This window comes from Rhinoraja longicauda, chromosome 1, assembly GCF_053455715.1.
Source record: "Rhinoraja longicauda isolate Sanriku21f chromosome 1, sRhiLon1.1, whole genome shotgun sequence".
NCBI lineage: Eukaryota > Metazoa > Chordata > Chondrichthyes > Rajiformes > Arhynchobatidae > Rhinoraja > Rhinoraja longicauda.
Window position 1 is genome coordinate 24,534,410 of NC_135953.1, and position 72,089 is coordinate 24,606,498.

General features: G+C 42.1%; 1 protein-coding gene and 1 long non-coding RNA gene across 3 annotated transcripts; one reads left to right on the forward strand and one right to left on the reverse strand.

Moving 5' to 3' along the window:
• Positions 1 to 426: 426 nt before the first annotated feature.
• mex3c (mex-3 RNA binding family member C) lies at positions 427 to 18,110 on the reverse strand. 2 transcript variants are annotated; one of them, XM_078421324.1, is made up of 3 exons: positions 17,542 to 18,110; positions 5,241 to 6,546; positions 427 to 3,814 (listed from the first exon to the last, which is right to left on the reverse strand). In XM_078421324.1, the coding sequence occupies exons 1-2, from the start codon at positions 17,954 to 17,956 to the stop codon at positions 5,270 to 5,272; spliced, it is 1,692 nt and encodes a 563-aa protein (XP_078277450.1). In that variant the 5' UTR covers positions 17,957 to 18,110; the 3' UTR covers positions 427 to 3,814; positions 5,241 to 5,269. The 2 variants fall into 2 exon arrangements, with proteins under 2 accessions (XP_078277450.1, XP_078277364.1); XM_078421238.1 differs by having other exon boundaries at positions 427 to 6,546.
• A 235-nt stretch (positions 18,111 to 18,345) lies between these two features.
• On the forward strand, positions 18,346 to 32,079 carry LOC144598898 (uncharacterized). Its single transcript, XR_013547924.1, has 4 exons — positions 18,346 to 18,466; positions 18,884 to 18,972; positions 29,928 to 30,081; positions 31,121 to 32,079. It is a non-coding gene; the product is annotated as an uncharacterized LOC144598898 (long non-coding RNA).
• Positions 32,080 to 72,089: the final 40,010 nt, after the last annotated feature.

The window sequence follows — 72,089 nt, forward strand, 5'->3', positions numbered from 1 at the left end:
GCCTTGCTCTTGGTGCGATTATCCATTTCCACATTAAGTAGATGAAATTAAACTCAAGTGGGAGGAAACATCCATTTGACCACAGAATCTGCAACTCAATTTTAATTTAAGATGAATAGTTTCCTGTCAAAAAAGAGCACCAACGAACAAGTAGTGAATGTGAATAAATGGAGTGAAAGGATACATGATCTGACTGAATGGCAAATCAGATAAAAAAGGCACTGCATGCCTTACTCCTCTTTGTGTGCTACGCTTTCACATGACACTTACTTTAATTTAGAAACCCGGCTTTTGTTAGCTCTCCAGCTAAGCACCGACAGTCCAATTCTCAAATCTTCATTATATTGCATTAAACTCAAAAGGTTTCAAAAGATAATCAGTCAAACATTACAAAGAAGACAAATCAATTTTAATGGAAACCGTCTTTATTAAGTAACTTTTAATATCAGAAAAATAAAACTCTTATAATTCTCTTTACAGCAAATATATATCAGTGCTTTGGCCACATTAAGTTAAAGGCCCTTTATCATAAAATATATGGTTTTAAACTTTACTCAATAAATTGAATTTGTATCCCTATCACTTCCCTACATATACATAACAAACAGTGTAGTAAAATTAGCAAATACTAAACTCTATTGGTATGTTTTTGCCACTCTTGAATTGTATTTTTTTCTGAACTAGAAATAATACAGAAATGTTATTTCCTTGGCTTGTTCCAATTGTAGTGTATAATGCAGTTTAAAGTTTACCAATACAAAATACATGCTTAGCGAACATTTGTTCAATACTTATTCCAAGATGGCAACTAGTGTTAATTTTAATACTGACATCAACTAGTCTACAAGCAAAAATTAGCAGTGAAGTTATGCATTACATCATAAATGCCATCAAGGCAATTTTCATACTGAAAAATCTTGAAATAAAAACCTTTATTTTTGTAAACTTTGAATACGAAATGTAACTTCAAGTGGAAAATAAAAATAAAATTGTATATCTACTAGATGGATATATATTTACAAGTACTGAAGTTAAACTTGCCCTTGAGTGGAGAACGAAACCGCAGTTGTAGTTTGACAAAATAATGTTCTTGTATGGCAGTAGGACAAATAAATCTACTGGACTCATTTTCCATTTTAAAAGATTCTGCGCATCACCACTTTCTAACCATTTCTCGTAAGAGGAGGTTGCCCGTTTGCCAGGATCCAGATGCATATGTCCACTCACCCAAATAGCTATCAACTGTGAGAGAGCTGTCACAAAGAGCATTAGACAAGCGTTCAATCGCAGAGAATTCTTGATTACATGTTGTAATCTGTCAAATTTCACTTAACATGGGATGTGAATCAAGATCAACACAAAAACAAACTGACCTGGACTGTCTGCTCCATGTGTCATTACCGCTCACACAAAATTGGTGAGTAAGCTATTAAACTTCAGGTTTTTCTTCTTCTTCTTCATTATTAAGCATGCAAGGATCAATTGATTTAAAGTCAGATTAATTTGAATGATTTGTTATCCCTGCCCTAATTTTCCTTTTGTTACTGTGCATCCGGCTCCAGTGATTGGTAGGAAAAGTTACCCTACTCACCACTCACAGTGGAGGTACACATCACTTCCATGTTGCATTTAACCTACTTGCCTAGTTCCCAAATGGAAGCTCCTCCAACATATAGTGAATGAACAATTCTAGGGCAACTTGCAAACCTCTGATTAGGACTCAAGCACCAGGCCACAAAATTCATAACAGCTTAATATTTCCCAGTAATCTTCAATTAGTTTAGCACTAGAAACTAAGCTTGTCACTTGTCAACTTATTTAAAAAATCTAAATGTCATTGGTTGAGAATACGATCTTGCTTTTGTTGAGAGACTGAGTTAACAGACTTATACCTCCAGCCAACTCTCCCATGGGACAAATTTGTTATTATTAATAATGTGCAGTAGATTCCTAAATCAAGAAATAATACTTCCAGATAATATGTTTCATAATAAACCTCAAATTTCTATTTTGTTGGGAGGGAAGAGGAATTTGCTAGAAACCGTGTCACAAAAATGTGCACCCATTGGCAAACTATATTTAACAAACATCACAAGGAGTTTTGAAAGATATTTGCATTGTCTATACAAGGCCAAAGTGGGAAAGCAAGCATGCAGTTTACTTTAGTTACACAACTACCGGTTTTAAAAGTCATTATATCACCCTCAAATAGTAAATATAAATTATGTTAGTCATAGAATCTTAGGGCCATATTGTAACAAAATTAAACAAACAAAAAAATAAAGAGGGAAAGCCTGGAATGCTATAAAATTACCACAATGCCGAATTACTGCTGCAAGCAGCTCAGAGTTCAGTGAAAACATTTTATTAGGACTTCTGGTATAAACCATTTGATGGAAGTTCTACAGTTTTAAAACTCGCAATCTTCTATCTCTTTATTCAGCTTCCATCTTAAACAGATTAAGATTTGAAAAAGGTATTGATTTTCATGGTGATACCACTTCAACATGAATATTTGATGATACCATGGAATTTTCTAGAGATATTTAGAAAAGCAAAGCACCTCATTTTGTTTATTACAAATTGGTCAACAAACTATTTCTTCCAGGTATTCCCAGTTAAAATGGACATTGACCATAACTCCACATGCAAAATTTATCAGTCAATCTTGGGATTTATCAGTTGGATGCGAAATAAATGTTTAGTAAATGTTTTGTTTCAATGAAATTCACAAGTGGGAAATTTCAGCAATCGTGACACCAGAGAGGTGCCCATACATAAAGAGGCTGGTTGGATGCAATCACTGTGCTATTGTCTCCAAAAATTATATGGGACAGTGATTTTCCAACTAACTGATAGTTTACATATATTTACAGAAAAAATAAAATTGGAAAAATCACTGGTTTGTCTCGGATTTCATCAGTCTACTAAAAAAGCTGCAATTGAAATCATGCAATTGCCCCCAAATCATTAAAATGTGTGAAGATGTGTGGCTCATTTCATGGGTTACACTTTGGTCCTGTTAATACCTTTCACTCACTCAAAAACCGGCATCTTTGTAATCATAATAAGCAGGTACATGTACATCCAAACGAAAACAATTTCAGCAGTTATCTAACTCCAGAATCAGCAATTAACTCATTAATATGAAAAAAGTGAAAATAAAGTTTCCCAGTCATTATAAAGGGCTCACACAAAAAACAGCCTGGCCAAATTGTAATTAGCACAAATTGGTCCAATTAACCAGCCCCCTTCCCCCCCCTTTGGTGGAACTACTTTGCAACAGGCAGTGTTTTAATCATTGCATCCTGAGCTATGCAAGACAAGAAAATCTAGGAGGCTCAGATCTCCAGATTCACTGGACAGTTGTCAACTTAAGCTCTTGGGTAACATGGCTCAATTTTGGTAGTGAATGGCATGGCCTCTAAAATTAGGGAGCATGAATAAAATCTGAAACAATAAATCACATATCCCACCAAAGTAGTTGGTTCCTTAAAACAAGAAAATTCTGAAGTGTTACAAGATGGGCATGTGGGTCAAATGTGGTATACTGGATAATTGCACTATCGTTTGGATCCTCTTCCTTTGTTTGTTACCAGTCCTGGTTCAACGATGACAGTCACCGAGAGTTTCCCCTCAAAGGAGGTTTCCAATACAATTTGGAAATAAATCGTCATTCCTTCTTAAGAGTTCAAATGCCAGAACACCCAAACAGGATTGTGGTAATATCTTTTTGTTGGAAGGATTGCAGTCCAAGGTTACTCCTTGCCAATTTCGAAGGGCATTAAGAGCCTTGCTAGTGATGCTTACATTCCTTAAATAATGAAAAAAAGTTTTGAACAGTTTATGAAACATTGGGGAAGGAAAGTGGTTATTGCTCAATGTTGGCTAGTTTAGATATACAAAGAAAATAAATCATAGGGCTCAGAGGCAGTATGATATTATTGGAGTCGTCTCCAGATATGAGGATATTACATGGTTGGATCTGAAGTGTGGTCACTGCTGGATTGATGTTTACAAGATTACTGCAGGTTTTAACATTTTCAATAGTGAGGATTTGCATCGCTTTAAGGAGTAGCTATTCATAATCCATCACTCAACTGTTCATTGGCCAAGTACTTCCCCACAAAGAATGAACTAAACAACTCCAGATATCTCACTCTGGGGGGGGGGGGGGGGGAATAGAGACCATTGAACAATACTTGCCAACTGGCAAAATGATCAAAACCCAAAACCAGAGCTCTTCACATACAGTCACCACACCCAAATTCCACCCCTTTAGGGAAATAAACTGCTACCGCCCCCAGTCAGTCCAAATATTTTAGTATTAAATTCAAACTAACAGCAAACGTATTTGTGCATCGCTGCGTGGTCTGTCCTTTATTAAAGACCACAGTACGTGCAGGACACATACACTAATGGCTCAAAGTAGCTCTCAAATATAAACTGACTAATTACATTTTCTGGCAAACAATATTCAACATTTAAAAAATGTTAATTAAACTATATTTGAGAGCTTGGCGCAAAATAGATAAACTACTGGCTACAATGAATCAATTGTCAGGTCTTCCACCTCCACTGAACAATAAATCTTCAATTTTCCTCTGGATCCAATTAATTTGACACTGCAGTTTCACATCCATCATACCATCTCTACCTTTGACCCCCCCCCCCCCCACCCCAAACTTCTTTAAAAAAACCTATTCTACTCCTCTCTACAAATCCCTTCCCGCGATAGATTTCCACAAGTGTTCATAGGCCTCTAATATCTTATCCAAGTTTAAACTAACAATTGGGAGAAGGAGAAAGTTGATAGATAACTGGCAGAGGGTTTCAAAACAATAAACAAAGTTTTCTCACCTAGACATTTTCAGTAGGAATAACTAAAGTCATAAAATAGCACTGAAATCAATTTTAGCAATGGTAGAGATCAGCTAACTTGGTAGAGAACTTTAACTAAACTTGCAGCTGTATAACCAGAATACACCCAAGTACAAGGGAAGTGGCAGAAATTAAGATACTAAACTAAACACCTCAAGGACCATTTTCACATTGTTTAGAACGTTTTCAAAGCGCGCTTATACTCAAGCTGGCTCATCTTGTGTTATGATTCACAAAACGAGTTTGCCCATGAAAATTTACCCAACTTAAATTTACAGAAAACCCATAGTCTAATCCTACAAATCCAACTACATAACAGTCATGTTTAAGCATTAGGAAGTTTTCAGACAAGTACCAACATTTGCTTTCTCTCTTCCTTGCCCATTCATCACCCTGCCAACTGGTCCATTGAGTAGATGCGAATAGCCTGAGTAACAAGTGTGTTACACACTGGACACACTGGCTCCTCCTTATTGCAGATTCTGTTGGCGCACTCCATGCAGAAATGGTTATGCCCACATGGCACCAGCGCTGCAATCACTTCACTTTCATAGCAGACCACACAATCGCGCTTCCCCCGGGCCATTCCAGAGCCAGATGAGTCGGTGGGCGAACCGGATGTGGTGCTGCTGTCAGAGGAAGAGTAGTTTGTACCATTGGAGAAGGCAGAGATGTATACTGGAAGCCCAACTTGACTGGCCATGTTCAAGGGATCACTGCAAGGCCTTCTGGCAAGGTGGATCTCTATGTTCTCCATGAAGGTCGGTGATAGGCGAGGGGTTGTTGGTTGGCTATCATGTGTTATTGCACCAGTAGCTGATTCATTACTGACGCCGATAGGATTTCCCTGTTCAAATGGACACCAGATCACAGACTGAGGTGTGTTTGGAAACGGGTCAAAAGCAGGAGATTCAAACCCTAAATCATCAGAACTCATGGTTGTAACAGACTCTCCAAACCAGAAACCACCTGCACTGAATGGACTTGTTGGGCTGAAGTCAGCGACCTGGTTATTTCCAAAGTAGGAATCGGTTGATCCACTACCAAGAGAGCTTGAGCTGTCATTTCTGTAGCTGGAGAGAAGTTTATTGCGGGTAGAGGGAACGGAGTTCATCTTCCCCCATGTGGACTCAAAGCCGTTGTTATCAAAACTCACATCTGTGCCATTTGAGTGAAAGTCATTTTCTTCATTGATTTCAATGTAATTGCCAGTACGAACGGCAATGTGTGCTTCTATCTCTTCCCTGGCTCGATCAACATTTTCAGGCATGCCCGTCACTTCAAACACTGGCTCCTTGTCACGACTGGGAGTGACAATGTATGTATGGGTTTGCTGCTGAATACGCTTAATTGTGGCTCCCTTGGGGCCTACCACCAAGCCTACCACACGGTAGGGCACACGTACCTGAATGGTGGTTTGCCCGGGCAGATTTGGGGTGCCAGGTACAGCAAGGCCAGGCATTCCAGACGGAGCCCCAGGTACTGCTCCATTTTTGTTTCGAGATGCTCGTATCATTGAGAAATGTTCTGCAGCTGAAATGATCTCCCTTTTTGCCATTGCCACATCTTCCTTTCTTCCGGTGACAACAAAAATGGGCTCTTCTCCTCTAACTGGAGTTTTGATGTACGTGTTGGTTTTTGCTCTCAATGCCTTGATTTTACAACCTTTAAACAGGAAGGGAGGGGAGTGGGGGAAACAGCAGGAGAGAAAAGAAAGACAGAACATTAGTAAAGCATTTTAAAATGTTTTCGTTTGCATCACAATATGAGCTTTCAGTTATTCCTGTTACTCTACAACTTAAATTACCAAGAGACTTCCAGATGTGCTTATAGTTTAATTGACATTGTAAACCATGAGAAACCATTGCAAGGAAGCACGAAAAACCGCTTCAAACCAACACATACTTAATCAATAGACACAATAGGTCCAAAGAAGAGTCCAGAGATGCTGCCTGTCCTGCTGAGTTACTCCAGCATTTTGTGTCTATCTTCGGTTTAAACCTGCATCTGCAGATCCTTCCTACACATAATTTATCAACATGATGAAGGATCAAAAATGTTTCCTGAATCAGACAAAAAGAGAAAATGAACTATGTATATCCAAAAACAAAAAAGGCTGTTACTGGAGTATGAATTAAAAGATCAGAAATATAAAGTTCCGGCAAATGTAAATGTTCACATTTATTATTAATATTTAAAAAGGCTTGAGCAATATATAAATAGTAATAATTTAACAGAATATTCAGTAAAAAGACAAAAATTACTTTAAAATGGCAACAAAATTATGTACAAGATAAAATAAGACTGCTTCCAGAAAGATTCAAATCAAGGACTCAAAGGTTTAAATTTAATAACAAGAAGCAAAACTAAAGAGGATACGTGGAGCCCAAGGTAAAGTCTCTGCATAAGAAACAAAATAGGGTCCCCATTTTTCAAATAATATTGCAAAGCAATAACCGGATTAAGAATTACAAACTTTTCTCCTACACAACATATGTGGTGAAGTGTACGACATTTCAAACAGATTGTTTTAAACCATGTTATCTCGATGTCCAATTTTTTTTTGCTATTGTTGATAAAGTTCCTACTACAAAAGTAATAGTTATGAACAATCGCGTTGGTTCAATATAATGATTGGAATTGTTAAGAAATGATATGAAGGCTGCAAAACTGTAATTTATAAGGGAGGAGCCATTTTGGGTGCATAGGCAATGGGCAATTGGTCCCTTTATTTTTAAACTAACCAGAATCAGAAACTTAATACAATTGTCAAAATGTAAAGATAGCAAGATAGATGATTATGTCGAAAGTTCTGCGCAATAGTATTTCCTTGATAGATATGGAGGATGGGTGGGGAGGATGGTTGAGGAAGGAGACAGAAAGAATTGTATATTCAAACAAAATAAAATCCCCCATTTTCACAAAATAGCCACACATATATTCCATGAATTGTTTAAGTTTATATTTGAAAGGTGAACCAAAATGGCCTTTGCAGGAAATGTCAGCAGCATGTTGACCTGCTTCAGAAGGATTAACAAAGCTAGCAAATGCTAAAATGACTAGATAAATCCAGAAACAATGACAACATATTGAAATGTGCACTGGTTACACCACACTTGGAGCCCTGGAAAGAATTCAAAGAGCAAAATTTGTGTTAGACAATTAGAAATGCTTTACTTTCTGCATTTTTTTCTTCATGTTCAAGGAGACCAAAGTGAATGACTTAGATGGAGGCATTGAAGATACATTTGGTGCATTTTCCATCCACTCAAAACCAGGTAAGAGGGCAAGTGTGAAGAGAGTAAAGAAAAACTACAAAGGAATATAGATAAGCAAATAAAACAAGAAAAACATGAAACTGTCCGTTTTGGTAGGAAAAATAAAAAGCATTAATAAACAAGAGATTGCAGAGGTCCAAGATACAAAGGGATCTGGCTGTCCCAGTATATGATCTGCAAAAGGCTGATGAATGGGCATGGCCAAAAATTAGGCAAGCCAAAAAAACACTCTACAAGGGAACTGAATAGAAAAGTAGGGAAATGATACTTCAGCAATACAGGACACTGATGAGAGCTCACTTGCAATGCTGCATACAGTATTGGTCTGCTTATGTAGTGAAGGCTTTTCATATGTTAGAAGCAGTTCTGAGAAAGTTTATTAGACTAATAACTTGAACGAACAGACCGTCAGAAAAAGATGATTAGCTAGTGCAAGAAGTAACTTGAATGTGAAAGAAGTAGCATGAATGAAACAAAGTTTATTTGGACAATTCAGAGACGAGTATGGTAAACTTCTATAGCACGTTGATATTAAAAAGACTGATGTGTTAAATCATCAGAAAATGATTAGCCAACAGAAAAGTAACAAATCCTCATGTCGTGATAAAATGTACCCCAGGCTACGGTAAGGAGGCATGATTGCTGAGTCCCACAACAGTTTTTGTCATATCGTCACCGGCCACAGAAGAGGTTCCAGACAACTGGAGAACAGCAAATATGGTATCTTTATTCAAGGGCAGCTGGGCACCATTACAGGTCTGTTAATCTACTAGAATTGATAAGGAAGTTATTGGACAGAATTCATCGACCAGCTAACCAGCATGGATTTGCATGGGGGACACCCTGCGTGAGCAATTTTTCAAAGGGGTAACAAAATGTATTAATAACAGCAGTATCTTTAATATACTCAACAAGAACTTCAATTAGACTTTCGACATGGTCCCACATGACATACGTTCCAAAACGGTTAGAAACCATGGTATCCAAGGCAAGCTAGCAAATTGGATCAAAAATAGACTTGGAAATGGGAGACGTGATGATGGGTGCTTTAGTAATTAGAAGCCTGAAACCTATGCTGTTTTTGTTACTAGTTTGAAGATCGGTCCTGACCCAAACGTCACCTATCCATTTTCTCCAGAGATGCTGCCTGACCCACTGAGGTAGTGCAGCATTTTGTGTCCATCTTTGGTATAAACCAGCAGGTGCAATTTCTTTTCATTTGTGTTTCTGCTTGCAACAGACATTAATGATTTGGATGTAAATGCTGAGCCACAGCAGGAGTATTGTGTACACTTGTGGTCACTACTCTGCAGAATGCTATTTATATTAAAAAGAACAGGACAGCACAAGAACAGACCATTGGGTCACAATGTCTATGCTGAATATGATGTCAAGATCATATCATATCTACCTGCACATAATCCATATCCCTGCATATTTATACGTTTATCCAAAAACGTTCTCATCAGCCTCAACCATCAACCCAGGTAGCAGGCTCCAGACACTCACCAACCTCTGTGTAAAAAGGTTGCCTCGCACATCTCCTTTGAACGTTGCCCACCTTGCCTTAACAGTATGCCCTCTGGTATAGATTGCGACCGCCTACCTTCTTGACTTACACACACAAGGAACAATTTACAATTATACCAAGCCAATTAGCCTACAAACCTGTATGTCTTTGGAGTGTGAGAGGAAAGGGGAGATTCCGGAGAAAACCCATGCACGACACAGAGAATGTACAAACGGACAACATGCATAGTCAGGATCGAACCCGAATCTTTGGCATTGTAAGGTAGCAACACTACTGCCATTGTGCAGCCTACAATGTGTTAAGATTTTGTCAATTATAAAGATTTTTATTCAACAATTTTTAGACACTGCCCAGAATCTCTCTAAATTAACCCAGTAACACCGAGTACATTAAAGCTTTCACACAAAACAGACTATTATACACATTTGTTTGTTAACAGCATTACTGTTGCCCAAAAAACCACACCATCAGCAAAATTTTAATCAGATCAGCTGTGCAAATACTGTAAATAGGTCAAAAAGATGGGTAGCCCATGGTATGAACCCATCACTTGACTCGTCAAAGATTTTGCACCTTTTACAATGCACAAATCAGGAGGGTGATGGAATACTCTCCAAATGTTTGGGTCCATGCAGTTGGACTCGATCTACAACAAACAAGATCACTTGACCAGCTTGCAAGTTACCATTTATTGCTCTAATATGCATAATTTATAAATGCACTACCCTGCAGCTGTTCAATTCCTTCGCCAGTACTTTAAAAAAATCATGATCTTTACCAATAAGGCAGACAACAATAACAGATGCACAGAAATGTAATCAGCCAGAAATTTCCCATTATCTTAATTTGGAAGTAAAATTGCCCATTTCTTCATTGCTGCTTTGTTCAATATCTGGAACTTGACATGCAGCAGCAAATTTAGAGCACCTTCATCGGTAGTGTAAAATGATGTTTTATCAGCACATTAAGGAAAATTAAAGCCATGTGACGGTGCCGGTGACGTGCTCTCAATCTCATCCTTTAAGTGTGTTTAATAAAATTAAAAATCACATTTAACCAGCTTATTTCCATAATCCCTTCATCCTCTTATGCAACCTCATCTTTAATATTGTCATTTTTACCTTCACTTCTAATCCTGAAAGCAAACCTCGCAATGCATCCTCAAAAGAGGATTTCAAGCACCAACCATCAAGGTATTTCACTCTCATTTCAAATCATTAGGTGCTCCGATTTGACACACAAAGGAACAAACATTTCTTCGAAATTAATTGAGAATTGAATAGTAACTGAAAATCCCTAATCACTGCATGAAGCCAAACCAAAACATGATGGAATCTTATTCTTCTTGCTCAGCCAGAGGTTCAAATCTTACATCTGACACTAGAAGACTCGCAACATCCAGCCCCTGGTCCCCGTCAAAACTAATTTTGCGAGCCATCTCCCACTGCATTTTGCACCCTTAAAAATTGGTGCTTAGCCAAAGCATGACCTGAAATATTATTATGGCCTACATACAGATTAGTGTTGTGCTATCAAACTTTGTGAGCTCTGAGATTTGCAATGCTTTGATTTTAAAGATTTAACTTTGCTTTACAAATCCTTTCACTGAATTGCACTACTATTCTACAAAATACCTTGACAAGCAAGCACTGCAAACTCCTACAGGAAACCAGGGACAAAATACAAGATGTTTTTGGAGAATGGAAGAAGGATTTTCTTGTCAGCTATAGCAGAGCTATTAAAACTTTAGTGCAATTAACTTCACATGTTAAAACATCAACATTATTTCACCACCCAATATTTATAGTTATATATTTTGAGTTATACAATGAGATTTCCTAGAGGAGATTAGTCCAAATATCCCACAAAAGGTAGGTTGCTGTTGAAAAACTACTACACTTTTACAGATACCATTTTTTGTCCTTAAATATTCTCTAGACACCAAGGCCACTTGCAATCACGGCAAAACAAAGAAATTAAACGGAAATTTATTAAAGGAGAGTTATCACTCAAATGTAATGACTTATCCATAGCGGATTTCTGAGTCATTTTCAAATGGGCACCTTGGGTTATCAGGCTAAATGCCATCCGCCCTATTGTTACCGATTATTGTCGCAAGACGGTACTGAAGGGAGTTGTACAACAGCTTTGTCAAGCATTTTCCATTTTAATCAATGCAAGTAGCACAGTTCTTCAACTATTCCAAAGATTATTTTAAAAACAGATCCATTCACAAAAACTAAAACTAAATTTCAGTTCTTAATGTAGTAACCAGAATACCTGCTTTCTTAATTTAAGGCTGACCATTAAATTAAAAATATCACAGGATCATTTATATTCATCTGGAAAAGAGAGGGCCTTAGTTGAATTCCTCACAAAAGACTGTAAACCAGTACTTCCGTAATTCTGCACTGCTGCCAGTCTAGATTTGAGGTTATATCTTGAATCTGTTAACTAAAGACGATAGCAAACTACGAACAAGCCATGGCTGACACCTACAATTCAACAGATGAAGTAGCCCGCAATGGTCGCGCTTCTATTGAAGAGGAGATGTATGTCTAGCAAAAGGACAGCAACGTACAAATGAACTACAAGAAAATGTTCAAATGCCCCAAGCTGACAATTACCCACCTTAATAAGCTGTCATAAAGAAATAATGCATTCCGTGATAAAGTGCGAATTTGAAGACAGCCCTTTTTAATGATCAGTAGTTTGATACATTTTGGGAGCATAAAACAGAACAACAATCGCATCTCTTACAGTAACTGCCTGACCTGCTGAGTTACTCCAGCATTTTGTGAATAAATACCTTCGATTTGTACCAGCATCTGCAGTTATTTTCTTACACTCTTCTTACAGTATGATGTCTGTTTAACATTTAAAGTCTCATTGTCTCACAATCACATGACCCAGGAATTTCCTAATGCCATCAGAACATTGCACTACATGGAATGTCAGCTCAAATTTGGGTCAACCCTCGAATGCAGGGAGGATGAGCATTAATACTGGAAGTGCCATTAAACCAAAAGCACCATCTGCTCCCACGGATGAATGCAAAACATCCCATACCATCTCTTTTGAGGACAAATAGGGTAGTACTTTTCCTCCAAAATAACACCATTAAGAAAATGTAGCTCTATTTGCAGGTGTGTGTTGTGTGTAGGTGGCTGCACAGTTTATATATTACAAAATTGACTGTAATTTTAAATTATTTTGAGATATTTGAAAATTTTCATTCCTCGTTTGTATTGAGAACACACTGTATAGCCACTGTACTCACACAACCGCTAAACAGATGACCAATCAACTTTCTTCTCCACAGCCACCCATTCAAAAATGTCCCTTAAGCCAGCACTGATAACAAACAGATTACAAAAGTGCAAAATACCATATGTTCTTGTATTTGCTTGTGTTATCAGCACTAAAGTTGAGAAAGCAACTAAATAATATAATCCATTAGGTTTCATTTGTTACTCATAGAACCATGACTCATTAAATAATATTCGGGCAGTTTAAAGTATCCACCTCACTTAATTTGCTAAGGAAAAATAGCTATACATCACAAGTTATATATTTTTTCTCCAGTCAGTACGATTTTTTCCAATTTTCCTTTCCCACCCAAACAAATTAATAAAAGATAAACTGATAGCATCATTTCCTTGCAGGATTCTTGCATACCATTTTAATGTTTAGTTTTAGAGATAGTTAATCTAATTTCAAATAAAGGCTCCAAGACTTATACAGTAGTGGCAACTAGTTTTTGTCCAATCCTTCTTTTAGTTTAACATCAGCTTGAGTTGTTACCCACACACAAATTATATTGCAAAGCTACAAAGATCTACAATGTAAATATTCCAGTCAATAGCAGTCAGTGTTGTTATTAACAGCTACATTTTCAGATGATTCAACTGGCTCCTATACATCTAGAACCAGTTAGCTAATTTGAGTTTACAGCAAACCCGGGAATATATAAATAATATCAACTTATTTCAGAACTACAAGGTTCATTTTGGCAAAATTGTCCTATTGTGTGAAACAAAAGGGCCAAAGATTTTTTTTACCCATAAGATAGCAACTCTTTGACCCAGTTTCCAAAATGGGAATTAATTTTAATTATTGGCAAAAAACCTTCACCAATTTACTCTTCCTGTTCTCTTAAGCACAATGGACAACTATCGGAAACTCACCAGCAATGAGATTTAAATCGGCTTATTTGGCATTCTAGAGAACAAATTCATGACCATCCTGATCTGTATAGCTCAAGTGCTGTTTCTTAACTAGCTGGACCTTCAATGATTTTGTAAAGGATTTTACTACCTTAACTACCTTATAATTACTAACAATGAGCTTGAGATAATCAGTTAACAATAATTTTAAGCGCAGCTGTGATTTATGATATGCCTTTATCACTGTCAAGCATGACATACAATATAGAAATAATTTTCACAACCTGACAATATACAATAAAACTTCTCAACTAATCAAGTATTTTTGAAGGGCTGTCAAAGAAACAGTTGCTAATATCAAATAGAGCAAAGTCTTGGAATGTCAATTGCATAAATAGAAAAATATGTAGGTGATATTGGATTAAAAAAGTCATCTGAATCAAGAGATTTCTACTTTTAAGTGGAGGCATGGAATCTTTTAAGTAGACAGGACCACAGCACATTGTCCCATCCAATACAGGCAACTTAAAGCAAAGCCCACTCTCAATGCAGCCCTTCTGGTAATCCTAACGTTGAGCTAGTGTCTCTGAAGCAGGACTTGAACTAAGACTTCATAACTTATACATCAAAAGCACGAGTCTTTTCATTGTCTTTACCACAAAACACCAATCATCAATAATGATGAAACTGGGATCCAAGTAATAGTTTTGACATATTCACAAAGGCAATGCTTGAAAGCAATTCCTAATCAGATAAATTATCATCTTCCACACGGATTTAATAAATGCACCATAAGTTACAAGTGCCACCAATTATTTTTAAATATTTCCTCAAATAGTACATCATTCATTGCCAGGGTAGATACTAAAACAAAAGTCAGACATAAGGCTCAAAATTTTAACATTGACCCATTACATTAGTTCAGTTGGCAAACGGAACCATGAGACAGTCCATGCTTGTGCTAGAAAATGCATATATTCTACTGGCCTACCGCAAACAAGAAATGTTGATAAGCATTTTGTTTACACATGCATAAAAAGGATACATACAGCAAGGAATCTCAATGAAGAGGTATTGCCCATTGTGCAGGTTGAAAATAATTAAACTATGCCGACTTGGTAATCTTAAGATTTAAATATCGCAAAATAGTGGACATTGAAAATTTTTACGGTGGTTTTTTGGGTCATGTAACCCAACATCTTGTTGGGTTCCCTTGACTCCAAGTCTGGAGAAGGCCGAAACATCAACTATTTCATTTCTCCAGAGATGCTGTCTGACCCGCTCAGTTACTCCAGTTTTTTGTGTCCAACATCTTAGACATAGACATAGAAAATAGGTGCAGGAGGAGGCCATTCGTCCCTTCGAGCCAGCACTGTCATTCATTGTGATCATGGCTGATCATTCACAATTGGTAACCTGTGCCTGCCTTCTCCCCATATCCCTTGATTCCACTAGCCCCTAGAGCTCTCTCTCTCTTTTAAATTAATCCAGTGAATTGGCATCCACTGCCTTCTGTGGCAGAGAATTCCACAAATTCACAACTCTCAGGGTGAAAAAGTTTTTTCTCATCTCAGTTTTAAATGGTCTCCCCTTTGTTCTTAGACTGTGGCCCTTGGTTCAGGACTCCAACATAGGGAACATTTTTCCTGCATCTAGCTTGTCCAGTCCTTTTATAATTTTATATGTTTATATAAGATCCCCTCTCATCCTTCTAAATTCCAGTGAATACAAGCCTAGTCTTTCCAATCTTTCCTCATATGACAATCTCGCCATCCCGGGGATTAACATTGTGAACCTACGCTGCGCTGCCTCAATAGCAAGGATGTCCTTCCTTAAATTAGGAGACCAAAACTGCACACAATACTCCAGATGTGGTCTCACCAGGGCCCTATACAGCTGCAGAAGAACCTCTTTACTCCTATACTGGGGATTTGAGTAGGGGATGAGAGGGGATCTTATGTAAACATATAAAATTATAAAAGGACTGGACAAGCTGGATGCAGGAAAAATGTTCCCAATGTTGGGGGAGTGTTATTTTTTTAATATCTTGTTATATATATTTGCATACGACAAAATAATGGTTGCATACAATGTAAATACAGTTGTCAAAATAAAGAAAATAATACAGCTAAGTTATATTATATCTTCCCAACTTTGAAGAACAAAAAATCTGTCTGTTATCACACAAAACAGCATGGACATGTGAAACTAGTTATGTAACTTACTCACTCTATCGATTTTAAAGGGCATTTTGAAGAATCTTAGGAAATTTAGAATTTCCTTGTCTTAGTTACAAATTAATTGAACCCCAAAATTAAATGGGTACAAAGCAGGCTCCGAAATAGGAAAGACTCGTCTGACATTTAAAAAATGCCGGGCACCAAGTTTGGAACAATAGATTTCAATTTCTTTTACAGCTAAAACAAGGTGATCTTCAACTTGTCTACCATTTTCTAGTTCTTTTGCCATCTATCTTCACTCCTCTAGTATCCAGAAATCTAATTGATCTTTGTTTTGAATGCAATTGATGATTGAGGCTTCCCTATGTCCCACTGGGCAAAGAATACTATGGCTGTTCTTCGTAGATTCCTCAGCCAGGGGAAATATCCTCCATACATGTGCTCTGATGACTCCTGTAAACATTTGTATGTTTCAATTAGATTGATTCTTCCAAATCATGAATAGGTAGGTATTCTATTTAGAAGTTGCTGAACTGGAAATTACCAAATTATTCCTAATATTTGTTTATATCCATGAACCAACTGTCAATCCATGCTTGTACATTATCTCCAATTCTACACTAACCTTGTTCACCAATCTCCTTCATGGGACCACTCTGAAATCCCAACACAACAACATCCATTGGTGCCCTCTTATCTACACTATTAGCTCCATCCTCATATAACTTCTAGACTGCTCAAATAATTTAACTTTCATAAATCCTTGTTCATTTAATTAAATTATTGTTTAAATGTCATGTCATATGTTGAATCATAAATATAGGATGATCTCAACTACAAACGTCAAACTTAAATTGTGAAACACGTTATACACATATTTAACACTTTTATAATGTACTTTAAAATGTAAAATCGTCAAATTCTCAACTTCTATTTCCAGAAGTGACTTCTGAAAAATAGCTAATCTGTAAATAGATAATTAACCTAATATTTAGGTTAATATTTCTAACAGTAATATGTAACAGTAAAACTATAGAACTGTTAAGCACCTGACAAACAGAAAAACAAGAATCTCGGTAATGTTCCAAAAATTAAACTTTTAAGCGCTCTGCATTAAAATCGATCCTCTATTTAACAACTGATCTTCATTCGCTCTGAGAAACGAATGAGAAAAGAGGAAACGATGGAAAGATGATGGAAAGAATGAAACAAAGGAAGTAACCTGCCCCTTCCACCTCGCCAAGATCGACGGAAAACAACATGGGGATAGACGAGAGACAAGTGTACGTAGAGAGGAAAGAGCGGATAATAGAATGGGGGGTGGGGGGAGAAGAGAAATGGAGAGTCAGATGGAGCGAGACAAAGAGTTGAGGCTGCGGGAGGGACAAAGATGGGGAAAGGGATGCACAAGGCAAGGGATGGGGCAGATATTCATCGTGTATGAGCGCAAAAGGGGCTCAAGCTCCTTCTACCCTCGACGGCCACTCACTGCCGCCTCTACTCACCCTGCCTGCCCACGATCTCGGCGACGTGCTCGGAACTGGGCACCGGCACACACTCGGTCATGTTGACACTCTTCTTCCTGGGCTGCTGCTGGATCTGCTCGGCCTCGAACAGAGCCAGGACGGAGGAGACGAGGGGAAGGCCTGCTGGGCCGGCAGGGCACGGACAAGGAACCGCTCCTTGCGGGCTTCCCTGTAGGAGGAGCGGCCCGGCCACCGGACCTCCTCCACCTTCGGCGGCTGCTGAAGGCGGCGGCGGTGAAGGTGGAGTCTCGGCCCCCAGGCCCCGGCGAAGCTGAGCGAGGGGAGGCGGCGAGTCTTCGAGGCCGAACACGGTGAGCTGCTCCATGGCGATGTGAAGCGGCCTGGAATCGCCATCGTCCCGCTCCATGTCTGTAAACACTGTACTACTCGGCATTTTGTAACATTAACAGGACAAGATTATCATTAAATATTTTCCTCTTTAAATAATAAACCTCTTCTTTTTAAAAAAATATGTTTTTCTCTTTCTATAAAAGCGCCAGCGCCCCTGAATTAATTCTTTTGTTCTTTTCACTCCATCGTCGGAAGGTCCATGGCCACGCCCCTTGTTGACAGGACGTCGGATCCGATTGGCTCTGACCGGCCGGGGTCCCGCCCCTTCCGCCCCAGCGCGGACTGACGCGAGCGTCTCGGCGGCGATTGGACGGCTGGGCCGTCAATCACCCTGACCCCGCCCACCGCCGCTCGCCGGGGCGACGCGATGACGTCAGGCTTTTTTAATTCAACGAACCAGGCGCGTGTTCTCGCCGCCGTTGGTTGTTGTCGTCGTCCGTCTCTTCCCCTACGCTGCGGGGACGATGAAGAGACACTGTCAGAGTCAGGCCCAACTCAAATTGGAGGATCAGTACCTTGTATTTCGCTTGGGCAGCTGACACCCACCCGAGCGGTATGAACTTTGACTGCTCTAACTTCAAGTAACCCTTGCTTCCCCCCTCTTAGACCCTTCCTCGCCCCCTAGTTCTCCCACTAGTTTCACTGTCCTCCTGATTAATGTTACTGTTTGTATGCCTCGTTGTCAACTTTCCCTCAGCTCGGTCCTCTATCAGGTGGTTAGCTACCTTTTTTTTAATACTACAATGGAAAAATACTAAACTGAAAAAGGTGATCAGAAGGGCAAAAAGGGGCAAGGAGATAACTCTGGTGGGTAGCATTAAGGACAATCCCAAAAGATTTTATAAACACATAAGGGGGAAAAGAGTAACTAGAGAGAGAGAGTGGGACCCCTCAGGAACCAAAGCGGTCACCTTTGTGTGGAGCCACAGGAGATGGGCAAGGTCCTCAATTAATATTTTTGTATTTACAGAGGAGAAAGACAGTAGAACGGAGGAACTTTGGGCAGTCAATGGAAGTGTCTTGAAAGCAGTCAGTGTTACCGTCGAAGAAGCACTGAAGGTACTGTCGTGTATGAAGGTAGACAAATCTCCAGGGAATGATCCGAGGGCATTGCGGGAAACTAGAGAGGAAATTGCGGGAGCCCTGGTTGAAATTTACGAGTTGTCCTTAAATAGAGGAGAGGTGCCGGAAGACTGGAGGGTGGCAAATGTTGTGCCTCTTTTCAAGAAGGGCTAGAGGGAAAATGCTGGAAACTATGGGCCAGTGAACTTAACATCATTGGAAAGTTCCCAGAGAGTATTCTGAGGCATAGGTTATACAGGCATTTGGATGGGCAAGGGCTGATTAGGGATAGTCAGCATGGTTTTGTATGTGGGAAGTCGTGTCTCACAAATCTGATTGATTTTTTTCAAGACATGACCAAAAAAAGTCAATGAGGGCAGAGCTGTAGATGTTGTGTACGTGGATTTCAGTAAGCCATTCGACAAGGTTCTGCATGGTAGGCTGCTCTGGAAGGTTAAATCGCATGGGATGCAAGGAGAGATAGCAAATTGACTCCATGGAAGGAAGCAGAGAGTGATGGTGGAAGTTTGCTTCTCGGACTGGAGGCCTGTGACAAGTGGTGTACCTCAGGGTTTGGTGCTGGGCCCATTACTGTTTGTTACTACATCAATGGTTTAGATGAGAACATACAGGGCAAGATTAGCAAGTTTGCTGATGATACATAAGTGAGTGGTTTTGCAGATAGTGAAGATGGTTGTGAAAGATTGCAGCAAGTTCTGGATCGATTGGCCAGGTGGGTGGTGGAATGGTTGATGGAATTTAATACAAGCAGTGTGAGGTGTTGCATTTTGGGATGTCGAACAAGGGGAGGACCTACACAGTAGGTCTCTGGGTAGTGTTTGTAGAGCAGAGGGATCTATGAGTACAAGTGCATGGTTCCTTGAAGATTGAGTCGCAGGTAGTTAAGGTGGTCAAAAAGGCTTTTGGCACTTTGGCCTTCAGCTGTCAGAGTATTGAGGATGGAGGTTGGGAGGTCATGTTGGAGTTGTATAAGACGTTGGTGAGACTGCATTTAGAATATTGTATTCAGTTCTGGGCACCATGTTATAGGAAAGATGTTGTCAAGCATAAAGGGTTCAGAAAATTTACAAGGATGTTGCCAGGACGAGAGGGTGTGACCGACAGGGAGAGGTTGAGTAGGCTGGGTCTCTATTCCACGGAACGCAGGAGGATGAGGGGTGATCTTATAGAGGTATATAAAATCATGAGAGGAATAGATCGGGTAGATGCACAGAGTCTCTTGCCCAGAGTAGAGGAATCGAGGACCAGTGGACATAGGTTCAAGGTGAAGGGGAAAAGATTTAATAGGATTCCGAGGGGTAACTTTTTCCACACAGTGTGGTGGGTGTATGGAACAAGCTGCCAGAGGAGGTAGTTGGGGCTGGGACCCATTGTTTAAGAAACAGTTAGACAGGTACATGAATAAGACAGGTTTGGAGGGATATGGACCAAGTGCAGGCAAGTGGGACTAGTGTAGCTGGGACATTGTTGGCCGGTGTGGGCAAGTTGGGCCGAAGGGCCTGTTTCCATACTGCATCACTCTATGACTCTTAAGTGCCTCCACAACTATAGCAGTTCAGTCCATAACTTAAATGGTAATTTTATATATAAACAAACCTTGACACATTAGGTTCTCTTGGTGATCACTATTCTAGTGATTAAAACCCTTGATTTTTGAATGCTTCTTCAGTTTCTCCCAATCTATTTGGTCTATCACTCTCTACATTTATGTTTTTGGGCAAAGTTGTTTACAAACCAAGCTGTGATAATAACCCAACAGTATGGTGTATCTGTAGATTTTTGGAAGAGTCAATGGAAACATGTTTCCAATGGAAGAATGAAATTCTTGCTTGTAGCAGCACGACGGATATATTAACATAGTACTCAGTAGACACCATAATAAACAATAAACAGAAGTTCAATAAAAACACAAATAAACAATATAGTACAAAAACAACAAAGTCCCTAGTGCAAGCAAGGCAGTTTGGAGTTTAGTTAGAGTTCATAGTGTTCATTAGCCTGATGGTTGTTGGGAATATGCTGTTTTTGAACCTGGAAGTTACAGCTTTCAGGCTCTTATATCTTCTTCCTGATGGCAGGAGTGAAATTATAGTGTTGCCTGCTTGGTGTGGTTCCCTGATGGTGTTGGCTACCTTTTTGAGGTAACATCTCCTATAGATCCATTCAATGGTGGGGAGGTTGGTACCCCAGTTAGATTGGGTGGTATTCACCATTTTTTGTAATCTTCGTTCCTGGACATTCGAGTTGCCGATTCAGGCTGTGATGCAACCAGTCAATATGCTACCTACCGTATATATGTCGGAGGTTCAAGAGAGTATTGTTGACATACTGAATCTCCTCAATTTTCTAAGGATGTGGAGGTATGGATGGGCTTCTTTATAATTGCATCAATGTTCTGGGTCCAGGACAGATCTTGAGAGAGATGCAGACCAGGGAACTTGAATTTGTTGACTCTCCACCACCGACCCATCGATGAAGGCAGATTTGTTCATCCTCCTACTTCCTCTTCTAAAATCAACAATCAGTTTCTTGTTTTACTGATGTTGAGAGTAAGGTTGTTATTCTGGTATTATTCATTCAGACGATCGATCTCCCTCCTGTACTCTGACTCATTGATGAATTTAAAGGAGTTGGAACTGTCTGGCTACACAGTCATGCCCAAGTGCCTGAAGTCGGCTACCCTAGTGCCGGTGCTGAAAAAAGCAAAGATCACCAACCTGAACGACAACCGTCCGGTTGCCCTAACTCCTATAGTCATGAAGTGCTTTGAAAGGCTGGTCCTCTCACACATCAAATCCAGCATCCCTGACTCACTGAACCCACATCAATTTGCATACAGGGCAAATAGATCCACAGTGGACGCCATCTCTCTGGCTCTTCACACTGTCCTGACTCACCTGGAGAGATAGGGCACGTATGTGAGGATGCTATTCATTGACTATAGCTCTACCTTCGACACGGTCATCCCCACCAAGCTCATCACCAAACTCCACCAGCTAGGCCTCAGCTCGTCGTTATGCGACTGGATCATGGACTTCCTGCTGGAGCGACCACAGGCAGTGAGAATGGGCCTGCACCTGTCCTCCACTATCACCCTGAGTACCGGCACACCACAGGGCTGTGTTCTGAGCCCCATGCTCTACTCGCTCTTCACACACGACTGTGTTCTTGCATTCGACACCAACACCATTGTCAAGTTTGAAGACGACACAACGGTGGTCGGGCTGATCACCAACGATGATGAAACAAAATACAGAGCGGAGGTGCAGAACCTGGCGGACTGGTGCTCTGATAAGCCTCCGATCAGCCATGATCATATTGAATGGTGGAGCAGGCTCGAAGGGCCGAATGGCCTACTCCTGCACCTATTTTCTATGTTTCTATAACAACCTGTCCCTAAATACCACCAAGACCAAGGAGCTGATCATCAACTTCCGTAGGTCACATAACGGGGAATACGCCCTGATCTTTATCAACGGGGACAGTGTGGAGAGAGTGTCCAGCTTCAAGTTTCTGGGCACTCACATTTCGGAGGACCTAACATGGTCCAATAACATTGCTGCGCTGGTCAAGAAGGCGCAGCAACGACTGTTCTACCTAAGAACACTGAAGAAGTCTGGTCTACCCCAACAGCTGCTGACGACATTCTACCGCTGCACCATAGAGAGCATCCTAACACATGGCATCCCTGTGTCGTACCTCAACTGCACGGAGGCAGAGAGGAAAGCTCTTTAGCGGGTAGTCCATAGAGCTCAGAGGACCATCGGAACACAGCTACCAGCCTTGGAGGGCATCTACAACACACGATGCCTCAGAAAAGCCACCAGCATCCACAAAGACTCTTCACACCCCTGCAACAGTCTGTTCGAACTCCTACCATCGGGCAGACGATACAAGGCCTTCTACGCCCGCACCTCCAGACTCAGGAACAGTTTCATCCCCAGAGCCATAGCTGCTATGAACTGGTCCTGCTGAGCCGGATGGTCACATCGCATAGTGATCCGGCCCAGATCTACTTGCACTTTATTCTGTTTTAAAACTGTTACAATTTGTTTCATTGGGTTGTTTAAATTAATACTGACTAGCTAATTAAATTATTGCATCGTATGGGAGGCGCATTCCCAATCTCGTTGTATCCCTGTACAATGACAATAAAGATATATTGTATTGTATTTTAAAGTGAGTGGTGCAGGGGGCTGAGCATATAGCCTTGAAGTGCCGCTGTGCTGATGGTTATTGAGGAGTAAGTGTTGCTGCCAATTCGTTCCGATTGTGTTCTATTGATGAGGAAGATGAGTATCCAGTTGGCCAGTATCCCCAGATCTCTCTATACTTGTACTCCTATAATTGTTCCCTCTTCTTTGTAGTGCTTCTTTCCCTACCAAAAAGTAATACATCTCTCAATGTTACATTTTATCTGTTCCCTGTCTGCCTATTCTATTCTCTTGAATTGTAGAATAATGCTCTCCCTTTATTATGCATTCAATTTGTAAATTGGAAATTATACCATTTGCACCCAAGTCCTGGTATTCAATATCTGTTCAAAGCAAGATGCTTAGTACTGATCCCTAGGGTACTCCATTGTGTGTTTTACTTTTACTGTTGCAATTTATTTTCTCCATTTTGCTCTAACCTCATTTATTCCATGGCATTCAATCTTAATGACAAGGCTATTATGTGGCGCCTCATCAAAAAACATTTGGAATACTAGATAAACCATGTCAATTGCATTTCCCTCTTTGTAGCTTCATTAAAATATAACTGTACTGTTAGAGATGTTTTGCCTTTAGCAATCCATACTAGCCTTTTCTAATCAAATCTCCTGTGTCCATTTGCAAATTCTGTCTCTGAATATTGTTTCTCCAACTTCCTCCTGAGGTTAAATTGATTGTTTTTTTATTTACCCGGGTTATACCTGCAACCATTTATGAATAACGTTATTGTAGGAGCCATTTATGTTTAGACTAGCTACTGTTGGCATATTATATTATTTTGTCTAGATATATCTTGCCATATTCGTTTGGACACTTGGGGGCGGTCGTTAGATGAACAGGTTGGTGTCTATATGGGCATTAGGGACTGAGTGTGGTCAAATACAGGGAGGGAGAGTATACAATTCATGCCAGACCTATGATCAGACCCGTGTGCAGATGGGGGAACAGACCTAGAAAAGACCTGGAAACCTGGGACCAGACCAGGGTCAGAGCAGCCAGCTATGACTTGTATGCAAAATAAGTACAGCCTGGTATGTTCATCTCCTTGTTTGTACAACTATTTCAATAAACAACTAATTAAACTGGAAAAACGACTGGAAGATCGGTTCTGTTGGGGTTCGCGTACAATCACCCCGACTCCCTGTGTTGTAATGGCAATTAGAAAAGAGTTTACTGGAAATGTCTGGAAGTTGCCATTACACTTTAAGTAAGAACTTGCTCTATGAGTGAGACTGGAACAAGGATTGTTTTATTTCACAAGCCTGACGCCGAATCCCACAGACTGGACAAGGTCGCCACCTGCGCTAACTTGACTAATGAAGATTGGAAACTTCAAAAGTCAATGCGCAGGGAAAGTGAGTATGTACAGCATTAAGCTTTATTGGAAAAAGCTATATGCCAGAGGCTGTATTGGAAAACGGCTACTGTAATGGAGATTTGAGAACAAAGAAGTGACCTTGAGAATTGCATGATATCAGTTGTTTTGAAAACTTGTGCTGCTAACAGCAAATGGAATGAAAACAAATGGAATGAAAAGAGATGTATCTACCACCAAGCCACTAGGTTCTTGATTGTTCTGTAATAAAAGTGGTCACACATTGGGATCGTGTGCACAGATCAAGAAGAAGGGGCACAAAGAAAATATAGACTTCTTGAAGGAGAAGGGAGTCTGTTTTATATGTTTGAAAATGGGTCACATGACCAAAGACTGCAAGAGTCGTTTGGCTTGTGATGTGTGCAACCAAAATCCTCCTGAAATACTTCACATTGCACAAAAAGACAAAGAAAACAAAGCAGAACATGCAGAACTGAATGAGAAACCAATTACAAGTGCTGCTGTTCTCTCATCTCAAATGTGTGGGTATATTGGGGCTGGCGATGAAACCTGCATCTTCTCCATTGTACCAGTACAAGTAAAGAGCCACAAGGGGAGCATAGTGTTGCAAACATACACATTTTTGAATCATGGAAGGTCATCTAACTTTTGCACAGAAAGCTTGATGAGAAGACTGAACATTACTGGACCAAAGATTCAAATTCCCTTGTGTACCATGAACCAAGTGAATATAATAATAATAAATTTTATGTGATCAATTGTCATATCTCAGGTTTGGAAATATCTAGCCTGGACAAAGACAATTTTATTCAATTGATGTGTTCACACATAAGACCATGCCTGTTTCTCAGCTAAACATTCCCAGACAAAAAGACCTGGCACAATGGCCTTACTTGAAGGATATCAAGATTCCTGAAATAGACTCTAGCATTGATCTACTCATCGGGACAAATGCTTCAAAGGTATTGGAACCTTGGGAGTTGGTCAATAGCCAGGGGGATGGACCATACGCTGTAAGAACGCTACTGGGGTGGGTCATCTATGGTCCTCTGAGAAGAGACAACAACAGCAGGGATGTAAGTGGCTGCCCTGCTGCTGTTATCAATCGAATATCCATTGCAAACCTAGAGGTCAAACAATAGAATCACGACTTCAGTGAAAGAACCAGTAAGGAAACGAAGGAAACGTCCAGAGAAGATGTAAAGTTCTTGGATATTATGAATCGTTCAGCAAGGATGACAGATGGACACTATTGTCTAGATTTGCCTTTCAAGCAAGAAAACGCCAGCATGCCAAATAACCGTTGCATTGCAGAGCAGCGCATCCAGAGCTTGACAAGAATGAGAAGTTTCACAATGAATATACATCTTTCCTCACAGAAATGATTGACAATGCTTATGCTGAAAGGGTACCTACCAGTGGACCAGCTAAATCGAAGTGATGGAGAACTCTGGTGCATCCCTCATCACGGGGCGTATCACTCAAAGAAAGGAACTTTAAGGATGGTCTTTGACTGTGGTGCAGTCTTCAAAGGAACATCATTTAACTGCCAACTGCTGCAGGGTCCAGACCTAACCAACTCAGTCATTGGACTTCTCATCAGATTCAGACAAGAACCGGTTGCTTTGATAGACAATAGGTGCAGGAGGATGCCATTCGGCCCTTCGAGCCAGCACCGCCTTTCAATGTGATCATGGCTGATCATTCTCAATCAGTACCCCGTTCCTGCCTTCTCCCCATACTCCCTGACTCTGCTATCCTTAAGAGCTCTATCTAGCTCTCTCTTGAATGCATTCAGAGAATTGGCCTCCACTGCCTTCTGAGGCAGAGAATTCCACAGATTCACAACTCTGACTGAAAAAGTTTTTCCTCATCTCAGTTCTAAATGGCCTACCCCTTATTCTTAAACTGTGGCCCCTTGTTCTGGACTCCCCCAACATTGGGAACATGTTTCCTGCCTCTAACGTGTCCAATCCCTTAATAATCTGACTGACATCAAAGCAATGTTTCATCAGGTCAAGGTATCAGAAAAACATATTGCCCACCTGATTTCTGTGGTGGCCTGATCGTGATGTGCAACAAGATTTTGTTGAATATTGGATGAAAGTACATCTTTTTGGTGCCGTGTCGTCACCAAGTTATGCAAACTTTGCATTAAGGAAGACTGCTGAAGATAACAAAGCTCACTTTCCAGCAGAGCTAACAAACGCAGTAAAGAACAACTACTACATAGATGAATGTTTAAAATCCATGCCTTCGGTACAGGAAGCAGTTCAGATGGTAAAAGACCTGACTGCCATCTGCCAAATGGGAGGATTCATGCTGTCAAAATGGATCAGCAACAGCCGTGCTGAATTGGCATCCATTTCACAAGAAAATAGAACCAAAGAGACCAAGGAGTTGGATAAAGATAATCTGCCAATGGAAAGAGCACTGGGATTGCACTGGTTCATTGAAACAGAAGTGTTCAAGTTCAGAATTGCTGTACAGGAGCGACTATACGCTAGACCTGGCATCTGGTCTGTGGTCAGCTCTATATACGACCCTTTAGGATTTCTAGCACCATTTACTGCCAGACAAGCTGATTATGCAGGAGCTCTACAAGGAGAAACTGGGATGGGATGAAAATATACCTCAAACCTCTCAGTAAAGGACAGGATGACTAACAGATCTCAACAAGATTGCGGAGTTTAAAGTGGACCGGTGCATGAAGCCCACGAGCTTTGGTCAAATTAGATATGCACAGCTGCACCACTTTTCAGACACCAGTGAAAGTGACTACGGTCCTGTTTCATATCTATGCCTGGAAAACGATAGCAAAGAAATGCATGTTGCATTCATAATGGGAAAATCCTGAGTTGCACCATTAAAACAAATGACGATTCCCAGAATGGAGCTTACAGCTGCAGTCCTAGCTGTCAGAGTTGACACAATGCTGCGAAAAGAATGACAGCTTCAACTGGATAAATCCATCTTCTGGATCGATAGCATAACAGTGCTTAAGTACATCAACAACGGAACCAAACACTTCCAAACCGTTATAGCAAACAACAAAATTGTCGTGCTATCGTGTACCGTTTTGGCTGTAGTTCAGGAACAAAGAAACAAACAAGAGTTTTAGTATATAGATAGATTCCTTGGTGTGCAGGAAGCTGAGGAGTGATCTTGCAGAAACTCTATCAGGAGAATAGATAGAATGAACGCAGTCTTTTTAACCAGGATAGGGAATGAAGAGCCAGAGGATATGTGGGAAGTGAGAGGGGCAAGAATTAATAGGGACCTGAGGGAAAAAAAATTCACCCAGGGGGTGGTGGGTGTATGAAGCCAGCTGCCAGAGGAGATAGTTGAAGCAGGTTGTAGCATCAAGGTGGTTGGCCCAGGACAATTTATTGGTGATATTTACGCACAGGAACTTGAAGCTCTTGACCATCTCCACTTCAACAGCATTGATGCTGACTGGAGAATATACACCATCTAGTTTCCTGACGTCAATAGCTAGTCTCGTCGTCTTGTTGACATTGAAGGTGAGGTTGGCTTCTTTCCACCATGTTATTCGGCTCTCTATCTCCTTCCTGTACTCTGTCTCGTCATTGTTTGAGATCCAGCCCAGTTCTGTCGAGTCATCTGCAAACTTGTAAAAGGTGATAGTGCAGCTTTTGGGGATGTTTCGTTGACTGAGGAGTTTTTGAATTGATGTCATAAACTCAAGATAAGGGGCAGGCTGAAACATGAAGAATTTTCTTTTCATGGAGGTAATCTTTAGAATTCTCTACTTTGGAAGGCTGAGTCATTGAGTTTGTTTAAAATGGACATTGATAGATTTCTGGATATTAAGAGAATTGTGTGTATAAAATCATGAGAGGAATAGATAGGGTAAATGCACAGAATATTTTACCCAGAGTAGAGGAATCAAGAACCGGAGGGCGTAGGTTTAAGGTGAGAGAGGAGAGATTTATCTTATAAGATAATGCAGCGGTGGCACAGCGGTAGAGTTGCTGTCTTACAGCGCTTGCAGTTCGATCCCGACTACAGGTGCTGTCTGTACCGAGTTTGTACGTTCTCCCCATGACCGCATGGGTTTTTCTCCGAGATCTTCAGTTTCCGCCCACACTTCAAAGATGTACAGGTCTGTAGGTTAATTGGCTTGGTAAATGTAAAAATTGTCCCTCGTGTGTGTAGGGTAGTGTTAATATGCGGGGATCGACGGCCGATGGTGGGCCGAAGAGCCTGTTTCCACGCTGCATCTAAACGAAACTAAACTAAAAAGGGATATGGGGACAGGGCGAAAAAATAGCATTGATTTATAAAATAAGCAAAGATCTTAAGGAATGGTGGCATGGGCTCAAAGGGCTAAGCGACCTACATCCTACTTCCTACTGCTATTATATTCTTAAATGTTGTCCTGCAGGTATAATGTCACCTACAAATTCAAATACTCATTCTCTCGGTAAAACCCATTGACAACATACAATGAATCAAAACCCAGTTTGGGGACACCATTTTACTTTTTGCAAATTTAAAAAACTGTTTTACTGACTTAATTATGGGTCTATCTCTTCCAAAAAAGAGAGCCACTTGTAGTTTGGTGATAATTGACTTAATTTACCAAATTATGAGAACTATAATGTGCGTTTTTGCTTCATTTTAAATAGTAACTTGCCGTCTCAGAAGCAACTTGCACTACATCCAAGGTATAGTAGCTGCTAGGAATCTGAAATAAAAAAAGGAAATGGTGGAAATATCCACATATCAGGCAGCTTTGAATGGGAAGAAAAATACAGATAATATTTCAAGTCAAGAACATTTCAGTAATACAGATACCGATTATTAATTCAAGCATTTCCATTGATCATTATAGCATCGTTAATAGAAAAATATTTCAAAGGATTTCACTGTGGGCAAAATGGCTTCACAGCATTAAGATATAAAAGGAGACGTGGCCATCAAAAGTCTGGTCTATGGTACTGTAATATGAGAATTTTGCCCGAACAGTCTGTGACCCACAGCGCTATGTTTAAAGGCCATTGCACTGTGGCCGGCAGCGTTATATTCAAAGCCCACAGCGCTGTGGCAGGTAGTGCTATATTTACAACCCATAGCGCTGCAAACGACAGCTCTTTGTTTAAATTCCCACGCACTAAACCGGCAGTGCTGTGTAAATGTACCTTTATGCGCCGTCTGTACCGCTGTGTATTGATTTGGGCGCAAAATCTGTAGCGCTCTATTGTTGTACGTGTCAGTCTGTGGCTGATAGTGCTTTGTCCCCAAGTGGTGGGTGGGGGGGGGGGGGGCTCACTTGAGTGCAGTCCCCTCCCATTGGTTGTAATTTGAATTTGGGAGCAGTACTATTGAGCAGGACTTAACGGCGGTTATTTCAACAGCTGATTTCCTACCTGTATAAAGGCAGGTGCCAGGAAGCCATAAGTTAGCTTATGTACAAGAGGGGTTCACCGACGGGCTGAGTCGCCATCAGCGCCATGGACGGAGGCAGAGAGAGAAAAGTGTGCTGCTGTAAACCGGACCCCGCGAATAAAGGCAAGTATTGTTTTTGTTCTCTCTTGCCAATAAACTGATTTGTAACAAACAGACAAGTGAACCTTTTTCTGTTGTACTAGTCAGATCCTTGAACCTGTTCCCTTGTAACAGGTTCAGATTTTGAAGAGATTACTGAGCATGGGATGCACCAGACTGAAGGCATGCGCTATTAGCAGGGTGAAGAGAAACAGGGAAGCATGGAGCAGTGGAACTACAGAAATGGAGTGTTCTGTGCAAGATTTGTAACGTTGGTGAAGGTTACATAGAAAGGAAGTGTTGAGGCCATCTGGTTAAAATGAAGTGTTACACTCACTGGAAATATTTTGTATAAATAATAATGGAACCAAACATAGCAGTCGCACCGGAGACAGGGGTAAAGATGTCAGTGGGAATAAGGTGAGAGGAAGGGATTGGATATAACAAACTCATTTGAATCAATGATCTCTAATGCTACTGGCAAAATAGACGATGGATTTATTCCAATATTTGGAGTAATAACTGGATGGAATTTAGTTGCAATAAAGTGTTCGTCACATATTAAATATATGTACTTACTGTGGTCTGTATTGAAGAAACAATGAATAAGTAATGTGAAGTAAATGTCGCACATAATTTTTGTATAGAACATTTTGTTTGGGGGAGGGGTGGGGTTTGGGGGGAGGGTTGGGGGGAGGGGGGGTTGGGGGGGAGGAGGGTTTGGGGGGAAGAGGGTTTGGGGGGAGGGGGGGATTGGTGAAGGGGGATTGGGGAAGGGGAGGAGGGGGTGCTGCACCAATGCAGGAGTGGTTTGGACCTAATGGGTCCACTGGGTTAGAATATTACTAAAACTCTGATCTTCTATTTATGCATCTGAGATTTGGTGACTGCACTACAGCCAAAATGGTAAACGATAGCACCACAATTTTAGCACCACCTTAATCACCATTGCCCCGGTGACGCTTTACAACAACTTTCATTCAAATTGGTGTTATATTTTTAAAGTTTGAGAGATTTTAAAGTTTAAAAATGACCTTTTGAACCGATTTCTTACCATCTTCAGCGTGTGATGTCACAATGGGACCGCACAAGTGCCAGCCAATGAGCACCCCACCCCCCCAGCGGATCAGCTCTGAGGAGGGCGGCACCCACCCAAGTGATTGGAGTGGCGGCCAATGAGGGTGGAGGGGTGATGAGAGCTCTCCCCTGCTGGCCACCGCAATGGCTGCCTGGGGCCGGGGTGAGTGATTTCCTCTCCCCTTTCCTCTCATCCCCACCCGGCCCCGGGGGAGATTCCGAGCAGGAGGAAGATGGTTGTCGTCTCATGGTTCCCCTCCGTCTCCTCCAGCGCCCGATTCAAAAGACGACATCGTCGAGTCCCCGCTCCGGCCCGGGCTCAGTGCTGGACTACAACCCCAGCGGGCAGCTTCTCCTTCTCCTCCTCCAGCGCCCGCTTCAACCGACGGCGTCGTTGACGACTCCAACAAAAACTGTGGCCGCTTTCCTTCTCCTTCTCCTCCCACTCTGCCATCTTATGCGTGCCTTCCACTGCCACGCTGCCCGCTGGGAGGTGTAGTCCCAGCTCCCGCCTGGCCCCAGCGCACCGAACACACGCACGCACACACAAAAAATATATACAATAATGTAAGAATATAAAATGTGATATTGTATATCTTTCAATATATATTAAACCAAATGACGATTCCCAGAATGGAGCTTACAGCTGCAGACCTGGCTGTCAGAGTTGACACAATGCTGCGAAAAGAATTACAGCAAAGACTGGTGGCCCTAAAGATTGAAGAAGCACTAAATAGATTAAATGCCATCACACGATACATGCCTTTTTTTGATTATGTGTAAAGTTGTAAAAGCTCCTTTTAATGTTTATTGGTAATTGTTTCATTATATACGTAGAACAATTAGTGGCCGGTGTGTAGGAGCCATTTATGTTTAGGCTAGCTACTGTTGGCATATTATATTATATCGTCTAGATATATCTTGCCGTATTATTTTGGACACTTGGGTGTGGTCATTAGATGCACAGGGTGGTGTATGTAAATGTATATGTGTGTATATATATGTATATGTGTGTATATATATATATATATATATATATATATATATATATACATACATACACACACCACCCTGTGCATCTAATGACCACCCCCAAGTGTCCAAAATAATACGGCAAGATATATCTGGACAATATAATGGAGAGAGCATACAGTTCTCACCACACCTGGACAGACCATCCACTGCAAAGACCTGAGAGCAGACCAGGGACAGGGAAACCAGCTACGACATTTATGCAAAATAAGTCTAGCTTGGTATGTTCATCTTGTTTGTACAACTATTTCTATAAAAAACGAATTAAACTGGAAAAAACTGGAAAATCTGTTCTGTTGGGTCTGCATAAGATCAATCCGACTCCCTGTGTAGTAATGGCAATTGGAAAAGAAGTCACTGGAAAAGTCGGAAAGTTGCCATTACACCTGGGTTTATTATTGATACACGCACCAAGGTACAGCAAAAAGCTTTGTTTTGCACGTAATCCAAACAGATCAGATAATACTGTACATAAATAATCAGTTCAAACTCAAGTACAATAATAGATAGAGCAAAGGGGAAGTTACAGAGTATAGAATATAGTTCTTAGCATTGTAGCACACCAGTTCTTTAGACAAAGTCAAATGTCCTCAAAGGGATAGAGGTGAATCGAACCATACACTGCTTACTGAAGGACTGTTCAGAAGCTTGATAACAGAGTTGAAGAGGCAATTCCTCAGTCTTGCAGAGTGTGCTTTCAGCTTCTATACTTTCTGTGAGGCTCACCAGGTGCTGAGTTCAATGCTCTCTTTCACCCAATTCTCACGCACCATTTAAACTGACTTCCCACTCTGGTTCTTTCACTCTCTTGAACCTAGTAAGCTCACTGCAAAATGTATTCTTGTACTAATGAATTTAAAATAATAACAGGAATAGCATACAACATTGAAAATATGTTAATCTGGCAATACCAAAGGCCAGAGCATGCTAAATTAATGGATTTTTACTGTATTCTGCACACTGTCTGCAATTTCACTCTGAACTAGTAACCCACAGGCACATACAAGATTCATGTCAACAAGAGGGGTCCAATTGCTGACTAGCAGATGTGCCAGAGATCAGAAAAGATGACTTTCACGGCCATAATGGAAGGAATTTCTTCTGATGCCATATCGAACGTCAGAAAGACACAAAAACAGGGTACTGAAGATGACAAGAGGTTTTGGTGAAATAAAATAGGAAGTTTATATAATACTAGATCAAGTGGACCTGTTGGGCAAATCGCGTTTGTGACTTGGGAAAATTGTGTTTCTTTAAAATAAATTGCTTTAAAAAATATATATATATATCAATGAAATAAATATGCTATGTAAAATAAAGAGGCTGAGGTGCATCCGCGGTCTTTTCCAAAAATGGGCGACCGAGCGGGGAGTGTCTCCCGGGGCCGTGGGCGGGTGAGGGGGGACAGGGAAGGGGAGAGGGTGCCACTCACCGTGGCCCCTTGGTGCCAGCGCTGCAGCCAGAGCGAGGCGTGGACCCCAAAGCCCCTCCTGTATTGGTCTAGCACCCTCACCCCCCCACTCAATCCCCCTTATCGCCCCTCCTCCTCCTCCTCCTCCTCCTCACCTCTACTCCCGCCCTCCCCTCCCCACCCCCTTCCTCCCCCATCCCCGTCCTCCCCACTCACCCCCCTCCCCAACCCTTCCCCACTCATCCCCTCTCAACATAAACATGCCCCAACTGTGGAGGCTCGGAGCAATAATCGCGCGCACAGCAACCCTAACAATCCGTGGACCCGTTGACGGCAAAAACCACTTACCTGTGCCCGGTGTGTGCAGCGCTGATCGGTGGCGAGCGGCAGTGATGGGTCAATGCCAGAGTCTATTTCAGGAATCTTGATATCCTTCAAGTAAGGCCATTGTGTCAGGTCTTCTTGTCTGAGAGTGTTTAGCTGAGAAACAGGCATGGTCCTATGTGTGAACATATCAGATAGTTGAATAAAATCGTCTTTGTCCAGACTAGATATTTCCAAACCTGAGACTGATATGATGACGACTGATCACAGGCTTCACTTTGTTCTTGGTACGCAAGGGAATTTTGGTCTTTGGTCCTGTAATGTTCAACCTTCTCATCAAGCTTTCTGTGCAAAAGGTAGATGAACTTCCATGATCCAAAAATGCGTAAATTTGCAACACTGTTCTCTCCTTGTGGCTCTTTACTTGTACTGGTACAATGGAGAAGATGCAGGTTTCATCACCGGCCCCAATATGCCCACACATATAAGGTGATAGAACAGCATTACTCACAATTGGTTTCTCATTCTGTTCTGCATGTGCTGGCTTCTTTTCTTTGACCTTTTGTTCAATGTGAAGTATTTCAGATTTTGGTTGCACACATCACAAGTCAAATGACTCTTGCATTCTTTGCTCATGTGACCTATTTTCAAATATCCAAAACAGACTCCCTTCTCCTTTTCTCTGTGCCCCTTCTTCTTGATCTCATTCTGTTCTTTCTTTTCAATTGTTCTTTTATTTTGAATTGTTCTTCTTCCAATTGTTCTTCTTGTGCCTCAATCTCATGCTTGTCTTTCAGGACGGCAGCCCGTTTCATGAGAGCAGCCTTATCTGCCTGAGCTTTAATGCGAGCAGACAGCGTTGAAGATGCACATGATGAACTAGATTTGCGGCTTAATTTAGGTTTTAAGATATTTGAAGCACTGTCATCAGGTCCAATGTCATCTGAGTTTACAACACTCTGTTTGTTGTATGGCACTTCCAGCAATGGAGTGTGTAGTTTGCTGACCAACATCTTTACATCTTGTATAATAAAGCCGATAAAAGCTTCCATTGTTTGTTGAACCTACTGATTTTGGCTTTTCGAGTTCACCTTCAGGCAGTGGTAACTTCACCAATGACTCGTAATTTTCTTTGACTTCATCACTGAGCTTGATTAATTGAATCAGGTGAGATTGTACTTCTTTTACATTTTCCTTTGATTCCATGAGCTCTTTTAACATTTCCATTAACTTGATAGCATGTTTACATCTTGAGTTTTTCTCTTCTGGTGCTTTTCAATGAGCGATTCCAAGCCTTTGGCAGTGTGTTTAATGACCCTTTTTTTCCTTTTCAGAATCCTTTCCAACATCGCCATCTTGTGACTGAGCATCAGATCTGACCACAGACATACTTGTAAACTATCCCTTTAAGATGCGTTGACGTAAAAAGTCATAGCAGCACAAATATTAAAAACAACTGATATCGTGCGATTCTCAAGGTCACTTCTTTGTTCTCAATTCTCCATTACAGTAGCCTTTTTCCAATACAGCTTATCACATAAAGCTTAATGCTGTACGTACTCACATTTCCTGCGCGTTGGGTTTCAAGGTTTTCAATCTCCGTTAGCAAGATTAGTGCAGGTGGCGACCTTGTCCAGTCTGGGATTTGGCGTCAAGCTTGTGAAATAAACCAATCCTTGTTCCGTCCAGTTGATTCACAAGCTCCAGTCTCACTCATAGAGCTAGTCCTTACTTAAGGTGTAATGGCAACTTTCCGACATTTCAAGTGACTTCTTTTCTAATTGCCATTTCTACACAGGGAATCGGAGTCTTACGCAGACCCAACAGAACAGATCTTACAGTTGTTTTTTTCCAGTTTAATTAGTTGTTTATTGAAGTAGTTGTACAAAAAAGGAGATGAACATACCAGGCTATACTCATTTTGCATATAAGTCGTAGCTAGCTGCTCTGAACCTGGTCTGGTCACAGGTCTTTCCAGTCGATGGTCTGTCCAGGTATGGTAAGAACTGTATGCTCTCCCTCCCTGTATCTGGCCACTCCCAGTCCCTTAAGCCCATATATATACACCACCCTGTGCATCTAATGACCGCCCCCAAGTGTCCAAAATGATACGGCAAGATATATCTGGACAAAATGATATAATATGCCAACAGGCAAAGTTCTCTTTGGGCATTGAGGCTTTGGAATGAATTTAATTAGAAAGAAGATATAACCTCATTCCTGTTTGCAATTGATAATGTTGTTCCAGATGACTTGGTTGCAGTTTTGAAGAATTTAAATATAACAGGCTGCAACGATGACTGGTCCTAAAATTGTACTAATTTTATATGGCTATTCTTCAGTAGTTAAACATAGTATGTTATATAGGATTTACAAATATATCTGTCACAAGCAATCTACCTGTGATTACAAGGCAATAACCTATTCAAGATGTCAATTAATGTCATCACCTCAGTAAGTCAAGCTCTGTCATGGCATCGAACATCAATGGAAATGAGGATCTCATTTTATGGGCGAGTCCATGGATCATTAAGTCAGTAACATGTTTGAAAAACTCGCTGGAGAGGAAACAATGGATAATATATCATTTTGAAGAGACATAGGTTAGGTAATAATTTAATGATGAATTACCAGTGCATTAGTTTTTAAAAGCAGAATTTCCAGGACTTCATGGACCAGTTTCTTGCGTGTTGGTTTTAGTAATGCATGATTATAAACCTTAGAAAGAGGCTTTCTGATGGGCAACATTTGCATCTTATTTACATGGCTTCATTTACATATAAATTCCCCTCATGTTTAGGGTCACTGAATAATACAACATTGGTTGTCACTGATATTAAACGACTTTATGATGTATTATGATGTATTCTAGAGACTCCTTCATCAAGTGCTGTTGGGAGACCATCAATTCTGTGAAAGATGCTCTTTGGTCTGCCTGAAACTTGTTGGTCTCCCGCCATTGGCAAATTCCAGACTGCAGGAGTACGTGCAGAGGGCAGCACTGAAGCTAGCGAAGGCTCTGTGGAAGAAGGACCATAGTCTAGAATTCTTCCACTCTTGGACATCCAGTGGGGACATCCCTCAAACAAGGAGGGGATAGCACTGCAGGAGGCCACATGAGTGGCAATGACATTTTGTATAAAGTCAGACCCTAACTGCTGCGTATGACATTATTGAATGTATGGACATTTAAAAATATACAAAGAGCTTTCGTACGGGTTTGTTTTGTAAATTTTTATTTTGAATAAAGTCTTTTTTTAATTCTTAGAAGAAAATGATTGGTGAATGCATGTTTTATTTGAATTTTCAATTAAATTTTATCATATCATATCATATATATACAGCCGGAAACAGGCCTTTTCGGCCCTCCAAGTCCGTGCCGCCCAGCGATCCCCGCACATTAACACTATCCTACACCCACTAGGGACAATTTTTACATTTACTATGTCACAGATAATTTATTTAACTGGGAAGCCTTTTCTTGGTCAAAAAGCTTTTTTGCTAGTACCTCTGTTTTTTTTCTCTCTATTTTAGTATCATCCAGCAAAATTGACTCTAGGAATTCTTCAGGAGATTCTAATATGCTTTATGATTCAGGAAAATAAAACAAGTTCATGAGTGGAATCCAGATGAAGATGCCTTGTCCTCAATTATAAGTTCATAAGTTATAGGAGCAGAATTAAGCCATTTGGCCCATCAAGTCTACTCCACCATTCAATCATGGCTGATCTATCTTTCCCACTCAAACCCATTCTCCTGCCTTCTCCCCATAACCCTTGACATCCGTGCTTATCAAGAATCTATCAATCTCCACCCTAAAAATATCCACTGACTTGGCCTCCACAGCCTTCTGTGGCAATTCTCCCATTGTAATCTGAGCATGTGAGATGATGTTAGTGTTTTCTGTCTCCTCTTCACAAGAGAGGATGTTGGAGAAATGTAAATTCTGCTGTGGAATCATTTGTAGATAATGTCCGAGAGCCAGTTAACAAAGTAATCAATTCAGAATAGTCAAGCAATTGGAATTGGGGCCAAGATGTCACAGGATCTGAGACTCGTATCCAGAACATCTGTGGATATTTTTGCAAGAAGGAAGATAAAACTCCAATAAATCAATGGCACTTCATTGCCAACATTACTGAAATAAAAAAATCAATTGCATCTTGGTGGATGCCCTTCTAATTGTCTCATAATATATATTGAAATACTGTTTTCTATATACATGAAGAATTTTAAGCAACTTGATTATTATAGAATCAAAGGTTTTTACATGCCATTAAACCTATCAAATATGTACTGAGGTTTCGCTCTGGACTATCTAATCCTTTTATTTTTAAAATCACTATCATATTTTCTCTTGAAATGTATGGAGTCAGCTCAATGGTTTCCAGCAGGCAATGCAACATTCTAATTCACTTACCCGTAAAATATTTTAAAATCTAAACTACACATTACTTTTGTTATCTCTCACTATTTACTTTAAAATTCTTTACAATCTTGAGTCACTGTCCCCATGTCAGGCATGAAGTCTTATGTTTCCTATTTAATTGTTACCTGTCAACTATAATAACATGCGGGGGAACCGGTCTTGCATTTTTTTCACTATTTTTATTTATTTTTTGTTTCTTGTGGACATGGGTGATACAAGTAGTTTATTGCCTTTGACAATACATTGATGGAATCTCCTTCTGGCAATGCAACAGTAGTTGTAGTGAAGATACAGTTTTCAGTGTTTTTGACATAGGATAGAGAAACAGCAATATCTGGCTTAAATAATTCAAATTCAATCACGGCAGTCGGGGATTTGAAATTCACGTGACTGAGTTAACTAACAGTATTTTAGAATTAAAGATTCTACCATGAAACTATATGGTTGCCTTAAAATCGTGTCTGGTTGAGTAATGGTGTTTTGTGAAAGAAATCTACAATCCCCATCTAAACCTCATGTGATTCCCATGTGGTTAAAATTTAGCTGCCTTCTGAAATGGCCTTGCAAGCCATCCAATCTGGCTTTTATGTGATATCACTCCCACAGCAATGTGTTTGGCTTTGAACTGCTATCAGATATGTCTTAGTCAGCAACACGATTGTCCTGCAATAAAGAAAAAACTACCTGTGCACATTAGCTGCAGTTTGCTCCATCCCCCAAATGTATTGCAGCCATTTGGCAAGAATGATTTAACAACAGCTCCTAATTCATGTCCTCTGCCACCACCAGGACAGCAGACATTTGGGAACTTTCCCATACACACATTCCTTCCTAAGGCCTAGTGACCAGAAAATATCTCTGTACTTTAATTACCTCAGGATCAATATTATGGAACTCATTCCAAACTGCATTGCTGATATCCTTTCAACACAAGCATTGTAACGATTCAAGTAAGATGCTCATTGTTGTCTTTTGGAGTCATACAGGATGAAAGCAGGTCCTTATGCCCAACTTGCCCACGCTGACCAACATCCTCCATCTACACCAGGGATCTCCAAACTATGGCCCGCGGGCCACATCCGGCCTGCAACGAGATTTTATCCGGCCCGCAGCAAGCTCTTAGGCGGCGGGGACTGGAAGCAGAAGCTGCTGGCGAAGGTTCACCGGAGAGCAGATCACCACCGACCAAGAGCCGGGACAAGGCGAAAGATCGCAGCACCCCCTCGCAAACAACAAACCCAAGGAACCTTCCCTCCTCGTCGCCACAGCCATCGCTGCCACCAGTCACCCCGGGGAGAGAGAGAGATGGGGGGTGAGAGTCGGGGTAGAGGGAACAGCAGGTGAGAGTGGGAGCGCGGGGAGGGGGAGGGTGTCAGTTGGTCCAGTGAAGAAGTGCAGCCACTTGCAGGGGCTGCTCCCTCCCTCCCTCCCTCCCTCTCTCCCCCTCCCTCTCCCCTCTCCCTCCCAGCGCCAGCGAGATCTGCGCCGCTCCTCCCCTCTCTTCCCTGGCCCCGTCTCCCTCTAACGCAGCAAAATACGAACGAACACAAGTGAAACATCCCTTCTCGCTGCTGCTGCTCACCCCGGGGATGCGGGGCCTCTGAACAACAACCATATTTGTGTTCGTTCTTATTTCGCTGCGTTAGACGGTGACGGGGCCGGGGCCGGGTAAGGGAATGGAGGAATGGCACAGATTTTGCTGGTTCTGGGAGAGAGAGGGAGAGAGAGAGGGAGGGAGCAGCACCCGCAAGACTCTCTGACACCCCCTCCCCGCGTTCCCGCTCTCACCCGCTGCACCCTCTACCTCGGCTCTCCCCCCCACTCTCTCTTCCCCTCCCCACTCTCTCCCCCCCCTCTTTACCCCTCTCTCACCTCTCTCTCTCTCTCCCCCAGTGGTGGTCACTGTATTTTTTCTGTTTTATAAATAATTGTATACATACGGTATATATATTCCAATATTTCAAGCTCTTTTTAAAAATTGAATATTATTTATTTGTTGCCATATAAACCTAATGTAAACTAACCTAATCTAACATAACCTAGTTTAACCTTTCCTAATCTAATCTAATGTAACCTATTCTAGACTTTTTTGAGTTCATTAAATTTATAAAACACACTTCTTTATTTTTTCCTGCGGCCCACAAAAATGTGCCAAATATATAATGTGGCCCTCATGCTGAAAAGTTTGGAGGCCCCTGATCTACACTAATCCCACCTGCCTGTGTTTGGCCCATATCCCTCTAAACCTATCCTATCCACGTGCCTGTCCAAATGTTTTTTTTAAATATTCACTGGAATTTAGAAGGATGAGAGGGGATCTTATAGAAACATATAAAATTCATAAGGGATTGGACAGGCTAGATGCAGGGAAAATGTTCCTGATGTTGGTGGAGTGCAAGATCAGGGATCACAGTTTAAGAATAAGGGGTAGGCCATTTAGGACTGAGGTGAGGAAAAACTTTTTCACCCAGAGAGAGAAAAAAAAACCACAAAAAAAAGTTGCCCCTCAGTTTTCTATTAAATCGTTCCCCCCTCATCTTAAACCTCTATCCTTTGGTTCTTGATTCCCCTAGCCTGGGTAAAAGACTGTACATTTACACTATCTATTCCTCATGATCTTGTCACCCCTTATCCTCCAGTGCTCCAAGAAACGATGTCCTGGCCTGCTCAATCTGTCTATAGCTCAGACCCTCGAGTTCTGACATTCGTAAATCTTCTCCACACCCATTCCAGTTTACCATCATCTTTCCTATTACGGTGACAAAAACTGAACACAATACACTAAATGTGACCTCTCCAATGTAATGTACAACTGTAACATGACCTCAATTTCAATCCAACTGGTGAACTATGTCTTTCTTCGGTCCATCATAACCACTCAATTTCATATACCTCTTAATTTGCTGTCTCTTTGTTCTGTCTCTTCTTAAAAATTGATTTTAGTATGCATAGTTGCTGGGTAATTCAAGTATTGGGCATTGTGAACTTAAAAAAATGACAATGGCTGGACTTTATATATTGAATGTTAAAATAAAAAAAGTATGTTTTTATTACAATGAACTTCCACCACATAAACATTGAAATATGTTCTCATGTTTCACAAATATGCAATGACTTAACAGAACCAATGTAATCTAATGTTTTAACCAGATTTGAAATTAAGAATTGAATGCCATGTTGCTTTCTGTGTAAAACTGTGTAAATTGCAGAACATTTGGATAGCAGTAGCAGGATCGTTCCGAGTCAGCCTGGATTTATGAAGGGGAAATCATGGTGGACTAATCTTCTGGAATTTTTTGAGGATGTAACTAGGAGAATGGACAAGGGAGAGCTAGTGGACGTAGCGTATCTGAACTTTTAGACACTCCTACTCCTATTGTCTATTGTCTATTGTCTATGGGCAAAATTATAGCACATGGTATTGGGGGCAGGGTACTGACATGGATAGAAAATTGGTTGGCAGACAGGAAACAAAGAGTAGGGATTAACGGTCCCTTTCAGAATGGCAGGCAGTGACTAGTGGGGTTCCGCAAGACTCGGTGCTGGGACTACAGCTATTTACAATATACATTAATGACTTAGATAAAGGGATTATAATGTTAAGTAACATTAGCAAATTTGCAGATGACACAAAGCTGGGTGGCAGTGTGAACTGTGGGGAGGATGCTACGAGGATGCAGGGTGACTTGGACAGGTTGTGTGAGTGGGCAGATGCATGGCAGATGCATGGCAGATGCAGTTTAATGTGGGTAAATGTGAGGTTATCCACTTTGGTGGTAAGAACAGGAAGGCAGATTATTATCTGACTGGTGTCAAGTTAAAAAAAGGGTAAGTACAAAGAGATCTGGGTGTCCTTGTTCATCAGTCACTGAAAGTAAGCATGCAGGTACAGGAGGCAATGAAGAAAACTAATGGCATGTTGGCCTTCATGTCAAGAGGAGTTGAGTATAGGAGCAAAGAGGTCCTTCTGCAGTTGTACAGGGCCCTAGTGTGTCCGCACCTGGAGTACTGTGTGCAGTTTTGGTCTCCAAATTTGAGGAAGGACATTCTTGCTATTGAGGGAGTGCAACGTAAATTCACGAGATTAATTCCCAGAATGGCGGGACTGTTGTATGTTGAAAGACTGGAGTATTTGGGCTTGTATACACTGGAATTTAGAAGGATGAGAGGGGATCTTATTGAAACATATAAGATTATTAAGGTATTGGACATGCTAGAGGCAGGAAACATGTTTCCAATGTTGGGGGAGTCCAGAACCAGGGGCCACAGTTTAAGAATAAGGGGTAGGCCATTTAGAGCGGAGGTGAAGAAAAACTTTTTCACTCAGAAAGTTGTAAATCTGTGGAATTCTCTGCCTCAGAAGGTAGTGGAGGCCAATTCTCTGGATGCTTTCAAGAGAGAGTTAGATAGAGCTCTTAATGATAGCTGAGTCAGGGGGTATGGGGAGAAGGCAGAAATGGGGTGTTGATTGTGAATGATCAGCCATGATCACATTGAACTGTGGTGCTGGCTCGAAAGGCCGAATGGCCTACTCCTATTGTCTATTGTCTAAAAGTTCTCCCTCCCCAACTTTTTAATATTCTCCAGTTATTTGGAGAAGCTGATCACCCATGCGTGGAGGCAGATTTATTGATGATGATGGTGGGTGAAATTGAAACAAATTTGTGAATTCATAGCAGCTACACGCCAATATATTTGGTTATTTGCCAGTTTGTTTTGTTATATCACAAATGAAGCAGTTAAGAAATGAAGTTAGGTGGATAACATGCTTAGAGTATCAATTACCATTAAACGTTTAACATGAAACGTTCAGAAATATTCCCGGAGAGGAATCTGTGAAAGGGCAGCAATATGGAATTAATTTGTCAAAGAAGAGAATAAATGGGAAAATAACTTTTTTTGAATAGTCTTTGAAATTTATTTACATACCTGACAAACGGAAGTAATGTGAAGCCCAGCAAATAGGCAATCTCTAGTAATTATGAAATTGTCACATTTCTATTGTGTAGTTTTGGAAATCATCTCACTGAAATCCATTTTAATATTTGAAATTGATATCAAATATTGTATAAATTAATTATTTTGGGATAGAGCAATTTACATGATGCCATTAAGAACTGATTAATGTTGCCAAGTTTATTGGCTGTTCTTTTGCTTCTGATGATTACTTTATTACATTAGATAATGCGACTACTGCAGATCATTTTTCAGAAATTTGGTTGCCAAGATTGGGTAGTTTTTCCACTCCATTCCTCGCAACAGTGAGCCGTGCAGTCCATTACATTGTCAATGTGTCCTTCTTTCCATTAAAAGCTGGTAAATTAATTGATGATGGACAAATTCATGACTGGATTTTGAGTCTCTCTTTCACAGCAGGACATGCCCTGACAATGATCAAAAGCTGAATTCAACCTAACCATCCCAAGACCCGGGGCCAATTGATTCAATTTGCAAGTGTAGCTTCAAACAAAAAACTACCTAGTATTGGTTCCTTTTGTCTCTGTACTGCTACTGTGTTCTCCAATCATATTGATACTGAAAGCTTTATATTTTCCCATACTGGTTATCCATTCAGTTCAATGTTATAACTAGTTCTATGTTATCCCACTTTCACATTTACTCCATACACACTAGGAACTTTTTGCAGAGGCCAAATAACCTACAAACCAGCACGTTTTTGTAATGTGGAAGGAAACCAGACCACCCAGAGGAAACCCACATGATCACAGGGAGAACATGCAAATTCCTGACAGGCAGCACCCGGTCAAGATCAAATCCAGGTCTCTGATGCTGTGAGGCAGCAGCTCTACCAGCTGTGCTTCCCTTCTGAGATGATGAACCACCAGCTGGTTACTTTAATTTAATTCCAGGTGATATTTTTCCTCTAGCTTCGCAGTTCCAGTTCCTAAAGCAGCTGCTGCTTCTTGAGTGTAGATCTTGCTTCTCCAGAAGACTCTACTTTCATCAGGTTCTCTCCTTTCACTCCTCTTTACTGGGCTGTGCAACTAGCTCTTCAATCTGTATACTGAAGATAGACACAGAATGTTGGAGTAACTCGGAGGGTCAGGCAGCATCTCTGGAGAAAAGGAAGGAGCCTTGACCCAATACATCACCTATTCCTTTTCTGTAGAAATACTGTCTGACCCGCTGAGTTACTCCAGCATTTTGTTTATCTTAGGTGTGAACCAGCATCTGCAGTTCTTTCCTACACACTTCTATCTGTATGTTGGATTTTTCAATTTCAAGTTACATTTGCCCAGTGGTACTATAGTTGTGTAGTTGTTAGCAATGATCTTTTTCCCTTTAAGTTTCCTTGAAAACATCTTAGAATTGATAATACATGTTGTACCATTGTCCACCTAGAACTCCATATCTTTTCATTTAACTTCCAGAGTAGCAAAGAAATGTTTTCAGTTACAGGTCTCCTCTATTCTGTCCATTTTCTGTCTGCTTGGGTTCAATGACATGACTTTGATCTGGGACTTTGATCTTGTAATGCTCTAACTCGGGTACCTTCTAGGAATTGTAGTTGGCTTATGTGACACTGTGACCCGACCTGTTTCTTCTCTAGTGCTCTGCATTCTGTTTGTCACCATCCTTTAAACTGTTGCTTTTTCTAAAATCTTTTGTGCTTCTATGTGACCGCACCAACAGAACTGCGCTTTTATCTCATTTACCTGTACTAGCTTTGAGTTTAGTTTAGTTTTAAATCACATGTACCGTGGTACAAAGCTCTCTTTGGAGAGCTTTGATGCCCTAATGGGTGCTCACTCAATCTTGCATCTACAAATCTGCATACTATCAACGAGTCCCTCAGATCTTCATTATTTGTGAGTCACATCCAGCATATCATTGGTAGGCCAAATTTCCTGGTAGCTTTCTTCGAAAAGGTGAACAGCCAGAGGCAGCATCTTCACTTTTATTTTTACCCCTTTATTAGCCATTTGGGAAATTGACACAGAGAGAAAATTGCTCCTCCATTGTTCTATTCATTTGGCAAGTGCTATGCTAAAAATTTAATAGACAATAGACAATAGGTGCAGGAGGAGGCCATTCGGCCCTTCGAGCCAGCACCGCCATTCAATGTGATCATGGCTGATCATTCTCAATCAGTACCCCGTTCCTGCCTTCTCCCCATACTCCCTGACTCCGCTATCCTTAAGAGCTCTATCTAGCTCTCTCTTGAATGCATTCAGAGAATTGGCCTCCACTGCCTTCTGAGGCAGAGAATTCCACAGATTCACAACTCTATGATTGAAAAGTTTTTCCTCATCTCAGTTCTAAATGGCCTACCCCTTATTCTTAAACTGTGGCCCCTTGTTCTGGACTCCCCCAACATTGGGAACATGTTTCCTGCCTCTAACGTGTCCAACCCCTTAATAATCTTATACGTTTCGATAAGATCCCCTCTCATCCTAAATTCCAGTGTACACAAGCCTAGTCGCTCCAGTCTTTCAACATACGACAGTCCCGCCATTCCGGGAATTAACCTGGTAAACCTACGCTGCACGCCTTCAATAGCAAGAATATCCTTCCTCAAATTTGGAGACCAAAATTGCACACAGTACTCCAGGTGCGGTCTCACTAGGGCCCTGTACAACTGCAGAAGGACCTCTTTGCTCCTATACTCAATTCCTCTTGTTATGAAGGCCAACATTCCATTTGCTTTCTTCACTGCCTGCTGTACCTGCATGCTTCCTTTCAGTGACTGATGCACTAGGACACCCAGATCTCGTTGTACATCCCCTTTTCCTAACTTGACACCATTCAGATACTACTCTGCCTTCCTATTCTTACCACCAAAGTGGATAACCTCACACTTATCCACATTAAACTGCATCTGCCATGCATCCGCCCACTCACACAACCTGCCCAAGTCACCCTGCAACCTCATAGCATCTTCCTCACAGTTCACACTACCACCCAGCTTTGTATCATCTGCATTGTTCTATTCATTTGGCAAGTGCTATGCTAAAAATTCCGAAGCTTCATTCATTTAGTTGCTTTGTGCAAAAGCTAAGAGGTTATTATTGTCTAATATGTATTCACAAAGCTGATGCCAGCATATTCTAATATGCGGATCCAATTTTTTTTCCAAGTCTCATCACATACCCTCTAACTTTCACGATGATCCATGTATCTTGTAAACTACGTTTAAAGTTAATATGGTATACTCAGATCACTTTCTGATATCATGTTGCACTGTGCTGACTTTAAATTTATTTTTCCATATCACATTCTGTGGTTCTTGATGAGTCCTATAAGATTTTGTCCAAGCTATTCGTGTCCTTCATCTTGGCAGCACTTCAGATCTAGATGCAACTATTGTTGCACCATGAGATGGTGCTATACACCATTGCATCTCCCACAGCTGTTTTGTTATTATTGGTATTGACATTTCTAATTATATGTACAGAAATGCATGCAAAACAAAAGTTTCTTACTGTTATCAGGTAAAAACTATTCATCCATGATTACAATCAAATTGTACATGAGCCCAATGGGCAGTGTAAAAAGGAAGGAAACAAAGTGCAGAAAATTCTGTTGAGCTACAGAGAAGGTGCAGTTTGAAAAAAAAAAAAGCATGGTCTGCAAAAAATTAGATTGGGAGATCAGGAATACTTCACTTAGCTTGTGAGAGATCTATTTAAGAGTCTTAAAGTTTTGTTGAAGTTCAAGGTGGAATTTGTTGGTGGTATTTAAAATCATGAAGTATCAAGAAAGTGAAGATGGAAGGGGACCATTTCCATTGGTCCAAAAGGCAAGAGGCGCAGGACATGGAGTGATGGTAATTGACAAAAGGATATAAAGTGATAGAAGACAAACCCTTCATCCGTCGTGAGTGTTAGGATCCAGTACACGGTACTGATGATGGTTGGGGTGCGTGCAGCCGAGATCTAAATCTAAAATCTAAATCATGGTAATCAAAAATGTTCAATAATTCAATGGGAAAAATGTGCAGGACTAAGGGGAAGAATGCATTGTGATTAAGTCTCGCATAGGGAATTGCCTGCTTCATTCTGTAAACTTTTCAATAATTCTGTGACTATTGAAACATTTCTGTTTCCTAGAATTAAGTATGCAGTGCCAAAACCAAAGGGAACAAATAATTGATAACTGAAAATGTAAATTCAATTCACTTGAAATTCGTCCCATCAAATGTGGTGCATTTGGTACAAAATTGCTGCCTCCTCTTCAAATAGTGCCAGACCTACTTTTGCACCAAACTGCATTTTGGGGTGTAAGTAATTACATTTCTTATACATCATATTCTGCAATTACCAACGCAAGCCAATAGTACTGATAATGTATTACTTTACAACAGCTGATGCTATCTCACTGGCACTCTACTCTGCTCTGGACCATCTGGATATCAGGAACATGTATGTCAGGCTGCTGTTTATTAACTGCAGCTTGGCATTCAACACTATCATCCCTTCCAAACTGATGACCAAGTTCCAGGACCTAGGCCTCTGTAAGTAGCTTTGGATCTTTGACTTCCTCATAAACACACCTCAATCAGTGTGGACCAGTAAAAACCTCTTCCTCAATGACCATCAATGCAAGTGCACCTCAAAGCTATGTGCTTAGCCCACTACTTTACTCTCTTTACACTCATGACTGTTGCTAAGCCCAGATCCAATACCATCTACCAATTTGTTAGCAACACCATTGTAGTTGGCTGAATCACCAATGGTGATGAGTCGTGCAAGATATACTCTGTTTGAGTGGTGCCACAACAACAACCTCTTGCTTAATGTCAACAAGACTAAGGAACTTATTATTGACTCCAGAAAAGGAGAAGTCAGGAGACCAAATGCTGTGTTTTATTGGTGGGTCGGTGGTGGAAAGGGTTAGCAGCTTCAAATTCTTGGGTGTTAACATCTCAGATAACCTGTCCTGGGCCCAGCCTGCAGATACCATCACAAAGGAGGCTCGCCAGTGCCTCTATTTTCTCAGAAATGTAACGAGATTCCATATGTCTCTGAATACTCCAAAAATGTTTTACATTTGTACTGTAGAAATTATCATGACTGGTAACATCTTGGCCTAGTATGATGATTCCACTAAGGAGTTAGTGAGAGGAACACCCCTGTCGCCTCTCTCCATCAATGGTGTGGATGTGCAGTTTACCAGGGAGTACAAACACCTGGGAGTGTACTTGGACAGTAAACTGGACTGGTCCAGGAACACTGAGGCCCTCTACAAGAAGGCACAGAGCCGCCTGTACGTTTTGAGAAGGCTCCGTTCCTTCAACATCTGCAGTAAGGTGCTGCAGATGTTCGACCAGTCGGTGGTAGCCAGTGCCATCTTCTTCGCTGCCGTGTGCTGGGGCAGCAGGGTGAAGGGTGAAGGAAATGTTAGGATCCTGTTGGAAAGTGGTTTGCAACAATGCAAGAATGATACAGACTATACACAGTAAATGGATCGATTGTAATCGTGTATTGTCTTTCTGCTGGCTGGTTACCATGCAACAAAAGCTTTTGACTGTACACATGCCAATAAACAAAACTGAACTGAACTGAAGACTGGATCACAAAGACTGTAGCAACAGTTTGAAGACTCAAAGTATGAGCAGGTTAAGTGTTGTTTAGCAGATGGACCGCTATCTCTCAATGCCCCCTTTTCTGAGAAAAGCCATCAAAACATCCTGAAAACACAATGTCTGTCTAAAAATTGTTATACAGGGTTTAGAATCAGAATCAGAATAGCCTTTATTGTCATCCAAAAAAACAAGTCTTTTGGATGAAATTCCATTACCCACAGTCCAACAATAAGAGCGATAAAAATAAGTAATAACACACACAATCACAAACCAACACAAAAAAAAAAAAAGGAACATCCATCACAGTGAGTCTCCTCCAATCACCTCCTCACTGTGATGGAAGGCCAGAATGTCTTTTCTCTTCCCTGCCGTCTTCTCCCGCAGTCAGGCTGTTGAAGTTGCCACGTCGGGGCGGTCGGGGCTCCCGACATTGAAGCCCCCACCGGGCGGAGAAAATCCCGTGGCCTAATTCAGGCTGCACCGGATGGTGAAAGGTCTGCAGCGGGCCGACCCAAGCCCCGCGATTTGGGGCGTGTGAAGACGCTGCCGCTGCCGGAGCTCCCAAAGTCGGCCCCACCCAGGGGCCTGCGAGCTTCCGATATCCACGCGGCCCAAGGCCGAAGCCACCGGAGCCTCTGAAGGCGAGTCGCAGCCGCACTCGCAGTGCCACCACAGCCTCCGAAGGCAGCCAGCTCCGCAGATGGTAAGTCCGGTCCGTGGGCTCTGCGAACCAGAGCCCCAGGTGAGCCCAGCTGGAGGCCGCCAGCTCCAGGTGTTTGGCCGATGGTAGGCCGCAGCGGGAACGGAGACACAACCCTGTTATCCTGTTTAGAAAATAAAGATCCCGGGCAACCAGATTCCAAGCAGGTTTGAAAATGTTCGATCCTCAGAGGTGTTGGAAAATCGTACATGTTTGTGGAGCTACAATTTTCTGACTCTTTGTTCTGATATTAGAACTCAGATGATCCACTTGGATTCTGGTCTGCTGACACTACTGACTTTCTGCAAAAAGAAAATTTACCTCAAACATATTATCCTAATGGATGTCTGCATAACACATGCAGCAGGAAAGTATGCGTGCACAAGGATTGTATGGTCTTCACCTGGTTCAGAATTAAAGCACATTCTTTTAGGAAAGAAATGAGAAATTTCTTTAGTCAGAGGGTGGTGAATCTGTGGAATTCTTTGCCACAGAAGGCTGTGGAGGCCAAGTCAGTGGTTATTTTTAAGGCAGAGATAGATTCTTGATTAGTACAGGTGTCAGAGATTATGGGGAGAAGGCAGGAGAATGGGGTTTGGAGTGAGAGATAGATCAGCCATGATTGAATGGCCGAGTGGACTCGATGGGCCGAATGGCCTAATTCTACTCCTATCCCTTATGAACTTATGACCTTATGGTTCTACTTCTAATGTTCCTATATTCTTTACAAATAATTTGGATGAAATGGAGTGTTTCTCCATGGTGAGGAAGGCTTTTGAGACTGGAAGATTCTGACTAAGTGAGGGGCAAACAAGATTCTTGTGACTGAACTGTGATCATTTTCAATTTTCAGGCGAGCTCTTCTTTAAATTAAGCAATTGAAGAATATAAGTCCTGTAGTGGCCTGGCGGAGGCCAGAGAAAAGGCAAGACGCCAGGCAGTGTTTAGTAAGATTCTTTTATTAGGCTGTGAGCTCCTGCCCACAGCGTAGTTCTCCTAGGGATAAGATACGCCTTCCCTTGGTCTGGCTTTTAACCCCTTTCGCCTGTCCGTCACGTAACGAGGGGGCTGACCCAAGGAGTGGCCTGATCCACCACAGGACCCCCCCCAAGAACCGGAGGTACAAAACGGACAGGAGGGCGCACGAGGCGACCAGCCCGGGTGCGCACCATGACCGGCGCAGGGACCGGCGACTGACCGACAGGTGGAGGGGTCGTAGCAGACACTGGAGGGGGTAGCTTGGACGGGGGGCGACCGCGCGGGCGGGGCTGTGCAACCGGCACCGGCCGATCAATGTCCACGTGTGCCGGCTTCAGCCGTGCGACCGAAACAGTCTCTCTGCGACCCCCCATGTCCAGAACGAATGTGGCCGAGCCGTGTTGCAGGACCCGGAAGGGGCCCTCTTACGGCCGCTGGAGAAGTGATCGGTGTGCGTCCCTGCGCAGGAACACAAACTGGCAGTCCTCCAGAGCGGCAGGGACGTGTGGCTGGAATGTCCCATGACGTGACGTGGGCACAGGTGCCAGCCTGCCCACCATCTGCCGAAGACGTTGCAGGGCGTCAGAAGGCTGCTCCACTCGACCCTGCGCTGGTGGGATGAACTCCCCGGGAACCGTCAAGGGGGCCCCGTACACCAACTCGGCGGAGGAGGAGGCCAAGTCCTCCTTGGGTGCGGTGCGGATCCCCAGCAAAACCCACGGCAGGGCGTCCACCCAGTCTGGGCCCGTGAGCCGAGCCTTCAGGGCAGCTTTCAGCTGGCGGTGAAAGCGTTCCACCAACCCGTTCGACTGTGGATGGTACGCCGTAGTGTGGTGTAGGCTGACACCCAAGAGTCTTGCCATGGCCGACCACAGTTCCGAAGTGAACTGTGGCCCCCGGTCGGATGTAATGTCCAGTGGCACCCCGAACTGGGCGATCCAGTGCGCCGCCAAGGCCGTCGAGGTGTCTGCCAGCGGAATGGCCTCCGGCCACCGCGTGAAGCGATCTACCACAGTGAAGAGGTGGGTCATGCCCCGGGACGGCGGCAGCGGCCCCACGATGTCCACATGAATGTGGTCGAAGCGCTGCCGAGGGACACGAAACTCTTGCAGAGGCGCACGCACGTGTCGCTGGATTTTTGAAGTTTGGCACGGGATGCAGGTGCGTGCCCAGTGTGCGACCTGCTTACGCAGCCCGTGCCACATGAAACGGGAGGATACAAGGGCCACCGTCGCCCGAATGGAGGGGTGAGACAGCCCGTGGAGCACCTCGAATACCCTGCGACGCCAGACGACAGGGACGATGGGCCGAGGCAGGCCAGTGGAGGTGTCGCACAACAGTGTTGTATCCCCGGGGCCACAGACAATGTCCTCCAGCTGCAGGCCGGACACGGCTGTACGATAGGCGGCCATCTCCTCGTCCCCCAGCTGTGCGGCTGCTAGGGCGGAATAGTCGATCCCCCCGGCCATTTGTAGGACGGCGTGGATCGCGGGTCTAGACAGGGCGTCGGCCACCCTGTTGTTTTTTCCCTCCACGAACCGAATTGAGGTGGTGTATTCCGACACATAAGCCAATTGTCTCTGTTGCCGCGCAGACCACGGATCCGAAACCTTGGCGAACGCAAAGGTGAGTGGCTTGTGGTCTGTGAACGCGGTGAAGGGTCTCCCCTCTAGGAAGTACCGAGTCGGCCTCGAGATCGGCAGGACCGGGTTGCACGAGGGCGGCAGGACCGGGTTGTACATTATCGTTTGACATCACTACGTGTGATGTCCGTCGAGGTCACCAATGTAGTGGCCTGGCGGAGGCCAGAGAAAAGGCAAGACGCCAGGCAGTGTTTAGTAAGATTCTTTTATTAGGCTGTGAGCTCCTGCCCACAGCGTAGTTCTCCTAGGGATAAGATACGCCTTCCCTTGGTCTGGCTTTTAACCCCTTTCGCCTGTCCGTCACGTAACGAGGGGGCTGACCCAAGGAGTGGCCTGATCCGCCACAGTCCAAAGATTTTTATAACTTAGAAATTTGCTTCCCCTTCATAAGTCATTTTAATGTAATTCATCAATTTATGAATGAATTATTTAAGTGTGTTTAATTGATCATTTTCCCGGAGATGCCTGGGTAAGTATGCTTTTAATGGCGAAATACTTAACAGCATTAATGTAGAAAGGGATCTTGAGGTCCAAAACCATAGCTCCCTGAAAGTGGCAACTAGAGTGGGCAAAGGCATAAGGTATGCTGACTTCATCGGAGAGGGCATTGAGTCCAGGAAATCATGTTGCAGCTCTACAGGACTTTGATTCTATCGGATGTGGAGTGGAGTTATATGTGGAATATTGTGTGCAGTTCTGGTCGCCCCATTGCAGGATGGATGTGAAGGCTTTGGAAAGGGTGCCGGGGAGGATGCTAGAAAGGTGCGTGGATTAAAGGGTATTAGCAGTAAGGAGTAGTTGGACAAACTTGGATTCTTTTCTCTGGAGCATGGGAGGTTGAGGGGAGACCTGATAGAAGCACGTAAAATTATGAGGCAAAATAGGGGAGACAGTGGGAGGAATATTTTTCCTGGGTGGAAATGTCAAAGACTAGAGGGCATAGCTTTAAGGTGAGAGAGTCAAAGTTTAAAAGAGATGTGTGTTGCAAGATTTTTACACAGAGTGTTGAGCATGCCACCAGGGTTGGTGGTGGAGGCAGATACGATAGTGCCATTTGAGGATTTTAGATAGGCAAAAAAGGCACAAAGTGCTGGAGTAACTCAACGGGTCAGGCAACATCTCTGGAGAACATGGATAGGTGACATTTTGGGTCGGGACCCTTCTTCAGACATGGATATGCAGGGAGTGGATATCGATCACATGCGGGCAGAGCAGATTAGTTTCATATGGTTCCATGTTTGGCATAGACTGCATGGGTTTCCTTTGGGTACTCCAGTTTTCTCCCACATCCCAAAGACGTGCGGGTTTGTAGATTAATAGGCCTCTGTAAATTGCCCCGAGTGTATAGGGAGTGGATGCTAGAGTGAGATAACATAGAATTAGTGTGAATGGGTAATTAATGGCCAACATCAATTCGATGGACCAATTCGATGGGCCAAAGGGTCTGTTTCCATGCTGTGCTCTCAAAACTAAATGATACAACTGGTCACCAGCTCTCAATCACAGAAACAACCACCACTCTGACGTCTATTACTGTCCGTTTTGGATCCAATTTGCTTTGGATCCCATAGTCTCCATGTGAGCTACATGAACTATACCCTCATATACTATGTGGGGAGGCGCAGTGGTAGAGTTGCGGCCTCATAGCACCAGAGACCTAGGTTCTATCCTGATTATGGACTCTGCCTGTATGGCGCTTGTAATTCTCCCTGCAACCCTGTGGGTTTTCTCCGGGCGCTCTGGCTTCCACCCACATTCCAAAGATATGCAGGTTTGTAGGTTAATTGGCCTCTGTAAATTGCCCCTCGACTATAGGATGCAAAACTGGGATAACTTGGAGGTAGTGTACGGGTGACCGTTGGTCTGCAGAGACTCAGTGGGCTGATGGGCCTGTTTCCACGCTGCATCTCTAAACGAACCTAAATGTGGCTAGCTGTATTACTGTGAAGGTCACCAACAGGTAGATAAGTGGGAGAGTCTGCCCTCCAGCACAAGCACACACGTGCACACTCGTACACATGCACACTCACATACACCCTGTTTATATGGAATGTTGGCCTTCATAACAAGAGGAGTTGAGTATAGGAGCAAAGAGGTCCTTCTACAGTTGTACCGGGCCCTGGTGAGACCGCACCTGGAGTACTGTGAGCAGTTTTGGTCTCCAAATTTGAGGAAGGATATTCTTGCTATTGAGGGCGTGCAGCGTAGGTTTACTAGGTTAATTCCCGGAATGGCGGGACTGTCGTATGTTGAAAGGCTGGAGCAATTAGGCTTGTATACACTGGAATTTAGAAGGATGAGGGGGGATCTTATTGAAACATATAAGATAATTAGGGGATTGGACACATTAGAGGCAGGAAACATGTTCCCAATGTTGGGGGAGTCCAGAACAAGGGGCCACAGTTTAAGAATAAGGGATAGGCCATTTAGAACGGAGATGAGGAAGAACTTTTTCAGTCAGAGAGTGGTGAAGGTGTGGAATTCTCTGCCTCAGAAGGCAGTGGAGGCCAGTTCATTGGATGCTTTCAAGAGAGAGCTGGATAGAGCTCTTATGGATAGCGGTGAGGGGGTATGGGGAGAAGGCAGGAACGGGGTACTGATTGAGAGTGATCAGCCATGATCGCATTGAATGGCGGTGCTGGCTCGAAGGGCTGAATGGCCTACTCCTGCACCTATTGTCTATTGTCTATTGTCTATGACATATCTGTAATGGTTGTAGATGGAATATTCAATGAGGGAATATTCAATTTGAACAAGGCAGACTGGGAACAATAACGTGCATTGACAGCATGTATTTTATAGCACCTTTAACTTGTATAATGTCCCCAAAGAACTTCAGTAGAGTTTATCGCACAAAAAATCTTGCCATGTAAATGACCAGATGCAGTAAAATTTAAATGTGTGCCTTAAGCAAAAAAGAAGCACTGGCAATCAAAAATATACTTGCAAATAAAGCACATAGATATGATCACATTTGAACGGATCGATTTGCTCCCTACCTCTCCCAAACATCTGGCCTTACATGACCAATCTAGCAAAGAAAAGCCAGAATTAAGAAAGTCCTATGTTTAATATGCTCTGTAATTGTATTCAGTCAAGGAAGAGACTCGTCTCCAGGATAGGGATTTTCTACGCCAATAAGATGTTTCTCTTCTCTTGCACTCACTGTTGCCGTGGCAGCAAAGATGGAGAACATGAAATATCCTATCTGCTAGTCCTTATTGCGCAGTTTAAAGGCATCAACCTATCCAAGCAAGCTAGGTAATTTCTGGGAGTGAATGTAGTTTGCTAGTCGCTATGTTAGAAATAAATAAGGTGGTATTTAGATCACAAAATGTGTAAAGATAACTAATAATCTCCAATCAGCAGCCAACCAAAGCATTGGCAATATTTATAATTATGTTATTAAAAATATTTTGGGAAGACTGTTCAAAGGATTCCCTTTTCAGGCTTCTGAATGGATCTTTCATGGTACCCCATTGAAGGCACTGGGCTTTGTCTATGGAACTGATGCGCTACAATGCTGAGAACTATATTCTGCACTCTGCATTCTGTATCTTCCCCTTTGCTCTATTGTACTTGGGTTTGACTTGATTGTATTAATGTATGGTATATCTGATCTGTTTGGATAGCATGCAAAACAAAGCTTTTAACTGTACCTTGGGAAATATGTTCGAATCTTCCAGAGCAGCTTATCTCATTGGACTTTATCAAACGTTAACAAAAATAAACCTAAACCTCTCACCTTAAACCAATGCCCTCTGGTTCTTGATTCCCCAACCCTGGGAAAAAGACTGCATTCACCCAACCGATTCTGCCAATGATTTTATGTAAGGTCACTCCTCGGCCTCTTGTGATCCAAGGAATAAAGTCCTAGCTTGCTAAACCTCTCTCTATAGCTCAGATCCTTGAGTCCAGGCAACATTCTCAAATTTTCTCTGGACTCTTTCCAGACATCACTAGTCACAGGCCTCCAGTTTGAAAACAACCACCTTCCATCACCACCCTCTGAATCCTGCCATGAAGCCAATTCTGTAAAAAAGTTACTTAGTTCTCCCTGGATCACATACAATCTAATCTTCCAGAGCAGCTTGCCACATGACATCTTGTCAAAAGTTCCAAGATGGCCAGCAAGAAGCTTTTTGAACTAGAAAGAGCTGACTCTTAAATGGGGACGACACCTATCATCAAGGATCACCATCTTCTGGTCATACATTCTTTTTGCTGCTATCTTCGGGCAGGAGGTGCAGAAGCCCAAAGACCCACACCACCAGATTTAGGAACAGCAACTTTCCCACAACTATTAGGTTTTTGAACCAGTCTGCACAACTTTAATCCTACCTCGGCAACAGAACACTATGGACTATCTCTTGCAGTACCAGGGACTTGTTTTTATAATTGAGTATTTTTGCATCAATGGCTGATTTTGCACCTTATCTTTTCACTGTGTAGGAGCCATTTACGCTTAAATCAGTTACTGTTATTATATTACGACCATGTTTAATATTTCTAGTTTCATTTTGTCTGTACTTTGGAAGGTGGGATTTGATACGTAGAGGGTCGTGACTACATCTGAGGCTAGCGTAGCCACAGAGGTTGGGGGTCAGTTTAGTCTCGGAGGATGGAGAGAAAACAGTTTTTTACCACACGGTAACACCGACACGGTAACAACCACACGGTAACGACCACGCGGTAACGACCATACGGTAATGACTGTGTTGATTGAAGAGGAAACAGTTGATAAGAACGATAAGCTATGAATTATTCTTTTGATTTGTGTATGTTGTGTTTTTGTTTGTTGCCTGAGTTTATACGTCTGCAAAGGTGCTGCAAGCAGGATTTTCATTGTACCTGTACCTCACCATACTTTTGTACATGACAATAAACCTATCTGGACTTGAAGGAATGAATCAGCATTTATGTAGAGTATTTCATGAACTCAGGGTGTCCTTAAACATTTTGATACCTAAGATTTAACTTGTGAAATGTGGATCTGTTGAGGTCGTTCTTAGTTACCATTTGTATAAGTAATTCAAGCTTAGGACTGAAATTAAAATTATAGAGGGTGTAATAAACTGTAATGTGAATCATAAAGAGAATATATTAGACTAAGCTGTTGTCTAGATATATGGTAGCTGTGGTTCAGTGGAGGAATGTCTGAAGAAGGGTCTCAACCCGAAACGTCACCCATTCCTTCTCTCCCGAGATGCTGCCTGACCCGCTGAGTTACACCAGCATTTTGTGCCCACCTTCGATTTAAACCAGCATCCGCAGTTTTTTTCCTATGATTTTTCTTGAATGAGATTTTTTATGTTCATCTGAGAGTTTAGACAGGCACACATTTTGATGACTTATGTGTTAGATGCATGCAAAGAGTGAGATGCGCCTTTAGTATTGTGCTCAAGTGTCAGCCTACACCTTTGTTTCATATTCCTAATTCAGTGTTGTCATATCTCGTATTCAGGTGAACACGATTTACACTTTTAACTAACTCTGTGGTAGCAAACATGAAATAAGAAAAATAGTCGAATAAACATGAAATATCAGTCCCAGTTATTTGAATTTTTTTGATGAAACAAAGTCAGAACCTTTCAGGATTATTCAGGTTATGACTATATTTAATAAGAAAGTTCTCTTTTTGGCTAAAGAAGAGATCGAAGAATAAGCGGGGATATTTGTTGGAGACATCGAGCCTGCGTTGGATTGTGGAAAGACAGGAGGCAATGAATGTTCAATTCAATAGTTTCAAGGTAGGAGGATTTTGAGCCCATCCTTATGTCACGAAACTAAGTTGAATGGATAGATTGTTGGTTCCATTGGACATAGCGTCAGGAAGGAAGAGGCTTGATGGATCTGATTTTTTTCATCCCATTCCCTCCTGCATTAGGCAATGTCTTCGGGTCCAACTACTTTTTACTGATTTTCCATCACAAACATCATTTTCTTCCCACCAACAACTACATAGTTGACATTTGGTGCTCTATTTTCTATTAATGTATCTAGAGCACTAATTGAGGTATTACTGTAATAATTAAGAACTTAAAAAGCAAGAACTTATTTGGGCCTTTAAAATTTTTTGTTTCCATCTTAACACTATTTTCCTGCACTATCTCCACATTTCCATATTCCTTCCACTTCAGAAATTCAGTCATTTCTATTTTGATTTCACTTAATAAATGAGCCCCCACAGTTGTGAAGGGTAGAGAATTCCAAAGATTCACGATCCTCTGCATGAATTGTATAAGTTGAGTTAAGGGATGGTTGATTCTGCATGTGTCTAAATGAATCCCAATCCATTTCTGTTTTGCTAAAATCTAGTTGTCCTGATAGTGCCCAGTATGTTTTCCTCCCAGAACAATTTGGACTTTTTTCCCCACCTACATTGCTCCTAAAAGTGATGTTGAATGGCAACTAATATGTTGACTGTTGTAGAAATGTGTTAACCAGTCAAGGGTAAATTACTTCAGAGGGTATCCATTTGACTTTCCAGGATGCCCCCAAATGGCTTGGAAATGGTTATTGTTGCATTTCATTGTGGATAGTCAATTACCCTTTGGTGTAGTGGTGTAGTGCTTTAAAAGAGGAATAATGCAATCGAATTTTGGGGCATTGATAGAATTGTGATAATGTGCCACTGACTATCTCAGTGATAGGCCAGGACTGCTGCAAACATCAGTGGTGCTCCTGAATCAGTAGTAAACATTTTTTACACCGCTGGTGGTCATTGATAGCTCGGGGCCCAGGGGCTGCCAGCTGAGTTAATATCTTATGCAGAGGGAGGGTGATGATCAGGGCCTCCATCGAAGAGTTTGTAGAATTGGGGAATTGGGACCAAGCTTGTTTAGAAAGTTAAGGACAGGAATGATCAGGATTTCAGAAATGCAGCCAATTGAAGAGTTGATGTAATAAGATAAGCGGGTGAAGTGTATGGTTGGCACCAATGGAAAGTAGAGGGTGTCCTTGGATAAAGTAATAGGACTTGCCTAAATGGGTTCCAAGTCCAGTGCAGCAAAGTTAAATACTTTTTTAGGTTGTGTACTTTGTAGAGCAATCATACGTACCTTGCCATAAATCACCTTGATCCGCTCACATTCCCCATTGAGAACTTGAAGAAAAGAAATCAATCAAATGCGACTTATTTCATATGTCATAAAATCCATGAACTACATTTCCCTTCACTGCAATACCTCAGATACAACATCTGACATTGACTAAACAATTGCGACAATCTCCAGAGTGTCTTTTGTCTAAGACAACCTAAAATGGCTGTCCTACTTATTTTTCTTATATATCTAAGCACTGTAATAACTCACCATGACTTTCAGCAATGGCTGACACTAGGGAATGGTGAATTATTTTCCAAATCTGAATTGGCTCAGAACTGGGAACTTTTCAGACTGAATGATTAATTTTTGAAATGGCACGTGCAATGAAAAGTATGCCGCTGAACACTGACACATCTACTTTCATTTGTACACAATCAATCCAATTGATTGGAGGCTATGCTGTAGAATTTTCTGCCCTCCTGGTGTACTAAGTATCCATTTGTCCAATTTCCCTGGTGCTATATTAGATAGAGATGCTGGGGATCTGATCGGGAAAGTGTTGAGATCTTTGGCAGCTTAATGATATTAGGATTTTGGATTATTTGAAGGAGAAGAAAGATTGTAGTGAAAACCATTCCTGATTGCTGCCATGCAGCCACACTCTACTGCCTTAGAGGTGATTAGTACAAATTTGCAAGAAAGCCTAAATTGTCTGCCACTCTGAAACAATCTGCAGATGTTGGACAGTCTAAAGGGCTCTGTAGGCTTGGAAGAAAAAAATGTTTCAGCCACACAGTCCACAAACTGAAAAATAAACACAAGGAATATAAAATCTGATGCTTCAGCTAGATGGCGCCATTGGTCAGGCTTTCAACGCGTGGAACCGAGTCACAGAATTGTGTGCAACAGATGGTCCACAGCAGGAGGGCCTGAATTATTTAATTAATAACCGAGAACGATTGAATCAATCACAGAGTCTAACAAACAAAATGTGATTTAGAAATAATTGCTGCTTCTGGAGTAGCCTTTCACTTTTCCCGCCCCTTTCTTTTGTTGCATTGTGTAATGAAATCTGTTGCACTCCACAGAATGATCCGACATTAAAGGGCTTTTCTTCACACAAAAAAAAGAGTACTTGGAAAATGTCTTTTAATTTGTTTGCACACACGCAATAGAAAGACTTGAACCGTGATGTCGCATCACTCTTACGCAGTGTTATGGGGCTGTTTTTGACTGTCAATTTATTTCTCCTGCCACCACAGACAAAACAAAGGCGCAGTCTTAATGGTGAACCTTTATTATGTGTTGAGAGTGGAGTTGTTGATCTATTAGTTACATGCTAGTTCAAATGTTGAACAAGTAATCACTACATTGCTATCAACGTATGGTTACATATAATTTATGTTGCTTTGCTATTTTATGTAGAGTTTTGTTCAGAGATACAGCGTGAATATAGGCCCTTTGGTCCACCAAGTCCACGCTGACCATCGATAACCCATGCACTAGTTCTATGTTATCCCATCCAACACACTAGGGTTGATTTACAGCAGCCAATTAACCTACAAATTTGCACGTCTTTGGAGTGTGGGAGGAATCTGGAGCGCCCAGAGAAAACCCTCGCGGTCACAGGGAGAACGTACAGACACTACACTGACAGCACTTGTGGTCAGTATTGAAACCTGGTCCGCTGCTGCTGCCCCCAGTTCTATTCTCTTCCTATTTCTCAACCATCCCGCACCAAACCTGGCGGAGGCCAGAGAGTCAGTTGGTGTTTTAAATCACACCCTCCAATATATATTTTTTAAAGAGAGACTGTAGTGGAGAATCACATAGTCACATTGTGTCTGACAACATCTCCCACTTCACCCACAATTGGACCGATTCTGTTTGCTTTATGATCCTGTCCTGTGGTAGGCAGAATGGCTTTGCTGCAACCTCTGCAATGGCACTAAAACAGACAGAATTGATTTGCTTCACAAGCAAATCAGTGACCAGTCAGAATGGCACAACGAGGGGAAAAATCATTTATATCTGAGGGGCACATGTTCATTCCTACACCGTCGATATGTTGGTGCAGATTTCATTCCATGCTTGACAGTGAATGGGAAGTCCAACACTCCCAGACAAGAGAACCGGTGATCAAGTGGCAGTCTTGACAATTCACGAATGTGACCCTTTATGGTGATGTGGGTGACACTAAAGATGTCTTACAGTTGGATTCATGGGAGGTGGTCTCGGAGGGGAGGATGCCCCTCAACCTGTGGAGCATCTTGGACAATACACCTCACCCCCTCCATGACACACTGGTCAACCTGAGGAGTACCTTCAGCAACAGACTGGTTCCACCGCGGGGCCTTCAATCGCCCGGCTCGGCCACGGGACGTTTCAGCACCCGGTACGGCTCGGCCGCGGGGCCTTCAATCACCCGGCTCGGCCGCGGGACTTTTCAGCGCCCAGTGCGGCTCGGCCGCGGGGACTTCCATCCCCTTGCGGGGACTGTGCGAGTCGGTCTGGGACGAGCTGTCTGTCCATGGGCGTGGGGAAGAGAGTGGAAGTTTTGTTGCCTCCATCACAGTGAGGGGGTGTTTGGAGTCACTGTGATGGATGTTTGTGTTGGGGTCCTGTGTCTTGTGTTCTTTTTTTTTTTGTGTGTGACTGCAATGTAATTTTGTTCGGTACCTCGGTACAGAATGACAAATAAAGCTCTGTATTCTGTATTCTCTGTATTCTGTATTCTGTATTCTGTATTCTCTGTATTCTCTGTAAGATGCAGTACAGAACACCGCATGAGATCCTTCTTCACTGTGGCTATCAAACTGTACAACTCCTCCCCCTTCTGTCGTGGGGCAGACTGACCCTCCTCCCAATCTTTGCACATTCCCAATCCTTTCCACTCTTATCATATCGTATCGTCTTGCACTCAGCAGATATGCTGCCAATTCCGAAATATTTACATGTGAGAGTCATACAGCCGTCGGCCCAGCTCTTCCAAACCGACCAAGAAGCCCCATCTAAGCTAGACCCATTTGCCCGCGTTTGGGCCATATACCTACAAACCTATTCTATCCAGCTACCTGCCGTGACTTTTAAATGCTTCAATAATACCTGCCTAACCTACCTCCTCTGGCAGCTCATTCCATGTGAAGTGTGAAAAGTTGCCTCTCAGGTTCTTATTAAATCTTTACCATTTCACCTTAAACCTATGTCCTTTGGTTCGTGATTCCCCTACCCTGGGTAAAAGACTCTGCATTCACCCTATCTATTCCCCTCAGCATTTTATACACCTCTATAAGATCACCCCTCCAAGGAAAAAAGTCCTAGTCTGCTGAACCTCTCCCTGCAGCTGAGGTCCTCAAGTACTGGAAACATCCTTGTTAATCATCTCTGCACTCTTTTCCAGCTTAAAGATATCCTTCCTATAGCAGAGTTACCAAAACTGAACTGATTACTCAAGATGCACCCTCATCAATGTCTTATACAACTGTTACATAATATTCTAACTCCTATGCTGAATATCCTGAATGACGAAGGGCAACATACCAAGCCGCCTTAACCACCCTATCTACCTGTGATGCCTACTTTCAAGGAACTATGTACCAAGACTCTTAGTCCCCTTTTCTGTATAACACTACCCAAGCCTTACCATTCATTGTGAAATCACCTTTACAAATAATACTGGAGAAAGAATTTAACCATATAACCATATAACCATATAACAATTACAGCACGGAAACAGGCCCGTTCGGCCCTATCAGTCCACGCCGACCACTTTCTCTGACCTAGTCTCATCTACCTGCTCTCAGACCATAACCCTCCAATCCCCTCCCATCCATATACCTATCCAATTTACTCTTAAATAATAAAATCGAGCCTGCCTCCACCACTTCCACCGGAAGCTCATTCCACACAGCCACCACCCTCTGAGTAAAGAAGTTACCCCTCATGTTACCCCTAAACTTTTGTCCCTTAATTCTGAAGTTATGTCCCCTTGTTGGAATCTTCCCCACTCTCAAAGGGAAAAGCCTACCCACGTCAACTCTGTCCGTCCCTCTTAAAATTTTAAAAAGCTCTATCAAGTCCCCCCTCAACCTTCTACGCTCCAAAGAATAAAGACCCAACCTGTTCAACCTCTCTCTGTAGCTTAAGTGCTGAAACCCAGGCAACATTCTAGTAAATCTCCTCTGTACTCTCTCCATTTTGTCGACATCCTTCCTATAATTTGGCGACCAGAACTGCACACCATACTCCAGATTCGGCCTCACCAATGCCCTATACAATTTCAACATTACATCCCAACTTCTATATTCGATGCTCTGATTTATAAAGGCAAGCATACCAAACGCCTTCTTCACCACCCTATCCACATGAGATTCCACCTTCAGGGAACAATGCACAGTTATTCCCAGATCCCTCTGTTCCACTGCATTCCTCAATTCCCTACCATTTACCCTGTACGTCCTATTTTGATTTGTCCTACCAAAATGCAGCACCTCACACTTATCAGCATTAAACTCCATCTGCCATCTTTCAGCCCACCCTTCCAAAAGGCACAAGTCTCTCTGTAGACTTTGAAAATCTACTGCATTATTAACTACACCACCTATCTTAGTATCATCTGCATATTTACTAATCCAATTTGCCACACCATCATCCAGATCATTAATGTAAATGACAAACAACAGTGGACCCAACACAGATCCTTGGGGTACTCCACTAGACACTGGCCTCCAACCTGACATACAGTTGTCAACCATTACCCTCTGGTATCTCCCATTCAGCCATTGTTGAATCCATCTTGCAACCTCACTATTAATACCCAACGATTTAACCTTCTTAATCAACCTTCCATGTGGAACCTTGTCAAATGCCTTACTGGTCCATATAGACAACATCCACAGCCTTGCCCTTATCAATTTCCCTGGTAACCTCTTCAAAAAATTCAAGAAGATTAGTCAAACATGACCTTCCAGGCACAAATCCATGTTGACTGTTTCTAATCAGGCCTTGTTTATCCATGTGATTATATATATTGTCCCTGTATCTTTTCCATTAATCTTCCCACCAGAGACGTCAAACTAACAGGTCTATAATTGCTAGGTTTACTTTTAGAACCTTTTTTAAACAAAGGCACAACATGCGCAATGCGCCAATCTTCCGGCACCATCCCCGTTTCTAATGACGTTTGAAATATTTCCGTCATAGCCCCTGCTATTTCTGCACTAACTTCCCTCAATGTCCTAGGGAATTTCCTATCGACCTGGAGACTTATCCACTTTTATATTTTTCAAAAGTGTCCGTACCTCCTCTTCTTTGATCCTCATAATTTCCATCACTACTCTACTTGTTTCGCTTACCTCACATAATTCAATATCCTTCTCCTCGGTGAATACCGAAGAAAATAAATTGTTTAATATCTCCCCCATTTCTTCCGGCTCAGCACATAGCTGTCCACTCTGACTCTCTAATGGACCAATTTTATCCCTCGCTATCCTTTTGCTATTGACATATCTGTAGAACCCCTTGGGGTTTACTTTTACATTACTTGCCAAAGCAACCTCATATCTCTTTTTCGCTTTTCTAATTTCCTTCTTAAGATTCCTTTTACATTCTTTATATTCCTCAAGAACCTCATTTACTCCCTGCCGCTTATATTTATTGTATATCTCCCTCTTTTTCCGAACCAAGTGTCCAATTTCCCTCACAGAACAGGGACATAAAGACTCTATACTCTCAAAATTTCACCTTTAAATATCCTCCATTTCTCTATTATATCCTTTTCATAAAACAAAATGTCCCATTTCACTCCTTTTAAATCCTTTCTCATCTCCTCAAAATTAGCCTTTCTCCAATCCAAAATCTCAACCCTTGGTCCAGATTTGACCTTCTCCATAATTATATTGAAACTAATGGCATTGTGATCACTAGACCCAAAGTGCTCCTCAACACATACCTCTGTCACCTGACCCATCTCATTTCCTAACAGGAGGTCCAACACTGCCCTTCTCTGGTAGGTACCTCTACGTATTGCTGCAAAAAACTATCCTGCACACATTTTACAAACTCCAAACCATCCAGCCCTTTAACAGAATGTGATTCCCAGTCTATGTACGGAAAATTGAAATCACCCACAATCACTACTCTGTGCTTACTACTAATATCTGCTATCTCCTTACATATTTGCTCTTCCAATTCTCGTTCCCTATTTGGCGGTCTATAATACACCCCTATAAGTGTTGCTAAGCCTTTCTCATTTCTGAGTTCCACCCAAACAGCCTCTCTAATCGAGCCTTCTAGTCTGTCCTGCCAACGCACTGCTGTGATATCCTCCCTGACAAGCAATGCAACACCCCCACCTCTTGCCCCTCCGATTCTATCACATCTGAAACAATGAAATCCTGGAATATTTAATTGCCAATCGCAACCCTCCTGCAACCATGTTTCACTGATCGCCACAACATCATACTTCCAGATGTCAATCCAGGCTCTAAGCTCATCCACCTTTCTTACAATGCTCCTAGCATTAAAATATACACATTTAAGGGACACATCATTTCTTATTCTCAGTTTATTTCTTTTCACTTCTTTCTCTCCTACATATTGGGTCTGAGTGTTTCCCTTTTCTTCCTCCTGCCTCACACACTGCCTATTAGCTATCTGTGTTTGAGTCCCTCCCCCCAACCGTACTAGTTTAAAGTCTCCGCAATTACCTTAGCAAATCTCCCCACCAGGATATTGGTTCTCCTCAGGTTCAGATGCAACCCAATTGAAAATTTGTTTTTCAATAAAATGAAACAAACTGCTGGAGAATCTCAGCAGGTTAGGTAGCATCTATGGAGGGAAATGGACAGACAATGCTTTCGGTAAGGATTCTTCTTTAGACTGATCAGCATCTGAATTCTCTCGTGTCTACATTTTTGCATCTGCTGTCTCTTGTATCTCATTGATACCTGGTTTAAAGTGCTTGGTCGAGTATCCGAATGAATGGGACTTTATAAGATCTGAGAGCAATTGTTTTAAGAACATATCCAGACAATGGTGGTCCAGAGATAACTAAACAATGGTTTAGTTGTTAGAGCTGCAGCCACACAGCACCAGAGACCTGGGTTCGATCCTGATCTGTGGTGCTGTATGTGTGGAGTTTGCACATTCTCCCTGTGACCTCATGGGCTTCCTCCCTCATCCCAAAGATGTGCTGGTTCGTAAATTCATTAGCCTCTGTAAATTGCCTCTAATGTATTGGGAGTAGATATAAAAGTTTGATTATAGAGAAATAGTGTGAACAGGTAATCGATGGCCAGTGTGGATCCGGTGGGACAAAGGCCCCGTTTCAGTTTAGTTCAGAGATACCGTGTGGAAACAGGCCCTTCGGCCCATCGAGTCTGTGCCGACCAATGATCACCATTGCACGACTTTTATGTTATCTTTGGAATGTGGGATGAAACCAGAACACCTGGAGAAAACCCACCTGGTCTAAAAGAGAACGTACAAACTCTGCACAGACAGCACCCACAGTCAGAATCAAACTCTGTTGCTATGAGGCGACACTTCTACCACTGCACCACTGTGCCGCACATACTGTGATTTTCAATCAAATTCAATCAATCAACGTTTATAAGTATTTTGCACGTAACATTCATGTGCAAAAGGTCTACCTTCTCAACATTTAAGTTTCAAAGATTTCTTGAAGCGAATGAACCCCCTCTGGATTTACCCAGCCCCCGCCCAGAGCTACACTGTTGAACCCTTTAACAGCTGTGTCAAACAGCTTGGCTGGAGGACGCCCTGTAATCATTGGATTACCGGCATGCCAAAAATACGATTATGTTTCTGACACTTGGAGATCTGTGATGGGCCAAAGGTTGTAATTGATAAAGTTAGCTCTGCTGCAATTCACCAATTGGAAAAATCTAGCTAGCTGAGGTATGGTGGACTGTTTCACTCAATGCCACATATAAGGCAACAGGCTTGCACTCTGGTGATAATCTACCTGTTCTTAAACACACAGTGACTCCCATACTGGTGCAGCTGAACCATTGAAATGCTCACAGCTATAAACTAACATAATTTACCCGATTGATGCATCTGTGCACGACAGATTAACTGATATTGTTAAAATTACTCCAGGGAACTTCACATTGAGCCCCAGCTGTAAACATAAGGTGCTATGGCATCCTTGGTAATCATTCGCACCATACTGACTGAATGAATTTGGTTAATGATCAAGAGTTTGCTGTTAGTTGAGCTGGGTGTTTTTGTTCTAAGCACAGGGTTTCCAAAATTGGCAAAAACCAGCACAGAAAAGTTAAATTTTTGGATCCTCATCTGTGGGGATACCATTCCAAAAGTACTCCTAAACCTCAAGAACATGGCTCATCATTAACTTCTCAAACACAATTTGGGAAAAACACAAAATGCTGATCATGGCAGCACAGCCCAGATCTCACAAATGAACAAAACAAAATGCAGAATTTTAAGCACAAATTGTACTCATCACCAATTTAGCTGCTCTGATGTTTTGCGTTGGCTTACAGATCAGTATCAGTTCCATCCATAAAACTTGTCACGCTCCTGTTATTTATTTGTATCTATAGATCTTTGAGCAGCTTTTGCCTAGATACAAGAAAGTGAGAGGAATGCTTTTAATTTGAAGGTAGACACAAAATGATGTAGCAAGCCAAGCAGCATCTCTGGATAGAAGGAATGGGTGACATTTCAGGTCGAGACCCTTCTTCAGACTGAGTTTTCTCAATCTGATGGAGGGAGGTCTCGACCCGAAACGTCACCCATTCCTTCTATCCAGGGATGCTGCCTGTTCCGCTGAGTTACTCCAGCATTTTGTGTCTATCTTCGGTGTAAACCAGTATCTACAGTTCCTTCCTACACATGCTTTTAATTTGTTTTAATTTACAAAGAATTTGACCATTTACACTAATGTGAGTACTAATGCTTCACTTTCAAGGCAGCCTCAATTATTTAAAACTGTCCTACTCACAAGTGGTAGATTAACACCAAATAAATTGCTTGTTTTATGCTACAGGGCAGTTTTCTGTTGTGTTCATCAAACTGCACGATTAGCCTTCTTCAAAGTATCAAGGTGTATTTCCGAAAAGGTCATGCTCCAAAATACTACGTGTTTGGATTTGTAATTGGAAAATTCTACATTTAACAGTATGCAAATAAGTTTGAGAAGGAATGATTGCTATTTTGGATGAATTTGCATCCAGATCACCAATTGTAGACAGATGTCTGCAAATGTCACAGCTCTCCCAATCCTCCTGATGAAATAATTCCTTGGACATTGCAGACATGCATTGCTTCTGTTTGTGTTTCACAGTTCCAAAGGCAAGGAGGCCTTTGGGAGATTGAAGTCTTGAGTTCTGTTGTGTTAACTTAAGAGTCTTTGGACCAAAGATAACTTGCTTTCACTTCAATTTTGTGGGCGCTGAAACGACTGATGAGGACAATGTGAAAACTGCGGATGGAGTAGGAGGTGTCTGATGGGATAGGTGGGCGGGTCATTTATAAGGTTGTATGCTCTTTGCTCCATTCACCCAGCTGCTTCTGCTGCATGACACTTTGTTCCCAGTGCCATTCTGATTGATTTTTCTCCACTTTGTATGGGCATGGACCAAGTATCCCACCAAAAGGGGAATAATGCATTTTTCTTGGAACCTCTGAGCACATCCTTGAATCTCTTCCTCTGTTCACCTGGTAACATACATATCATTTCCATGCTTGATTGTGAAGCAAAGGCATTAGCTAATTCCATAGGCACATTTGTTGAGATACAAGAATAAGTAATTCTTGCTGCGAAAACACACTCCTTGGTAATAATGTTCCTTTTCTGGTTTGGTTCTGCAGAAGATGTTTAAAATGCCCCCATGTTCCTCAAATTGGCCGTCTCCTGCCCATTGTGTCTTGCTCAGGGCAGCAATATCAATGTCAATGTGTCTGTGAGTTCCAGATCTCAGACAGCATAGTTGCAGCGGCCACAGTTTGCGATGTTGGTGGAGGCAGCCACTGGAGGCCAGCAGCAGTTACATGGAGAGACGGTGAAAGGAGCCAACAGCATTGCGCTGGGCTAGGCTAACCCCTGCATCATCGATCCCGAGGTACAAGGACATGAGGCCTTGAAGTGCAAAAAATAAGAAATGCATATCTCCCCAAGGTCAGACTTGAAAGTAGTAAGATGGAACCAAAACGAGGCAATTCTTCGGGTGCTATCCCAGAGGAGGATCTGCTATTATCCACTACAATCGATTTAACTCTATTACTTGTGTACGATTGTACTCATGAATAGTCCGATTTGACTAGATAGAACACAAAACAAAGATTTCCCTGCAGTTTGGTGCATAATGATGATAATAAACTAAACAAACTAAACCAAACTATGAAAGCATATCGACATTTCATTCTGTTGGTGTTATTGGGACCTATAATGAACATCATATTGTCGAACGCAATTTGCCCCACATGGATTCTTTTGACTAGGACAGTCACAGTACACCATCTCTCAAAGGGACCTCGTGAAGGCACACATATAACATATAACATATATAACATATAACAACTACAGCATGGAAACAGGCCTGTCCGGCCCTACCAGTCCACGCCGACCATTCTCCCTGACCTAGTCTCATCTACCTGCACTCAGACCATAACCCTCTAATCCCCTCCTATCCATATACCTATCCAATTTACTCTTAAGTAATAAAATCGAGCCAGCCTCCACCACTTCCACCGGAAGCCCATTCCATACAGCCACCACCCTCTGAGTAAAGAAGTTCCCCCTCATGTTACCCCTAAACCTTTGTCCCTCAATTCTGAAGCTATGTCCCCTTGTTGGAATCTTCCCCACTCTCAAAGGGAAAAGCCTACCCACGTCAACTCTGTCCGTCCCTCTCAAAATTTTAAAAACCTCTATCAAGTCCCCCCTCAAACTTCTACGCTCCAAAGAATAAAGACCCAACCTATTCAACCTCTCTCTGTAGCCTAAGTGCTGAAACCCAGACAACATTCTAGTAAATCTCCTCTGTACCCTCTCCATTTTGTCGACATCCTTCCTATAATTTGGCGACCAGAACTGCACACCATACTCCAGATTCGGCCTCACCAATGCCCTGTACAATTTTAACATTACATCCCAACTTCTATACTCGATGCTCTGATTTATAAAGGCAAGCATACCAAACGCCTTCTTCACCACCCTATCCACATGAGATTCCACCTTCAGGGAACAATGTACAGTTATTCCCAGATCCCTCTGTTCCACTGCATTCCTCAATTCCCTACCATTTACCCTGTACGTCCTATTTTGATTTGTCCTACCAAAATGCAGCACCTCACACTTATCAGCATTAAACTCCATCTGCCATCTTTCAGCCCACCCTTCCAAAAGGCCCAAGTCTCTCTGTAGACTTTGAAAATCTACCTCACTATCAACTACTCCACCTATCTTAGTATCATCTGCATATTTACTAATCCAATTTGCCACACCATCATCCAGATCATTAATGTAAATGACAAACAACAGTGGACCCAACACAGATCCTTGGGGTACTCCACTAGACACTGGCCTCCAACCTGACATACAATTGTCAACCTTTACCCTCTGGTATCTCCCATTCAGCCATTGTTGAATCCATCTTGCAACCTCACTATTAATACCCAACGATTTAACCTTCTTAATCAACCTTCCATGTGGAACCTTGTCAAATGCCTTACTGAAGTCCATATAGACAACATCCACAGCCTTGCCCTTATCAATTTCCCTGGTAACCTCTTCACGCACATGCACACACACAACACAAGCCCATAAACTAGGCACCGCAGATCCAATCTAATCACACATATTGACACAAGCACACATCCTGCCCATATCCACTTCTTAGCACCCTCCTTCACCCACCATTAATAACTCTCTCCTTTTCCGTTCCTCCATCACACAGTCTCATCACTCTCAACCCCATTGGCTTTTCACTATCAGCATTTCTCTTAATTTCAACTCCCCTATACCATTCTTCTCTTCTCTCATTTTCTCTTTTCCGTTCCTCCCCTGAACCTCTCCCAGACTTTTTTGGGAAGTTCTTCAGTTGCCCGCACGGTGCTGCTAGATGTCGACAGGCCACCATCACTGGGTGTTTGCCCATGGCAAGGTGGGTTTAGTCTGGCCAGCGGAGGGGGATTCACGCTAATGCAGGAGTGTCTTACTTGGCCAGGACGTTGTTCCCATCTGTGGACCTCCTTGCCATTAGGCTTTGTTAAGACCAGGGGGATATGGAAATCTGAAGAAGAATGCCGACTTCATGGGATTGGTTTTGCTGTGAGGAAACACAATACAGCATCTTCCCCAGCAACATAAATAAATTTCTTCAAATATAGAAGCAGCATGCTATTGTCATTAGTGTACAATCCCCAATCCTAGAAGCAACAGATGAGTTGCAATGAGTTAAGAATTATACTCTGACCTGAAGCATTCCCAGCTCTTAGTCCATAAGGCAACAGTCTGAAATCTCCTTGGTGATTTCAATGCTGGAATGAGTAGAAACATAGAAAATAGGTGCAGGACTAGGCCATGAGGCACTTTGGCCTTCAGAACGAGAGGATTTGAGTATAGGAGCAAAGAAGTTCTTCTGCAGTTGTAAAGGGCCCTGGTGAGACCACATCTGGAGTATTGTGTGCAGTAATTTGAGGAAGGAAGTCCTTGCTATTGAGGCAGTGCAGCGTAGGTTCACGAAGTTAATCCCTGGGATGGAGGGACTGTCATATGAGGAAAGATCGGAAAGACTAGGCTTGTATTCACTGGAGTTTAGAAGGATGAGCGGGGATCTTATAGAGACGTATACA

Excerpts from the sequence above, each read along its gene's own strand:
- mex3c (XM_078421324.1), bottom strand. The coding sequence starts at position 17,956 with ATGCCGAGTAGTACAGTGTTTACAGACATGGAGCGGGACGATGGCGAT. Across the intron at positions 6,547-17,541 it reads CGAGATCGTGGGCAGGCAGG|GTTGTAAAATCAAGGCATTG; the intron begins GTGAGTAGAGGC and ends TCCTGTTTAAAG.